This window comes from Tachypleus tridentatus, chromosome 12, assembly GCF_004210375.1.
Source record: "Tachypleus tridentatus isolate NWPU-2018 chromosome 12, ASM421037v1, whole genome shotgun sequence".
In the NCBI taxonomy this organism is placed as follows: domain Eukaryota; kingdom Metazoa; phylum Arthropoda; class Merostomata; order Xiphosura; family Limulidae; genus Tachypleus; species Tachypleus tridentatus.
In genome coordinates, this window is record NC_134836.1 from 73,286,840 (window position 1) to 73,353,650 (window position 66,811).

Genomic DNA, 66,811 nt, shown 5'->3' on the forward strand with positions numbered 1-66,811 from the left:
TGCCAAAGGATAGATGAAACACAATTAATCTGTTTTAATATAAGAAAAACGATGAAACGTACAAACTGTGTAAAACAAAACATCAGTAGAACCAGTATAAGTACTGTACACTTGTATGGTATTGATACACATAAATACTTTCACAGGATTTGGAAACGTGATGGAAACGTCATCCTTTACACTTGTTTTTCTACAACTGGCAGTTGACGTCCTTTCAACTTAGTTTCATCACGAATACTTTGCCAAAGTAACCAACCAAAGAATAAACTATCTATCAAAGGCAACAGCCTCTCTATCATCTGAAGATATGTTCTCATCTCATAGCCCACCAGAACTCCGTGTTTTTAAAGGACTAGACTCTTAACAAAGTTACACAGTGGTTCTCACCATTCCTGAGACAGACTCCGATGGTAGAACTCCGTGTTTTTAAAGGTTTGCTTGTTTGTTTGTTTTAAGTTTCGCACAAAGCTACTCGAGGGCTATCTGTGCTAGCCGTCCCTAATTTAGCAGTGTAAGACTAGAGGAAAGGCAGCTAGTCATCACCATCCACCGCCAACTCTTGGGCTACTCTTTTACCAACGAATAGTGGGATTGACCGACCATTATAACGCCCCCACGGCTGAAAGGGCGAGCATGTTTGGCACGACTGAGATGCGAACCCTCGACCTTCAGATTACGAGTCGCACGCCTTAACACGCTTGGCCATGCTGGGCCGTTTTTAAAGGACTAGACTCTTAACAAAGTTACATGGTAGTCTAATTTAAATATTGAATGAAAATCTACACGTCGCTTAAGGGTCGTAGAGAATGCAAAAAGTTGTCTAGTCCTTTAAAATTCAAAACCGAGGGATAAACAAATTTGGACATTTCTTTTTTCCACCAACAGCCTTCAGCTATACAGAAGGCTTTTTGCTCAATACCAGAACTCATCAGCTTAAACTGTAAGCTACTTCTTGTAGTAGGAGCAAAAACTAAAGCGTTTTATTCGCTGCAACTGTTTATCATTTCAGATCAGTTAGTTAAAGTTTTCAACATGTCTGAGAGCTGACGTAGTCAAGGATTTGAAACGTCTTTCGTTTTTTCTCTCTTGTTTCAAAATTTCACAAAACATTACACCAACCCTTTTTGCGCTAACCGTCCCTAGTTTTGAAATGGTAGACTACAGATAAAGCAGCTAGTCAATAGCACCCACCGCTAACCACTTGTATACTTTTGTTTGATCGAATAGATGGATTCGACTGTCACGCTTATAACGCATCCTCATCTGCGAAATACATTTCTGCTGTAACGAGTCGAGTGCTAGAAATCCTCGGTTTCGCAGTCCAGGTACGCTAACCAATAGAAAAGCGGTGTACGAAACACTAAAATGTTAATTTAGCTCGTGGAAAATCGCTCTGTTCTTACCTTCCAGAATTTACCAGCATATAACTGATTAATTTCGAATCAGTTTTTCTCTGGAGCATTCTGATAGTATATCACAATAAATTATATGACCGAAGTAGTGTTGGTTAAATAAACTCACCATATCAGTCAACACGCGATAAGCTCGCTGTGCCTCAAAAGGTTCGAGCATTTGGTATGTTGCTCAACACACTCCGTATTTACAGCTGTGAGCGCGTTATAGGGGTGACAGTCAGTCTTGCTATTGCGCGAAGGATAACCGTGTTGTTGACTGGTTGCCCTTCCTCTGGTTTTAAATGTGGCTCACGTGTCATGTAAGATTATGTTAAAATTGAAGATTTCGTTAACCAACACGTCACACGTCACTTATTAAAACAAACAGCAGTAAGTGACTGGAAACATTAGTAATGATATTCTGTTCATATTCAAAAGTATTATTTTCAACATTGATCATTTAAAAGCATTAACTACTACACAGTGTTAGTTAGTTTGTTTCTGAATTTCGCGCAAAGCTACACAAGGGCTATCTGCGCTAGCCGCCCCTAATTTAGCAGTGTAAGACTAGAGTATAAGGTAGCTAGTCATCACCACCCACCGCCAACTCTTGGGCTTCTTTTTTACCAATGAATAGTGGAGTTGACCGTCAAATCATAACGCCCTCACGGCTGGAAGGGCAAGCATATTTGGTGTGACAGAGATTCGAACCCGCGACTTTCAGATTACGAATCGAGCGACTTAACTACCTGGCCATGCCTGGCCTTTGTTTGTTTGAAGTTAAACACAAAGTTACACATTGAGCTATCTGTGTTCTGCCTATCACGGGTATCGAAACTTTTTTTTTAACGTTGTAAGGCCGCAGACACATCGCTGTCCTACTGGTGGGGTATAATGTTAGTAGTGACTCTGTGATGACCACAGAGTGGGAGTGTACTGTTTATATCAAGACCACTTGAAGGGGTTTATTGGCCTTTGGGTGTTTTTTGAGGCCACATCGAGACAGAACCTTTACATGCAATACATTCATAGTCATAGCTTGAGGTCCCCTGATTAGTGTGACGCCCTGGGCTTCAGCCCGGTAAGCCCATGCCTTAATCCGGGGTTGATTTATACCCAAATATATTATGCTTCGTTCATCGTATCTATAAAAGTATTGAAACCAAAATAACTATTTTGATAAAAATAATAGTAATTAAAGTAAGTTAGTGCTGTGATATGTGTCAACCTTTAGTCATGAAAAGGTGATAATTGTTTTCTTTATTTAAGCTTGATATAGTGGTTACTGTTTCGAACTGGTGATTGAAAGTTCCGAGATTTGAGACACGATATTGCTTAACCTGTTTCATACTTTGAGTGTTAAATAAGTAACACTTGATCCTTTTATTTAGTTCAAAAAACAGAACAAATACTTAGTGACAGCAGGCTTGCTTGCTGCATTCCATTTTACAACAGTTTACAATTAGGAACATCTATACCTGAATCACGGGAGTCTGTGTTTTTGGCCTTTTGTGTAAGATGTCCTTCAAGCTGAAAATTCATTTTAAAAAAAGTAAAACAAGCATTTAGAAAATCAACATTTTTCTAATAGTTTCTCAAATTTTTGGAATTCAAATTTACCACATGACACGTATAGAAATTTTAGAACGTTGCATGTTTCGGACTAGTCTTTGTAGAGCAGTCCATTCAGCGCACGAGACACAAATCGAAGGATTTACTAGTCTGAAAGACGTTTCTCGACAACTAGGTAAACAAAGTTGTGAACCTAGATACATTTAAAATCTTGCAGTTTCACTAATTTCTTTCAACCTTCCAAACAAGAACTTGGAACTTTCTCAAAACAAAGTTGGGAATGAATTCAGTTTGGAATGAAGAAATGTATATCTTTGCGGATTTAATCAGCTATGTTGGAGCGCCCGATGAACTAATACAGACTCACATTTTGATGAAACAGGTTTATTATTTGGTCGTAGTTTCAATTAGAAAGGTAAAAACCAAGAAAATGACACTCAAAAGATGGTGAACAAAATTTCATTTGATCCATGCTGTGACGTAAATACAAACAGTGTTCGTTAATGCAGGTGTTTACACGTATTTTGATCGACGCAAGTGTTTTCTAAGAGCAGAAATGAACACGCTTCCCTTCGCTATATAAATATTTCGTACGTGAAGTGGTGGTGAATGTACACAGTATTGGAGTTTATTAGGTGTTGACCTATTCAGAAGGTAATTAGCAATTAACTCTCCATTCGTTCGAAGAAGAGTACCTTAAGAAGTGGCAGTGGGCGTTGTTTATTAGTTCCTTCTCCGTATAATTCAAAATTAGAGACAACATTGTAAACTACTATACCAACGTCTGTTCTACAATATTTGTTATTTTTTTTATATTGCAGTAGAAGAACTAGTAGATTTCAGGTATTGTTTGTTTTTTAACACAAGAATAGTAAAACAACTAATTGTCACTGTTTCCTAGTTTTTTTTTTTAATGATGTTCTATATCTTATTATTACTATTCTTTCAGACATAAACCAATGTAAGAAGAACTTAACTTGGGCTGAAGTTATTTATTGATATTGTGGTTACAAATTTACATAATAATTCTCCTTTATAAGTCCTTGCTAGCCGCACTAGAAATGCATACCTGTTCTACAAACCAAAGACCTAAGGTTATAAAACAGTTATTTAAAACCAACACTGTAACAGGAGAACCCGGTTGTTTGAAACCCCTGGTGTACAAAAGGGATAAACTCATAAACCCTATAATACTATGATTATAAATCACCACTGGGCCCAGCATGGCCAGGTGGTTAAGGCACTCGACTCGTAATCCGAGGGTTGCGGATTCGGATCCCCTGTTACAGCAAACATGCTTGCCCTTTCAGCTGTGGGAGCGTCATAATGTCACGGTCAATTCCACTATTCGTTGGTAAAAGACTAGCCCAAGAGTTGGCGGGGGGTGGTGATGACTAGCTCTTTTCTCTCTACTCTTACACTGCAAAATTAGGGACGACTAGCGCAGATGACCCTCGTGTAGTTTTGCGTGAAATTAAAAAACACAGAAACGAACAAAACCACCACTGTGGTCGAACCGAAAGAAATTTTAAGTCCGACCTTTTATAACAAATGTAAGAAAATTGTCTTTCTAACGACTTAACAGCTGTTTGTAACTGCTTTAAATTACCGTCTGTGAAATCGATTATCTCTTTTTTTGTATTAATTTTACGTATTGTTTTTATTATTTTGCATCCTATGTATTGCAGGTCACCCACTGGGTCGAAGGTAAATTTAGGAACTTATAAAACGAAAATCTGGTATCCGATTTCCCATGGTGGAAAAAGTAAAGATAGCCAGCTATGTGTGCACCTTTGTTCTCCAGCAGTTCAACGATAAATTTATGTACTTAGTATGCTAAAATCTGGAATACGATTCCTTTGCGGTAGACACAGCAAAACGCCTAATGTGGCTTTGCTGTAGAATAAACAAAATGTAGTTAAGCGCCACCTACCGTTTGATAAATCCAGTGCTGTAGTTATTTCAGGTCTGATAGATGTACATATTTCGTGGTTCTCAAGCTAGAAGGGCGTAGAACTTATTTTGGGGGTTCGTCAAATGATTTAAGAAAACAAAAACGTTATCGTAAACATATTTACTGCAGCGAACAACACGATGAATTATGATACATACAGCCAACGTTTCCATGTCAGACTACAAAAATGTTCGACTAATGACGATTAAACACGAGTGACATATATATGTTTATTTCGTATTTGCTACGTGATCCACGAGAGGGAGTACAAAGGATCCGCGATCTAACACGTTTGAAAACTATTAAAGTAAAATTACAGTACTCTGATAAATTGTTGTTGCTTTGAATTAAGCACAAAGATACTCAATGGGCTATCTATGCTCTGCCCACTACGAGTATCGAAACCCGGTTTTTAGCGTTGTAAGTCCGCAAACATACAGCTGAGCCACTGGGAGGCACTCGGATAAGTGTATTCACTTTTATCTAGTTGGTTGATTATAAAGTGACAATACTAAGGCTAAAATAATATGGAAATTTCCTGCACAATTCGCGTGACCACATATGCACGTGCTAGTTCTAACTACGTATTATTTACTATTAAATATTCCAAAAAAGCATTTAATTATGCTTGCAGCCCGGGATGGCCAGGTGGTTAAGGCACTCGACTCGTAATCCGACGGTCACGGGTTCGAATCCCTGTCACACCAAACCTGCTCGCCCTTTCAGCCATGGGAACGTTATAATGTAACGGTCAATCCCATTATTCGTTGGTATAAGAGTAGTCCAAGAGTTGGCGGTGGGTGGTGATGACTATTTGCTTTCCCTCTGGTCTTACACAACTAAATTAGGGACGGCTAGCGCAGATAGCCCTCGTGTAGCTTTGCACAAAATTCAAAGTTAACCAAACCAATAATGTTTGCAACACCTATAATTTGAGGATCTGAAAGAATTGAAAACTCTTTCTAAATACGAGGAACAAAATTATTATTTAACATGGAAGTGTCCTGATTGGAGGAAATAGCATATAAATATGAATAAATGAAACACTGATTTGTTATGATTTTAATCGGGAATTTTTTCTTTCATATTTGTTTATCGCAAAGCCGAATTCTACACACCACGATTTATTTAGCTATTTATTTGTGGAGTACGAAGATGAGTTTTAGAACAAACTATTTACTGTAATTTTATTTAAAGAATTCGCACTATTTCAGGTTTAATGGCATTCTATGACACTATGACGCAAGTCTTAGGATGTAATTTTGTAGTGCCATCTATAGACAACCTTTGAACTTAAATCTTGTGGAAGGTGGTATCAAAGTTTTACAGAAAATACCTTTTCTTTTTGGAGAGGGGGGAGCTATAATAATATAAGATACAAAATTAATTGTTGTGTATAATAACTGTTTTTAGAACCGCAGGGAAACTTAAACTATTTTAAAATTTTCTAATATATAGTACAGTTTTTCGGAATTAAGTAATTACCACCCTAATAAAGTATGTGCTGCTAGTACTCCTGTAAGTCTTCGGATTTATAATTTTATCATCTACAGTGCGATACCCTTCAGTAGACACAGCAGATGTGGCTTTTCTATAAGAAAACCCCACACTCTGACACATTGTACCATACTGTAAGATAGATACAGATGAAGTATAACAAACATTTCTAATCGTATTAACATAAATAAAGTTTTTATGTAACGAATACTTACTTTTTCATTACGCTTAATATATTTTTACTCAAATATATTTTACACGTTCCGAGTTTTTGTAAAATGCAAATTACTGTACGCAACATCGTCTATCTAAACGTTTAGTAATTATAATATATTGGGCCATTCTTTATTATTTATTTCGAACATTTTAAATAAACGATCGTATAAACTGTTTTCTCGATATTTAAACAATAATTTTTAAATAATCAGTTCTTTGTGGATATTAACTCACACTTTAAATATGCTAGTGGACTGCATTCATCTGGAAATTTCTGCTAAATTAGGGATAGCTAGCGCAGATAGCCCTCGTGTAGCTTTGCGCGAAATTCAAACCACACGTCATCCAAACAAATCCCCAGATGGATACAGCTTTTTAGCAACAGCTTTTAATCATGTGTATCTTTATGTAAGCCTTCATTGTCAAAATTACCTTTGTAAATTTACCACTAAATAATTCACTAGTTATTTCCCAAAAAAAACTAATTTTAAAAAAGAAAAAGAATCTATGAAATAAGAAAATTAATCATGGACCCAAAACTGAGCCGTGGTGTGCTCCAAAATTAAGTTCCATTTCAACGTTTATAATTGTATAACTTTCAAATACTTGCTTTTTATTTAATATTTATAAATTAAATCAGTTTAAAACAACATCCTTATTCTATTTTTATAGATCTTTTTAAATAACACTTATTGTAAAATAATATCAGAAGCTTTTAGTAGACCTGACACAGAACATGTCGTCTGTAACTAACTTATTAATAATATTTTGTGGTGTATCCCCTCTATTCATATTTTTCACAACATGAATTGAAAACTTGAAAATATTTAGTTGCAATTTATGTATTACTGAGTTTTCACACTCTCTGCAGATTTCTCGTTATTGGTTCATATAATCACCGTTAAAATGTGTAATTTGACATATGTCCTTTTATAATTACAATAATAACAACGTTCAAACGCTGCAATTGCTCATGCTGGTGTGATAAAACGAAACGTATTAGGCTTATAGTAATATTATAGTAGTTAATATTTGGTTTGTTTTGAATTTCAAGCAAACCTACACAAGAGCTCTCTTCAGTATAAGACTAAAGGGAATGTAACTAGTCATGACCCCTCACCGCCAACTCTTGGGCTACTCTTTTACCAACAAATAGAGGGATTGACCATCACATTATAACGCCGTCACGGCTTAAAGAGCGAACATGTTTGTTGTGACGGAGATTCGAACCCACGACCCTGAGATTACGAGTTAAGTGCCTTATCCACCTGGCCGGTATTTAATATATAGCCTTTAATGTATTTCTAAATGTTTCAGCTGAAAAAGTATTAAGACTGTAAATAAGAGATAGAAAATACATGCCACAGAAAGGCACTTTACGAAACTTTAACGTCTTAAAATATGATACACAAATAATTGTTTCGATAAGAATGGAGAATGGATCAAATAAACTTTACCGACAGATGGCAGCACAAATAAGTATTTGTTAATGTTAAAAGTGTCATAATTCTAATTTAAATATATTTAATATATTAACTGTAATAGATTAAGCTTTCTAAAATTAAAACACACTTGTGTTCTAATCATCGACAATAGTTCTTAATATGAGTTCTCTTAAAAATAAGTTCTCATCCTTGAAATACAATGCGTTTTATCCATTCAATTATATGTATGCATAACAGCGAACAAAGTACGTACGGCGTTTTAGGATAATGTCTGCTGTGTATTTATCCATTTATATATATATAAAGTGCTAAATTAGCTTAAAATATAATTTCTATCTTGAGGATTACAAGTTTATTTTTAGCTATTTATACACGAAATTCAGCGTGTTCAGTTCATGTTTTATTTAAAAAGGTTTTGACTTAGAACTAAAGTCTGGTTAAATTTGTTTTGAATTTCGCGCAAAGCTACACGAGGGCTATCTGCCCTAGCCGTCCCTAATTTAGCAGTGTAAGACTAGATGGAAGGCAGCTAGTCATCACCACCCACCGCCAACTCTTGGGCTACTCTTTTACCAACGAATAATGGGATTGCTCGTCGCATTATAACGCCCCAACGGCTGAAAGAGCGAGCATGTTTGGTGTGACGGGGATTCGAACCAGCGACCGTCGGATTACGAGTCGAGTGCCTTAAACTTGGCTTTATGTAACGGCAGTTCAGTAAACGTAAGCCTAATCAGTCAAGTTTGTCATAATGGTTTATCTTCTAAATAACGTGAGTATTTATGTATAATCAGTACACAAGTTTCCATAAAAGTAAATAGTCCTTATATAAACTAAATATAGCCAGATGTAATAAAAATAAATTAGTTTTATAGCACATTGTTTTATGCCGTGATAACCAATTTTGATCAGTTAGTAGATCCTGAAGTTAAGGCGACGTATCTGGGATTACGACACTAAGTGACCAGTGTATACTTAGTTAAGATAATATAATTGCATTGATTACTTACTGAAAAACAATATGTAACGAACTCAAAGAGACAAAAAAAGAAAACGCGTGCAATAATTATAACGTCCAATTCAATAACTGAGAACTTATAGTAGAGACTAATATAAGAAAGAAGTCCGAAACATTTGAACGTCTTATCCAGGAGTTAAGAACTTCTTGTAAGAACCAAGTGTAAGAAAGAAGTTTAAAACATCCGAATATTTTATCCAGGAGTTGAAAACCTCAAGAAAGAGCCCAGCGTAGGAAAGAAATTCAAAAACATTTGGAATATTTATACAGAAACAGAGAAGCGAAGTAGAAACAAATAGTGGGATGTAAAAGAGAGAAAACATTTCGATGTCTTATCCAGGAGGTGAGAGTTTTAAACCTGAATCTATTTGCATGTCTTATCCAGGAGGTAAGAGTTTCAAGCCAGAATCTATTTGTATGTTTTATCCAGGAGGTGAGAGTTTTAAACCAGGATCTATTGGAATGTCTTATTAGGAGGTGAGAGTTTCAAACAGGAATCTATTTGAATGTCTTATCCACGAGGTGAGAGATTTAAACTAGACTCTATTGGAATGACTTATTAGGAGGTGAGAGTTTCAAACAGGAATCTATTTGAATGTCTTATCCAGGAGGTAAGAGTTTGAAACCAGAATATATTTGTATGTTTTATCTAGTAGGTGTGAGTTTCAAGCCAGTATCTATTTGTATGTCTAATCCAGGAGGTGTGAGTTTGAAGTTAGAATCTATTTGCATGTCATATCCAGGAGGTGTGAGTTTCAAGCCAGAAACTATTTCCATGTCTTATCCAGGAGGTATGAGTTTCAAATAAGAATCTATTGGAACGTCTTATCCAGGAGATGTGAGTTTCAAGCCAGAATCTATTTGTATGTCATATCCAGGAGGTGGGAATTTCAAGGCAGAAACTATTTCAATGTCTTATTCAGGATTTGAGAGATTCAAACCAGAATCTATTGGAAGGTCATTTTCAGGAGATTATCGTTTCAAGCCAAAAACTATTTGTATGTTTTATCTAGGAAGCGTGAGTTTGAAGCCAGAATCTATTTGTATGTTATATGCAGGAGGTGAGAGTTTTAAACCAGAATCTATTTAAATGTCTTATCCAGGAGTTGTGAGTTTGAAACCAGAATCTATTGGAAGGACTTATCCAGAAGGTAAGAGTTTCAATAAAGAAACTATTTGTATGTTTTATCCAGGAGGTGAGAGTTTCAAGCCAGAATCTACTTGTACGTCTAATAAAGGAGGTGTGAGTTTCAAGTCAGAAACTATTTGTGTGTCTTATTCAAAAGGGGTGAGTTTCAAGTCAGAATCGATTTGTATGTCTTATCCAGGAGGTGAGAGTTTTAAACCAGAATCTATATGAACGTCTTATTCAGGAGATGAGAGTTTTAAACCAGAATCTATATGAACGTCTTATCCAGGAGGTGAGAGTTTTAAACCAGAATCTATATGAACGTTTTATTCAGGAGATGAGAGTTTTAAACCAGAATCTATATGAACGTCTTATCCAGGAGGTGAGAGTTTTAAACCAGGATCTGTTTGTACGTCTAATCCAGGAGGTGTGAGTATCAAGCCAGAATCTATTTGTATGTCATATTCAGGAGGTGAGAATTTCAAACCAGGATCTATTTGTATGTCAAATCCAGGAAATGAGATTTTAAATCAGAATCTATTTGAATGTTTTATCCAGGAGATGTGAGTTTCAAACCAGAATCTACTGGAACGTTTTGTCCATGAGGTGAGAGTTTCAAGCCAAAAACTATTTGTATGTTTTATCTAGGAAGTGAGAGTTTCAAGCCAGAATCTATTTGCATGTCTCATCCAGAAGGTGTCAGTTTCAAGCCAGAAATTATATGCATGTTTTATCTAGGAGTTGAGAGTTTCAAGCCAGAAATTATTTGTATGTTTTATCTAGGAGGTGTCAGTTTCAAGTCAAAATCTATTTGTATGTCATATGCAGGAGGTGAAAGTTTCAAACCAAAATATATTTGAATGTCTTATCCAAAAGGTGTGAGTTTGAAACTAGAATCTATTGGACAAACTAATCCAGGAGGTAAGAGTTTCAAGAAAGAAATTATTTGTATGTTTTATCTAGGACGTGTGAGTTTCAAGCCAGAATATATTTGTATGTCTAATCCAGGAGGTGTGAGTTTCAAGCCAGAATCTATTTGTATATCATATCCAGGAGATGAGAGTTTCGAATCAGGATCTATTTGTATGTCATATCCAAGAAGTGAGATTTTAAATCAGAATTCATTTGAATGTTTCATCCAGGAGATATGAGTTTCAAACCAGTATATATCGGAACGTCTTATCCAGGAGGTGAGAGTTTCAAGCCAGAAACTATTTGTATGTCTAATCCAGGAAGTGTGAGATTCAAGCCAGAATCTAATAGTATGTCTTATCCAGGAGGTGTCAATTTCAAGCCAGAAACTATTTGTATGCGTTATCTGGGAGTTGAGAGTTTTAAACCTGAATCTATTGGAGTGTCTTATCCAGGAGGTGAGAGTTTCAAACCAGAATCTACTGTAAGGTCTTATCCAGAAGGTGAGAGTTTCAAGCCATAAATTATATGTATGTTTTATCTAGGAGGTGAGAGTTTCAAGCCAGAAACTATTTGTATGTTTTATTTAGGAGGTGAGAGTTTCAAATCAGAATCTATTTGTATGTCTAATCCAGGAGGTGTGAGTTTCAAGCCAGAATCGATTTGCATGTCTTATCCAGGAGGTGTCAGTTTCAAGTCAAAATCTATTTGTATGTCATATGCAGGAGGTGAGAGTTTTAAACCAGAATCTATTTGTACGTCTAATACAGGAGGTGTGAGTTTCAAGCAAGAATATATTTGTATGTCATATCCAGGAGATGAGAGTTTCAAATCAGGATCTATTTGTATGTCAAATCCAGGAGGTGAGATTTTAAATCAGAATCTATTTGAATGTTTTATCTTGAAGGTGTGAGTTTCGAACCAGAATCTATTGGAAGGTCTTACCCAGGAGGTGAGAGTTTCAAGACAGAAACTATTTGTATCTTTTATCTAGGAAATGTGAGTTTCAAGCCAGAATCTATTTGTATGTCTAATCCAGGAGATGTGAGTTTCAAGCCAGAATCGATTTGCATGTCTTATCCAGGGGGTGTCAGTTTCAAGTCAAAATCTATTTGTATGTCATATGCAGGAGGTGAGAGTTTTAAACCAGAATCTATTTGAATGTCTTATTCAGGAGGTGTGAGTTTGAAAGCAGAATCTATTGGAAGGACTTATCCAGGAGGTGTGAGTTTCAAGCCAGAATCTATTTGTACGTCTAATACAGAAGGTGTGAGTTTCAAGAAATAATCTATTTGTATGTCATATCCAGGAGATGAGAGTTTCAAATCAGGATCTATTTGTATGTCAAATCCAGGAGGTGAGATTTTAAATCAAAATCTATTTGAATGTTTTATCTTGAAGATGTGAGTTTAGAACCAGAATCTATTGGAAGGTCTTACCCAGGAGGTGAGAGTTTCAAGACAGAAACTATTTGAATCTTTTATCTAGGAAATGTGAGTTTCAAGCCAGAATCTATTTGTACGTCTAATCCAGGAGGTGAGAGTTTTAAACCAGAATCTATTTTAATGTCTTGTCCCGGAGTTATGAGTTTGAAACCAGAATCTATGGAAAGGACTTATCCAGGAGGTAAGAGTTTCAAGCCAGTATCTATTTGTATGTCTAATCCAGGAGGTGTGAGTTTCAAGTCAAAATCTATTTGTATGTCATATCCAGGAGTTGTGAGTTTCAAGCCAGAATCTATTTGCATGTCTTATCCAGGAGGTAAGAGTTTCAAACCAGAATCTATTTGCATGTCTTATCCAGGAGGTGACCGTTTCAAACCAGAATCTATTTGTATTTCATATCCAGGAGGTGACAGTTCTAAACCAGGATCTATTTGTATGTCATATCCACGAGGTGAGAGATTTAAACCAGAATCTATTGGAATGTCTTATTAGGAGGTGAGAGGTTCAAACAGGAATCTATTTGAATGTTTTGTCCAGGAGGTGAGAGTTTCAAGCCAGAATATATTTGTATGTCTAATGCAGGAGGTGTATGTTTCAAGCCAGAATCTTTTTCCATGTCTTATCCAGGAGGTATGAGTTTCAAACCAGAATCTGTTGGAACGTTTTGTCCATGAGGTGAGAGTTTCAAGCCAGAAACTATTTGTATGTTTTATCTAGGACGTGTGAGTTTCAAGCCAGAATCTATTTATATATCATATCCAGGAGATGAGAGTTTTAAATCAGGATCTATTTATGTGTCATATCCAGAAGGTGGGAGTTTCAAACCAGGATCTATTTGTATTTCAAATCCAAGAGGTGAGATTTTAAATCAGAATTCATTTGAATGTTTTATCCAGGAGATGTGAGTTTCAAACCAGAATGTATCGGAACGTCTTATCCAGGAGGTGAGAGTTTCAAGCAAAAAACTATTTGTATGTCTTTTTCAGGAGATGATCGTTTCAGGCCAGAAACTATTTGTATATTTTATCTTGGAGATGTGAGTTTCAAGCCAGAATCTATTTGATGTCTTATCCAGGATGTGAGAGTTAAAAACCATTATGTATTGAAACGTCTTATCCAGGATGTGTGAGCTTCAAGCCAAAATCTATTTGTATATTTTTTCTGGGAGGTGAAATTTTTAAACCAGAATCTATTTGAATGTCTTATTCTGGAGGTGGGTATTTAAACCAGAATCTATTGGAAAAACTAATCCAGGAGGTAAGAGTTTCAAGAAAGAAATTATTTGTATGTTTTATCTAGGACGTGTGAGTTTCAAGCCAGAATATATTTGTATATCATATCCAGGAGATGAGAGTTTCGAATCAGGATCTATTTGTATGTCATATCCAAGAGGTGAGATTTTAAATCAGAATTCATTTGAATGTTTCATCCAGGAGATATGAGTTTCAAACCAGTATATATCGGAACGTCTTATCCAGGAGGTGAGAGTTTCAAGCCAGAAACTATTTGTATGTCTAATCCAGGAAGTGTGAGTTTCAAGCCAGAATCTAATAGTATGTCTTATCCAGGAGGTGTCAATTTCAAGCCAGAAACTATTTGTATGCTTTATCTGGGAGTTGAGAGTTTTAAACCTGAATCTATTGGAGTGTCTTATCCAGAAGGTGAGAGTTTCAAACCAGAATCTACTGTAAGGTCTTATCCAGGAGGTGAGAGTTTCAAGCCATAAATTATATGTATGTTTTATCTAGGAGGTGAGAGTTTCAAGCCAGAATCGATTTGCATGTCTTATCCAGGAGGTGTCGGTTTCAAGTCAAAATCTATTTGTATGCTTTATCTGGGAGTTGAGAGTTTTAAACCTGAATCTATTGGAGTGTCTTATCCAGGAGGTGAGAGTTTCAAACCAGAATCTACTGTAAGGTCTTATCCAGGATGTGAGAGTTTCAAGCCATAAATTATATGTATGTTTTATTTAGGAGGTGAGAGTTTCAAGCCAGAATCTATTTGTATGTCTAATCCAGGAGGTGTGAGTTTCAAGCCAGAATCGATTTGCATGTCTTATCCAGGAGGTGTCGGTTTCAAGTCAAAATCTATTTGTATGCTTTATCTGGGAGTTGAGAGTTTTAAACCTGAATCTATTGGAGTGTCTTATCCAGGAGGTGAGAGTTTCAAACCAGAATCTACTGTAAGGTCTTATCCAGGAGGTGAGAGTTTCAAGCCATAAATTATATGTATGTTTTATCTAGGAGGTGAGAGTTTCAAGCCAGAAACTATTTGTATGTTTTATTTAGGAGGTGAGAGTTTCAAGCCAGAATCTATTTGTATGTCTAATCCAGGAGGTGTGAGTTTCAAGCCAGAATCGATTTGCATGTCTTATCCAGGAGGTGTCGGTTTCAAGTCAAAATCTATTTGTATGTCATATGCAGGAGGTGAAAGTTTTAAACCAGAATCTATTTGAATGTCTTGTCCCGGAGTTATGAGTTTCAAACCAGAATCTATGGAAAGGACTTATCCAGGAGGTAAGAGTTTGAAGCCAGAAACTATTTGTATTCCTAATCTAGGAAATGTGAGTTTCAAGTCAGAATCTATTTGTATGTCATATCCAGGAGTTGTGAGTTTCAAGCCAGAATCTATTTGCATGTCTTATCCAGGAGGTGAGAGTTTCAAACCAGAATCTATTTGCATGTCTTATCCAGGAGGTGACCGTTTCAAACCAGAATCTATTTGTATTTCATATCCAGGAGGTGACAGTTCTAAACCAGGATCTATTTGTATGTCATATCCACGAGGTGAGAGATTTAAACCAGAATCTATTGGAATGTCTTATTAGGAGGTGAGAGGTTCAAACAGGAATCTATTTGAATGTTTTGTCCAGGAGGTGAGAGTTTCAAGCCAGAATATATTTGTATGTCTAATGCAGAAGGTGTAAGTTTCAAGCCAGAATCTTTTTCCATGTCTTATCCAGGAGGTATGAGTTTCAAACCAGAATCTATTGGAACGTTTTGTCCATGAGGTGAGAGTTTCAAGCCAAAAACTATTTGTATGTTTTATCGAGGACGTGTGAGTTTCAAGCCAGAATCTATTTGTATATCATATCCAGGAGATGAGAGTTTCAAATCAGGATCTATTTGTATGTCAATTCCAAGAGGTGAGATTTTAAATCAGAATTCATTTGAATGTTATATCCAGGAGATGTGAGTTTCAAACCAGAATGTATCGGAACGTCTTATCCAGGAGGTGAGAGTTTCAAGCCAGAAACTATTTGTATGTCTTTTTCAGGAGATGATCGTTTCAGGCCAGAAACTATTTGTATATTTTATCTTGGAGATGTGAGTTTCAAGCCAGAATCTAGTTGTATTTCTAATCCAAGAGGTGAGAGTTTTAAACCAGATTCCATTTGAATGTCTTATCCAGGAGGTGTGATTTTGAAACCAGAATCGATAGGAAGGATTTATCCAGGAGGTAAGAGTATCAAGTCAGTAACTATTTGTGTGTTTTATCTAGTAGGTGTGGGTTTCAAGCCAGTATCTATTTGTATGTCTAATCCAGGAGTTGTAAGTTTCAAGCCAGTATCTATTTGTATGTCATATCCAGAGGGTGGGAGTTTCAAACCAGGATCTATTTGTATGTCAAATCCAAGAGGTGAGATTTTATATCAGAATTCATTTGAATGTTTTATCCAGGAGATGTGAGTTTCAAACCAGTATATATCGAAACGTCTTATCCAGGAGATGAGAGTTTCAAGCCAAAATCTATTTGCATGTCTTATCCAGGAGGTGAGAGTTTCAAACCAGAATCTATTTGCATGTCTTATCCAGGAGGTGACCGTTTCAAACCAGAATCTATTTGTATTTCATATCCAGGAGGTGACAGTTCTAAACCAGGATCTATTTGTATGTCATATCCAGGAGGTGAGAGATTTAAACCAGAATCTATTGGAATGTCTTATTAGGAGGTGAGAGGTTCAAACAGGAATCTATTTGAATGTTTTGTCCAGGAGGTGAGAGTTTCAAGCCAGAATATATTTGTATGTCTAATGCAGGAGGTGTATGTTTCAAGCCAGAATCTTTTTCCATGTCTTATCCAGGAGGTATGAGTTTCAAACCAGAATCTGTTGGAACGTTTTGTCCATGAGGTGAGAGTTTCAAGCCAAAAACTATTTGTATGTTTTATCTAGGACGTGTGAGTTTCAAGCCAGAATCTATTTGTATACCATATCCAGGAGATGAGAGTTTCAAATCAGGATCTATTTATGTGTCATATCCAGAAGGTGGGAGTTTCAAACCAGGATCTATTTGTATTTCAAATCCAAGAGGTGAGATTTTAAATCAGAATTCATTTGAATGTTTTATCCAGGAGATGTGAGTTTCAAACCAGAATGTATCGGAACGTCTTATCCAGGAGGTGAGAGTTTCAAGCCAGAAACTATTTGTATGTCTTTTTCAGGAGATGATCGTTTCAGGCCAGAAACTATTTGTATATTTTATCTTGGAGATGTGAGTTTCAAGCCAGAATCTATTTGATGTCTTATCCAGGAGGTGAAAGTTACAAACCATTATGTATTGAAACGTCTTATCCAGGATGTGTGAGCTTCAAGCCAAAATCTATTTGTATATTTTTTCTGGGAGGTGAGATTTTTAAACCAGAATCTATTTGAATGTCTTATTCTGGAGGTGGGTATTTAAACCAGAATCTATTGGAAAAACTAATCCAGGAGGTAAGAGTTTCAAGAAAGAAATTATTTGTATGTTTTATCTAGGACGTGTGAGTTTCAAGCCAGAATATATTTGTATGTCTAATCCAGGAGGTGTGAGTTTCAAGCAAGAATCTATTTGTATATCATATCCAGGAGATGAGAGTTTCGAATCAGGATCTATTTGTATGTCATATCCAAGAGGTGAGATTTTAAATCAGAATTCATTTGAATGTTTCATCCAGGAGATATGAGTTTCAAACCAGTATATATCGGAACGTCTTATCCAGGAGGTGAGAGTTTCAAGCCAGAAACTATTTGTATGTCTTATTTAGGAGGTGAGAGTTTCAAGCCATAATCTATTTGCATATCATATCCTGGAGGTGAGATTTTAAATCAGAATCTATTTGTATGCTTTATCTGGGAGTTGAGAGTTTTAAACCTGAATCTATTGGAGTGTCTTATCCAGGAGGTGAGAGTTTCAAACCAGAAACTATTTGTATGTTTTATTTAGGAGGAGAGAATTTCAAGCCATAAATTATATGTATGTTTTATCTAGAAGGTGAGAGTTTCAAGCCAGAAACTATTTGTATGTTTTATTTAGGAGGTGAGAGTTTCAAGCCAGAATCTATTTGTATGTCTAATCCAGGAGGTGTGAGTTTCAAGCCAGAATCGATTTGCATGTCTTATCCAGGAGGTGTCGGTTTCAAGTCAAAATCTATTTGTATGCTTTATCTGGGAGTTAAGAGTTTTAAACCTGAATCTATTGGAGTGTCTTATCCAGGAGGTGAGAGTTTCAAACCAGAATCTACTGTAAGGTCTTATCCAGGAGGAGAGAGTTTCAAGCCATAAATTATATGTATGTTTTATCTAGGAGGTGAGAGTTTCAAGCCAGAAACTATTTGTATGTTTTATTTAGGAGGTGAGAGTTTCAAGCCAGAATCTATTTGTATGTCTAATCCAGGAGGTGTGAGTTTCAAACCAGAATCGATTTGCATGTCTTATCCAGGAGGTGTCGGTTTCAAGTCAAAATCTATTTGTATGTCATATGCAGGAGGTGAGAGTTTTAAACCAGAATCTATTTGAATGTCTTATTCAGGAGGTGTGAGTTTGAAAGCAGAATCTATTGGAAGGACTTATCCAGGAGTTGTGAGTTTCAAGCCAGAATCTATTTGTACGTCTAATACAGGAGGTGTGAGTTTCAAGCCAGAATCTATTTGTATGTCATATCCAGGAGATGAGATTTTAAATCAGAATCCATTTGAATGTTTTATCTTGAAGGTGTGAGTTTGAAACCAGAATCTATGGAAAGGACTTATCCAGGAGGTAAGAGTTTGAAGCCAGAAACTATTTGTATTCCTAATCTAGGAAATGTGAGTTTCAACTCAGAATCTATTTGTATGTCATATCCAGGAGTTGTGAGTTTCAAGCCAGAATCTATTTGCATGTCTTATCCAGGAGGTGAGAGTTTCAAACCAGAATCTATTTGCATGTCTTATCCAGGAGGTGACCGTTTCAAACCAGAATCTATTTGTATTTCATATCCAGGAGGTGACAGTTCTAAACCAGGATCTATTTGTATGTCATATCCAGGAGGTGAGAGATTTAAACCAGAATCTATTGGAATGTCTTATTAGGAGGTGAGAGGTTCAAACAGGAATCTATTTGAATGTTTTGTCCAGGAGGTGAGAATTTCAAGCCAGAATATATTTGTATGTCTAATGCAGGAGGTGTAAGTTTCAAGCCAGAATCTTTTTCCATGTCTTATCCAGGAGGTATGAGTTTCAAACCAGAATCTATTGGAACGTTTTGTCCATGAGGTGAGAGTTTCAAGCCAAAAACTATTTGTATGCTTTATCTAGGACGTGTGAGTTTCAAGCCAGAATCTATTTGTATATCATATCCAGGAGATGAGAGTTTCAAATCAGGATCTATTTGTATGTCAATTCCAAGAGGTGAGATTTTAAATCAGAATTCATTTGAATGTTTTATCCAGGAGATGTGAGTTTCAAACCAGAATGTATCGGAACGTCTTATCCAGGAGGTGAGAGTTTCAAGCCAGAAACTATTTGTATGTCTTTTTCAGGAGATGATCGTTTGAGGCCAGAAACTATTTGTATATTTTATCTTGGAGATGTGAGTTTCAAGCCAGAATCTAGTTGTATGTCTAATCCAAGAGGTGAGAGTTTTAAACCAGATTCCATTTGAATGTCTTATCCAGGAGGTGTGATTTTGAAACCAGAATCGATAGGAAGGATTTATCCAGGAGGTAAGAGTATCAAGTCAGTAACTATTTGTGTGTTTTATCTAGTAGGTGTGGGTTTCAAGCCAGTATCTATTTGTATGTCTAATCCAGGAGTTGTAAGTTTCAAGCCAGTATCTATTTGTATGTCATATCCAGAGGGTGAGAGTTTCAAACCATTATGTATTGAAACGTCTTATCCAGGATGTGTGAGCTTCAAGCCAAAATCTATTTGTATATTTTTTCTGGGAGGTGAGATTTTTAAACCAGAATCTATTTGAATGTCTTATTCTGGAGGTGGGTATTTAAACCAGAATCTATTGGAAGGTCTAATCCAGGAGGTGTGAGATTTTATATCAGAATTCATTTGAATGTTTTATCCAGGAGATGTGAGTTTCAAACCAGTATATATCGAAACGTCTTATCCAGGAGGTGAGAGTTTCAAGCCAGAATCTATTTGATGTCTTATCCAGGAGGTGAGAGTTACAAACCATTATGTATTGAAACGTCTTATCCAGGATGTGTGAGCTTCAAGCCAAAATCTATTTGTATATTTTTTCTGGGAGGTGAGATTTTTAAACCAGAATCTATTTGAATGTCTTATTCAGGAGGTGGGTATTTAAACCAGAATCTATTGGAAGGTCTAATCCAGGAGGTGTGAGATTGAAGCCAGAATCTATTTGTGTGTCTAATTCTGGTGGTGAGTTTCAAACCAGAATCTATTTGTATATCTAATTCTGGAGGTGAGTTTCAAACCAGAATCTATTGGAATGTGTTATCTAGGAGGTAAGAGTTTCAAACTAGAATATATTTATATGTCATATCCAGGAGGTGAGAGTTTTAAACCAGAATATATTTGAATGTCTTATCTAGAAGGTGAATGTTTCAAGCCAGAATCTATTTGTATGTATAATCCAGGAGTTGTGAGTTTCAAGCCAGAATCTATTTGTACGTCTAATCCAGGAGGTGTGAGTTTCAAGGCAGAATCTATTTGTATGTCATATCCAGGAGGTGTGAGTTTCAAACAAGAATCTATTGAAACGTCTTATCCAGGAGGTGTGAGCTTCAAGCGAGAATCTTTTTGTATGTCTAATCTAGAAGGTGTGAATTTCAAGCAAGAATCTATTTGTATGTTATATCCAGGAGGTGAGAGTTTTAAACCAGAATCTATTTGTATGTGTTATCCAGGAAGTGAGAGTTTCAAACCAGAATCTATTTAAATGTCTTATCCAGGAGGTGTGAATTTCAAACCAAAATCTATTTGTATGTCATATCCAGGAGGTGAGAGTTTCAAGCCAGAATCTCTTTTTATGTCTTATTCAGGAGGTGGGAATTTAAAGCCAGAATCTATTTGAATGTCTGATCCAAGAAGTTTGAACTTCAGGAAAGAATGTGGGAAGGAAATGTGTAAGGGTCTGAATTTCTTATTAATAGAATATCTGGGATTATTTAGGGAAGGAAGGGGTCCAAATCAAATGGCTATGGGTAATGCAATCATTAATGGTGCGTGGCTCACTATATATTTATTGTTGTATGTTATTTAAATAAAAAATTGTGACCTTAAATTGTAAAAGTTACTGTTTAGGAATATACGGTATATTTGAGTGAAACAAAAACGTTAAATAGATGGAAGGAGCATTTCGGGTAACCAGGAATTCTCTTCTTGATACGATATTTTTATTCGAGAGATTTGAGCTTCAAGTGAAAAACGTAATATTAAATTTTAAAAGTTTGTAATCATTTGAATTTCGTAACTAGAAAGTTTGAACCATAAGTGAAGAACCCAGTATGGGGTGTAGAGGTTCAAAGAATCTGATTGTTTTATCTCGGAAATTTGAACCTTATGTGAGAACCTGACCTTAGAAAGGAGTCTGTAAGCACTCGAATGTCTTTTTTTGTTTTTTCAGGTAGTTAAACCTTAAATAAGAACCCAATGTGAAAGAATAAGTATGGAAGTATTTGGATTCCTTCTGTAGGATTTCGAACCTCAAATAACAATCGAACGTGCGACAAAGTTCTGCAATTATCTGAGAATTTTATGTAAGAAGTAAGAACCCAATGATGGGAAGTTTTCAACTATTTTAATGTCTTATCTAGGTATTTGGAATATAACTCAAACAGCGATAAACAGTGAACTATTTGATCTTCATTGTTAGTTTTGTTTCGCTTAACAACGTCACGTTATGGACAATGAAACTAGGACTGATACCAGAATCCAAAATAAATTGATCACATTGACCTTTGCATTATTGGTCGTCTTGGTCCTTTGACGGTATTTTATGTAGGACGACATCCAACTGTGACAAGTAGCCCTAAAACGCCTCCTCGTGGTGATAAAACAGACATTTTTCAAGTTACTTTGGAGATTTATTTTAGTTTTATTTATCGTTCCATCAAAAATGTTTCATTTTAATAGAAGTGAGGAATTTTGTTTTCCAGAATTATGAGAAGAATGTGCAACAGTTTAATTGTACTATCAGTATTTTATTTTATATCACAAGAAAGAAAACAGTTAATATTTCGTTGAAAAAAAACACTAAAAACAACACACTTTTTGCTTTGTTAAACTATTTATTCCAATAAAGTTTTATGCATAACGCATCTTTCCACAGTAAGATTTTAAATTTATTTCTAATTTTATTGAGTAATCGCAAAGTTATCCCTGGAAAAATTATCCTAGAGGATCAAATAACTACAATGAATTCCAGAAACTTGAAACACAATAGGGAATAGTTCCTAGCAAAGATAATAGATGTCGCAGTTGTTCATTATACCTTTTATAATTTCACCAAAGTAACTCCTTAAATAACAACTTGCACATAAAATAACAGCCTTAATCACAATCATCAATTACTGTAATTAATCTTCATTGATCTTCTATAAGGCCAAGAAGCATTCAGTACACAGTATGGCAACTATTTTTAACTCTTATGATCTCCTTTCACTAGACGTAAGCCTAAGATTCGTTTTGTGAATGCAACTTATTGACACTCGAATATTGTCCCAAACATCTTAGAAAAAATTGTAATACATTTAAGTGAATCAGTAAATTTTCACTACCAGTCTTATCAAACTTTCGTATTTTTACTGGTATTCGATGAGTATTTCTTGGAAATAGAAGAGTCAAGGCTACCCTGGGTGGAATCACTGTCTATGGAGGTCATCTCTTCGGTGGTTGGCTGAATGATAATAATGACAATATTTTATTACATAAACAAATACCAGTATTGTTCCTTTTAACGAACAGTTATATTTTAATACTTTTTAACTATAAAACTAGAACTACAGAATATTTGTTGAAACAGGAACTAACTACTGCTACAGGGTATGTATCAAAACAGGAGTAAACTAATTATTGCTAGAGGATATATATTAAAACTGGAGCTAAATACATTATTACTATATCTGTTAAAACAGGGACTAACTAAGTAGTGCTCAGAATATCGTCCGAAACAGGGACTAACTAATTATGCAACAGGATATCTGTAAAGACAGACTGCTATAAAATATATGTCAAAACAGGGAATAACTAATTACTGCTACAATATATATGTCAAACAAGGAACTGACTAATTATGCTACAGAATAGCTGTCAAAACATGAGTTATCTAATTACTGCTATAAAATATCTGTCAAAACAGGATTAACTAATTACTACCACAGTATATCTATTAAAACAGGAACTAACTAATCACTGCTACAGGATATCTGTAAAGACAGATTGTTACAAGATATCTCTCAAAACAGGACTAACTAATTACTGCTACAAGATATCTGTCAAAACAGGGACTAATTAATTACTGCTACAAGATATTTGCCAAAACAGGACTAACTAATTATGCTACAGGATACCTGCCGAAACAGGGAATAACTAGTTACTGCTACAAGATATCTGTCAAAACAGGGACTGGCTAATTATGCTACAAAATAGCTGTCAAAACATGAGTTACCTAATTACTGCTATAAAATATCTGTCAAAATAAGATTAACTAATTACTGCTGCAGTATATTTATTAAAACAGGAACTAACTAATCACTGCTACAGGATATCTGTAAAGACAGATTGTTACAAGATATCTCTCAAAACAGGACTAACTAATTACTGCTACAAGATATCTGTCAAAACAGGGACAAATTAATTACTGCTACAGAATACCTGTAAACACAGATTGCTATAAAATATCTGTCAAAACAGGACTAACTAATTACTGCTACAAGATATTTGTCAAAACAGGGACTAATTAATTACTGCTACAAGATATTTGCCAAAACAGGACTAACTAATTATGCTACAGGATACCTGCCGAAACAGGGAATAACTAGTTACTGCTACAAGATATCTGTCAAAACAGGGACTGGCTAATTATGCTACAAAATAGCTGTCAAAACATGAGTTACCTAATTACTGCTATAAAATATCTGTCAAAATAGGATTAACTAATTACTGCTGCAGTATATTTATTAAAACAGGAACTAACTAATCACTGCTACAGGATATCTGTAAAGACAGATTGTTACAAGATATCTCTCAAAACAGGACTAACTAATTACTGCTACAGGATATCTGTAAAGACAGATTGTTACAAGACAGCTGTCAAAACAGGACTAACTAATTACTGCTACAAGATATCTGCCAAAACAGGACAAAGTAATTTTGCTACAAGATATCTGTCAAAACAGAGACTAACTAACTACTTTTACAAGATATCTGTCAAAACAGGACTAACTAATTTTGCTACAAGATATCTGTCAAAACAGGACTAACTAATTTTGCTACAAGATATCTGTTAAAACAGGACTAACTAATTTTATTAGAGGATACCTGTCAAGACAGGACTAACTAATTACTGAATTATACTCATCACCTGTAAGTCATAATTTTGGAAGTAAGTTCAGAGTATACTCATAACTTACTCATTTAGAAATGCATGGGTTTTACTTGATCTACTGATTGGCGTGTCAGGTCTGTGAATCTGAGAATTCACGATTCGTGACCAGTTGCCCTATAAAACGCATTATGCACATTTACTTTAGGGTTGTTAACCTGAAGATGACATGAGAAGGTCGAAACGTTGTTTTCTGCTTTATTAATAAAACATTTAATACCCATATCAGCAGTCCTGAGATATATTTTTACTTCAAGTGGGTTTCTCGTCATCATGTAATACTTTAAAACAAGTTAACACTGGACATTCTGAAGTTGCGTTTTATTTCTTCACAGATACGGAATACCTTCACAGTGTGATGTAACACTTCTTGTTTAAAACTGGAGAGTTGGTACTGAGAAATATGTTATTTCTGTTTTAGTTTAGTTTTCCCAAAGAATGTGAAAGCGTGTTAAATTTACCGTAATTACAAACTTGTACTTACTTTGGGAATTTCAATGCGACTGGAAGCACGACTGCTGCACGTGGAGAACACGATATTATTCGCTGGAACACGTGTCGAACGTCTGTTGTTCATTTGTTTCCAATGGTAACAAAACACCTTGTGATATGTTATAGTTATGACTGTCACTGGAAATATTCAATTGTAAACAAAAAACAGATAACTCTTTCTATCAAAGCAAACTGTTTGTGACAAAGTACCACACATCTTTGAACAATAAAGCATTGAATTAGTTCACACTGATTCAAGAAAAATTATAACACGAGTTTTAATAAATAAACATATGCTGTTCTACAATGAATGCCCCTATAGAAATTTATTTAACACATTTTACAAAAAAACAAAACACAAACTCTTTTCCTCTTCAAAATCTGTTAGGACTGAGTCAGTATATTAAATAATTTAACACCTTACATTTTTTGTCTTCAGCTGATTGTGATAAATTCAATGAAAAATTTACTGGGTTGTTAATTGGTTTGTTTTGAATTTCGCGCAAGGGTACACGAGGGCTATCTCCGCTAACCGTACCTAATTTAGTAATGTAAGACTAGAGGGAAAGTAGCTAGTCATCACCACCCACCGCCAACTCTTGGGCTACTCTTTTACTAACGAATAGTGGGATTGCCTGTCAAATTATAACGTCCCCACGGCTGATAGGACGAGCAAATTTGGTTCGACCGGGATTTGAACCCGCGACCCCCATATTATGAGTCGAACGCCTTAACCCACTTGACCACGTCGGGCCGATAATAATCGCCCACTTCTGTTTTGCTCATTCATGTCTCTACAGCCTGTCGCACCATCTAGTAGCAAAATATACAAATCGATCAACAGAATAGCATTAATTATATAAAACATATTGCAGCAATGGGCAGACGACAATAAAAGAGTAAGGACTGATTGACACACACGGTGACTTTTCAAGCATTGTAAGGTAAGCCTTCTTTTGGGGTGAGGTGGGAGCATGAGAAGACTATGGTGGTTGTAGGTTGCCTCTTCTACACAGATAAAAAGCCATTAGAAGCATGCAGATTTCTTATTCTTATTCATTAGTCTTACAAAAAGTTTAAAAATATGAAACTAAACAGCGAATTCTTGCCTATAGACACTTAAGAGCATGTTTCAATTATTATTTTAGCATTTTCCGAATGTTATTTATTTTAAATCTAATTTTTTTCTTAATTATTTGCAGCAAGCAAGGTGTGGATTCGGGCGTATTTTGAGGTAAGGTTTTTCAATTTTTATGATTGCGAAAACGGAAATTTTTGGGGGTATAAAGGCAAGAAAGCAGGCCCCCTCGTTCCTGTACACGCCGCTGACACGTTGTGATATAGAATCATGTACAATTCTGGTTTCAGTAAGCTTTTGTGACTAGGCTTAGCCCATCTTCAGGTGGAAACCCAGAAAATAATGTTTAACAAATGAGTTCAAAGCTACCACATCGTTAACACATTTCGTCTATTATTAACCCACCTAGCGAATAAAAAAACAGTGCTAGACAAAGTTGAAAGATATAATTTTTAAACGTTAATGAAGAGGGAATGTTAGCGTAACGTTATAAAACTCCCCAGTAAATCCTACCTTCGGCTAACTTCTAAACTGTAATAATTTTCAACTAACCTGCTAATTTTATTGTAAAGTAACAAGAAACGTCTTACCAGCAAGAAGTGCCAGAGCCAAGACTCCTAATACAATGCCAATAACCAGTTCATCATTTATGTTGGAATCTGTTTGATTAGGAACCATATCGTCAGCTTCACTAGTGGTGGGATTAATTTCTAAGTCAGGAATTTCTTGAGGGGGATTGGAAGATGTTGAGGATATATCAGCTAAGTTGTTGTTTAACAAATCTAATTGTCCATGAGAAGATTTTGCTAGAGGCCACAATGGACGAATCGTTGTCAAAAATCCAGGTCGAACCTTCATGTCAAAAATGTTTTCACTACTCTTTACGGCTTCGTGCGGTTGATTGTTTGTGAAACTGAATGGGTATAAGTGATCACTTGGTTTTCGAATCTTCGAAGTGATCTTAAAGGTAGTCATAACACGATTTTTAGGAAGAGAATCATGTGCATTAGCAGACTTGCTGTCTGTAATTGGAGGGTTTGAACCTTTTCTTAGGTCAATAAACACCACTTCTGATGAAGGACCATAGATGGTAGGTTCTTGAATAGCTGGCTTTCTTGTAGTGGTGCCTACAAAATCTGTGTTCTTGATTATATCAGGACCATAGGACTTCCTTGTAACATCAGGGATTTTTGGTAAAATTATACTACTATTGTTTCTTCTAACAGCACCCAGTGTATATTCTGTATTGACATGTGGATTGGTTGTATTTTGCATGTCATTACTTGTACTAATATAGTCTGGCCCATTTGTGCTGCTGATTCGGTGGACGTTTTCTGTGGCTACTGTTTTTGTCCACTTCGGCCAGTTACTTGCCATACTGTGGTAAGATGCGACAGTGCTCGTGTGTTCTTTAGGAACTTTGGTTCCTTTTGTTGACTTCTGGGAATGTCCATTAGTGGTTTGCGTGTGATTCATAGAAATTCTTACATATTCTGTGGACAGCTTATGATTGTCATTAGTGTCTGTTGGCTGCTTCCAAGAAACTCTGGTGTATTTTATTGACGTCTGATTGTTCTTATCAGCATTCGTTGAATCTTCTATGGGTATGAATGGATATTTTTGCCAAACATTGTAATTTCCCTCATTTCTGATTGTGTGTTGTGGAAGATCCTTGATATACTTTGTCAAGATGTTACTTGATGTGTTATTCCCTGTTTTCAAAGGACCCCTTGTATATTTTGTTGATACTTGGCCACTGACATTGCTGTTGACATTTTTCTTCTGCGCCATTGGCATTCTGAAGTGATCTCTTGATATTTGATTATTTCGAACTCGATTTTTTGTGTTTTCTGAAGAAATTCTGGTATGTTTTGTTGTCGTATGGTCGTTTTCATCAGTACTTAATGTATGCACTGTAGAAACACTTGGGTATGTTTTGTCATCTAAAAATAGTGTGTCTTTGGATGTCATCGAACCTACTGATGGAACGCTTTTAGTTGCATAAGAAGTTTCATTTAACAAAAGTTGAGTTTTGGCAGTCGGTACAGACAAAGTGTATAATCTTTTTGGATTATTGTAATCAGATAATGAAACGTAATAGCTCTGGTGTTTTGGGATGCTTTGTTTATTATGAGATTTAGAAGATGAAAATGAGGAAGGTCCTCCTGCCTTATCATAAACCATCATATCGTTGTCAGTTCCAGGATTGCTTCCTTCTAAAGAGCCGCCGATACTACCCCCAATGGTGCCTTTGCCATCAGAATCAGTGTTGTGACTGTGAAACGGCCAGTCATAATAGTAGTAGTTATCATTCCAGCTGTAATCTTGAGGTTCAGGGGTGAAACCTTTCGATGGAAGGAATGTTTCAGAATCTCCCAAGGAACTCTGGAACCCCGAGGGTCTCAGTCTAAAACGCACATTATGGTTATTTATAGAACCTAAGGGATGTGAAGAAGTCGACGGAGCATAAGATTGATAACGAGACTGACCATCGTCTGTTCTATCAGCTTCGTAACTGATATGAATCTTCGTCTTAACCGGACTTTTGATACTGATAGGCCAAGCTTGAGTGAAATATCCTGAAGATATAGCATCTTCCAAACTGAAGGGCATTATGTCCTTTTTAGAGATTTGGAAGGCTTGTGGAGAGCTCCCGTGACGTCGACGATAAGATGTTATAATAGAACTTGGTTCAGAAATTGCCACACTTTCTTCATCCACAGTCTGCGTACGTGGTTTGCCATAAATACTTGATGGATTGGCGTGATTAATATTTGAATTCTTAGATGATCCAACATTAAATCTTTTTGGTGAAATATTCCATAAAGTCGTGTGGCAATCACAGACTGGAACAGCCGTATTAAAAATAACAAGTAAAACTAGAAAGGAAAAAATATAAACATTGAGGTAGCAAATCACAGACTGTAACAGCCGTATTAAAAACAACAGGTAAAACTACAAAGGAAAAAATATAAACATTCAAGTGACAATCACAGACTGGAACAGCCATATTAAAAATAACAGGTAAAATTACAAAGAAAAAAATATAAACATTCAAGTGGCAATCACAGACTGGAACAGCCGTATTAAAAATAACAGGTAAAACTGCAAAGGAAAAAATATAAACATTCAAGTGGCAATCACAGACTGGAACAGCTGTAATAAAAATAACAGGTAAAACTGCAAAGAAAAAATATAAACATTCAAGTGGCAATCACAGACTGGAACAGCTGTATTAAAAATAACAGGTAAAACTACAAAGGAAAAAATATAACTGCAGATACTAACAAAATCTTTGGTCTGTTTCGGAATATTCGCGCATAGCTACATAAAGTGTAGTATGATAATTTTGAACCGACAGACTAAAGAAAGGGCAAGTGATCAAAACAGTCACCGCCAACTCGTGGACTATTCTTGTCTCACTGAATAAATGGATTTGTCTGTCTCTCTTACACATAGTTAACGACAAAGTTTTTTCCGATAATCGTCGTGAATGAATAGTATAACTAATGAAATATAAATATTTTGTTTATGGAGTAATTGTGTAAAATTTGTGTGTAATTATTAATCGTAACAAGTTGTAAAGTTTATGCATTTTTTTTATACCAAATGCACATTAGACTACCTCTTGTGTCTACCAAAGATAGTTGAACTCCTGATTTCATCATTGTAAATCAGAAGACCAGTCAGAGGACCAGTTCTAAGGGACCAACTTATAAATGTTATCAATTTTAATGACAGAACAAAACAAATGTTTCTAATTAAGCATTTAAAGCAACGGAATAGTTGTTTCTAGTCAAGTACAAAGCTATACAATGGGCTGTGTATGCCGTGCTCCCCCCACGGATGTCGAAACCGCATTTTTAGCGTTATAAGAGATACCGCTTAGCTACTAAGGGGTGATATTGGAATACTAGCCCGTATGTTTAATATACGCTTCTTTATGTACTCGCGGATCATTTTAAAACAACAAAAGATGGTTCTTTCCACGAGATGTTGAAGTAGCTATTCTTATCCTCCGTAGAGTATTGATATTTTTGTTGTTTCTTAATGAGATCGGAATTATGAATATACGGCGCTTAGCAGTTACCATAAAGAAACAAAACTGCGACGAGAACTGGTTAATTAATTATTCACTTAACGAGTTCTTTAAAGTCGTTTTAAGTAAGATTACAAATAAGATAAAATAAGCGTAAAAAAGAATTGATGCATGTCTCTTGAACAAATACAAAAAGTAGTTTAAACAGCATGGAGTTAGGGTTCTTTCTCCAAAATAAAACAAATCAAATTATAAGTAATATAAAATAAAAATTTAAATTGACACCTACCTTGCATACAACACAAAAGATGTGGTAGAAGGAAATATTTTCTCATTATCGTAAAACCTCTTGGTAAGTTATTTCTTATTAACTCCGGCATTTCACTCTGTCTGATACGTCGCTATTGGTTGCGATCGTGAATTCATAGGGAATGTTTTTCGCGTCACTTACCGGAAGTTACATCTTGAACGTTGTCAGCTTCACGCTGGCTTCTCAGGTATCGACAATATTCAAATACCTAGAAAACTTTGTGCACCTATGAAAGTTCGGATAAGAAATGAGTGAAAACAAACACAAATTATATGTTCACTGTTTGTTTATTTGGAATTAAGTACAAAGCTACACACAATGGACTATCTGTGCTCTCCCTACTACGGGTATCGAAACCTTATTTATAGCGGTGTGAGTCCGCAGCTATACTGCTGTGCCCCTTGGGGGGATAACAGACTCACCGCAAAACAGTTCTAAGAAAACTGAATCGTTTCGTATTTCTTTTCTTGTGTTTGTTTTCGTTTGTTTGTTTGTTAATTCTTTTCGCGCAACACTTAACATTTCCGAAATTCTGAAATGAATGAGGGAAGTTAGCTAGTTAATAGTACTTACCGCCAACTCTTGCGCTATTCATGGTAGATCGAATAGCATGATTTGACAGTCACTCTTGTAATGCATCCACGGCTCGAATGTCCACAACGTGTTTTTACAGAAACGATGGCGAACTGTGAATCCTCAAGCTCACAGACTTAATCCTACGATACTCAGTTCAACCTATGAGTTGAGTAAAAATGGCATCTTAACAACCGAAACGTTATTTTTACATAGCTTTCTGGGTTGAAACCCGTAACGGGACTAATTACCAATGCTACTGAATATGATACATCTCGTTTGGAACCGAAACAGAAAACATTTCTAAGACTAAAATACATATCGAATTCGTGAATTATGGCTTTGGCTTTGAATGGATATTTTTTACATGATGATATAGCAATCATTTTGGGAGTTACTTCTACAGCCATAATACTAAAATAATATCACATTTCTTTTTTTATGCAGTTACTAACAGACTATTTTTGCAACGATTGTAATTTTTTATTAGGCCATATTATAAAATACAAAAAAACATGAAGCTTTAGTTTAAAGAAGAGTCCCCGAGTAGCACAGCATTATGTCTGCGGTATTACACCGCTATAAACCGGGTTTCGATACCCGTGGTGGCTAGAAAACATATAGTTCATTGTGTAGCTTTGTGGTTAATTCTGAACAAACCTTCGGAATTTTACTCCAAATGACTCTAACATATTTCACTTATTTAGTCAAAGTGTCATTTGGAATTTGCCCTCCAGTGGCACAGTGATATGTTTGCGGACTAACACTGCTAGGAACCGGGTTTCGATACCCGTGGTGGGCACAGCACAGATAGCTCATTGTGTAGATTTGTGGTTAATTCCCTAAATAAATATACGTGAAGATGTAAAATACTTGGTTATGAGATTTCTGACACCTTTTTCTTACCGTTTGCTGAGATTATTGCCAAAAATTGCCAACAACTTACAATAGATAAGTTTAGCTATGTGCCCGTATATTCATGCAATAAAAGTAGGCCTACTAGAGAATTTTGGCTGTATTGTAACAGAATCCTGGTTTTTGAGAAACTGGAAAGAAAACAGAACTTGTTTTGGAGAGGAGTGTGCAATATGGCTGTACTGTAACAGAATGCTGGTTTTTGAAAACTGGAAAGAAAACAGAACTTGTTTTGGAGAGAAGTGTGCAATATGGCTGTACGGTAACAGAGTGCTGTTTTTGAAAACTGAAAAGAAAATAGAACTTTGTTTTGTAGAGTACTGTGCAATATGGCTGTACGGTAACAGAGTGCTGGTTTTTGAAAAGCTGGAAAGAAAACAGAACTTGTTTTGGAGAGAAGTGTGCAATATGGCTGTACGGTAACAGAGTGCTGTTTTGTGAAAAACTGAAAAGAAAATAGAACTTTGTTTTGTAGAGTACTGTGCAATATGGCTGTACGGTAACAGAGTGCTGGTTTTTGAAAAGCTGAAAAGAAAATAGAACTTTGTTTTGGAGAGTACTGTGCAATATGGCTGTACGGTAACAGAGTGCTGGTTTTTGAAAAACTAAAAAGAAAACAGAACTTGTTATGGAGAATGCTGAGCTATATTTATGTTGTGATTGTCAAGTATAATTACCTCACTGTATGTCCATCAGTCATCCATGAAGAAATCGTAAAGATCTCCTTTGAACTTAAGAAATGATTGATAAACTTCTAAAGTATTTCAGTAATAGCTGATTCTATTATGAAACGTTTCTCAGCTTGTTGGACTGAAATCAAAATGAAATGTCGCAGTTCAATTGCTCAAAGGCCCTTAGTTATTACATAAGAAAGAAACTGTTGAAGTGTTAACAGAATATTTACAAAACATCTTTCCAATAGGTAAATCATTAAGAAACACGAAACGTCAAAATTAAGTGATTTATATTGATTTAATATTAATAATAATTATTAACAAAACCAAAGCCTATAATTATTTCTATGAATGGGTTTTACCAGAAGTCTGATCCATGACAGGATAAGTCACCAAGGTGGAAATTCTCATCTTCCTTTAGGCTGGGCTTTTGAAACAGTAGGTTAACCAAGTACGAAATCATGCTTTTGAACAGTATGGTAACCAGGTACGAAATCATGCTTTTGAACAGTATGGTAACCAAGTACGAAATCATGCTTTTGAACAGTATGGTAACCAAGTACGAAATCATGCTTTTGAAACAATATGGTAACTAGGTGCAGTATCATGCTTTTGAAACAGTGTGGTTACCAGGTACGAAATCATGCTTTTGAAAGAGTGTGGTAACCAGGTACGAAATCATGCTTTTCAAATACCGTTATGATTTTTATTGAGATGCTGTTGTATATTTTGATCTGGTTTGACAACTATTTGTGGACAACAACAACAATAGATACACACAACTTGAGGGAGGTTTTAAATAAATATGGTAGTGATATACATATATATATATATAAATAAAGTTTAACATAGTTATTACGGTTAAGGTTATCATTCATTGGGAATTTATTGAACTAGTTGCAAAAATCATTAATGGTATTTTAAGTTCAAATTATTGTGTAATACTTTTATTAACTTGCTTTGTTTATCCACGACCGTGGTTCTTCATGTTTATTACTACAGTATAAGGTTTTCTTTTGAAAAACGTTCTTATAAATGGGCAGACGTATTTCTGTAGAATATGACAATTGAGGTAAAAACTTGACAGTTTAAAGTATTATGTAGTAGAGATAACCAATTGGAGCTCTACTGCTACTGACGTAATAAAACTGACAGCGCATGGTAGCTGATTTCAGGAGACAGATAAGAAATTGTCATCAGTATGGAACACAAAATTCCAATAACAGCGGGAAAACAGGCATATTTAAGCTCAATTCTGATTCAAATAATTTACGATGAGAGATCTTTTAGCTATCAAAGAAGACTTTGCAGTATTATTGCAAATAGGTTTAACAGTCAGTTTGTTTCTTTTGTTTGAATTTCGCGCAAAGCTACACAACGACTATCTGGGCTAGCCGTCCCTAATTTTGCAGTGTAAGACAAGAGGGAAAGCAGCTAATCATCGCCACCTACCGCCAACTCTTGGGCTACTCTTTTACCAACGAATAATGGGATTAACTGTAACATAATAACGTTCCACGGCTGATAGAGTGAGCATGTTTGGTGTGACGGGGATTCGAGCCCATGACCCTCGGATTACGAGTCGAGCGCCTTAACCACATGGCCATGCCGGGCCTAATAATAGGTTTAACAAGCGCATCTGTATCTAATTCGAGACTTTATCGGCCAGGCATGGTTAGTTCATAATTACACGAATTACAACATTCCACCAATTGCACATTCGACATTAACATTAATGCTAGACATTATTCACCATGATCGTCTCACTATGGTAGTTTTACTCGTTATCTTAACCATTTATCATTCATACTGTAGATTCTGAGGTAAAACTATAGGTTTCTAGATAGGTTTGGCCGTTTGAAAACAAAACACGTGTAGATTTCGTTTTGTTTGTTCACGTGGTCGAAACCCAAATTTTGCATTTGCACTCTGTAGTAAAGTATCGTGGTCTGTGTGGCATCACTGGCTCAACAACTTATGATTTTCATTACTGGATCACTGCTCTTCTGTGCAGTTATATGTATATTTGTGTGTAGTGGGGGATAAAACTACCCGGTACACTTTTCTGATTGGCTAACTTACAGGGGTCAAAGACCTTTGAAGAAAGGCTAATTTGAATAGCAAATGGTTGTCATTCTACTTAGATTGTAGGGTGAAAATAGTACTTAATTTTATCTGGATTTATTGCAGTCGATAAAAGTGACTTGCACTACTAAATAAATAAAAGAGAATGTTAAGAAAGTAGTAAAATGTTCCGTACACTAAATAAACAAAAGAAAATGTTAAGAATGTAGTAAAATGTTCCGTACACTAAATAAACAAAAGAGAATGTTAAGAAAGTAGTAAAATGTTCCGTACACTAACTAAACAAAAGAGAATGTTAAGAAAGTAGTAAAATGTTCCGTACACTAACTAAACAAAAGAGAATGTTGAGAAAGTAGTTAATTTTTCTGTATACTAAAAAAGCAAACGACAAAGTTACTTAAGTCTAAATAAACGTTTTTGACTGAAATTAAATAATTAGTTTTGAACATTTTATCACACTTTAATTTCATTCCAAGTTTAATCGGAGTGATCCATATTTCTTGGAATCTTCAAACTCGTAACGTGGGTTTTGTCGGTAAATTATCAAGTCAATGAAAGGTTATTTGTGCATTTTTTATTAGCTTATCATCTTAGTTCTGTATTTTCCTTTTATAAGCTTTCTTATCTGTCAGATCCATAAACTGTGGCTTATTGCAACTTTCCGTTGGACACCAGAAGATATTTTCTTGAACGTTTAATTAAGACGTTTGTTAAGATGAGCTGTTTAATTTGTTGTTGCTTCTTTCAAATACTCAGCTGATCAGGTTCTAGGCATTTCCGTTTAGCGACGAAGTGACTAAGAGTTTAGTGCCTTCATATTGGTATGTTGACGTTTTTCATTGGACAATCAAATTTATTGCACAAAAATGAACGAGTGACTAAAAATATAATATAATATTCAATAGTGATTTTAGTGCCATCTAGTAGCGAAATATAAACAAACATGTGACTTGAAGAGAGTGGTTTCCTTCAAAGCTTCGTCAGTCACCTTAAGCACGTAAAATGGTAATTAACAGTGACACTCGACGGTTAGCAAAAATACTGGAGGCCTAACTGACAAAAGTAAAACAAACAAGGAAAAATAATTGTCCAACAAGTTTCAACATTTGGAACTTGAAGAAATATTCGCACCAAACTCAAGAGGTCTGGACATCTTATACATTTATGTCACACATTACACACTCGGTTTACGGGAAAAAATTAACAAACAAACTACGCAGGATGAACACAAGGCCACCAAAGTTAACTATGCAGTATGAACACAAGGCTACAAAAGTTAACCATGCAAGATGAACACAAGGCCACCAAAGTTAACTATGCAGGATGAACACGAGGCCACAAAAGTTAACCATACAAGAAAAACACAAGGCCATAAATGTTAACTAACTATGCAGAATGAATACAAGGCTACAAAAGTTAACCATGCAGGATGAACACAAGGCCACAAAGGTTACCCATACAGGATGAACACAAGGCCACCAAAGTTAACTATGCAGGATAAACGTAAGGTCATCATTGCACTACACATCTTCAGTTCCAAATCTCTAAACGACAGTGAAAAGGAAATTTTAATCAGGGCCTGAAATTCGCTATCTCACCTTCTAAATTACCTACCACCTATTGTAACAGCAGCCAGCCTAAAATCTCAGGTTGAATAGCTCGCAAATCTTGCAGAACAACAACTTAGGCACCAAACGTACAAGTTAACAGAATAAAACATTCTGGTGAAATAATTAAAAATAGTCCGAATGACAGGAGTCTGTTTTCCATTTAATTTCAGAGGTGCAATAGGTGTAATAGTGTAACCTATTACATGATGAAAACTGAAGTAAATATACAATAATTAATTTATAAGTCAAGTAGGTTATTTTATACTTATTGAAAAACAATGTCAAACATTTAACGCGTGGCTTCAATAAGCTTATCTTCCCAACATTCTCTAGGATAGCGTTTATCAACTAACAGTCCATCACAACCATCTTCCCGATCCGTTGAACCTCATAAAACAAATACACAAACAGTATATTCATATGTATATTATAATGGTTTGTTGTTCCATTTGTATTTTAGTGGTTTGCTACAGTTTCTGGTGTTGAAAAGGCTAAGAAACGGTTGTCTCGGAACCTCTACATGAAGCTGCTTCATCAGTCTCCTCCCTCTCACTAACAAAGGGAAATAAAAAATTAACCTAAACAAAATGGCGAACTTTACGGTTCATGTGAATGTTTCCGGTGTCGTCACGAGTCTGTGTATGAACATCACGCATAAAGAATATGAAATTGTTAAATAGAAGGTCACCGAGGGCAGCGGGCGTGAAAAAACAAAATCAACGATCCTTATAGTACAAAGTAAGTTCAATGTGTGTGAATGTTAAGTCTTTATACAAAACAGGCACTCTGTTTCCCAGAAACATCTTGAGAAATATGTTTCAAATAAAATGTGTTATTTATTGCAAGTATCACATTTGAACATTTTATCACACTTTAATTTCATTCCAAGTTTAATCGGAGTGATCCATATTTCTTGGAATCTTCAAACTCGTAACGTGGGTTTTGTCGGTAAATTATCAAGTCAATGAAAGATTATTTGTGCATTTTTTATTAGCTTATCATCTTAGTTCTGTATTTTCTTTTTATAAGCTTTCTTATCTGTCAGATCCATAAACTGTGGCTTATTGCAACTTTCCGTTGGACACCAGAAGATATCACAGCGCTATCTATAGTATCGTAATTACCATATCAACGTCAGTTTGCTCGAACTTACGAATGAATGTTACAAGAAACCTTGATCACGCGTGGTTAACTTGCCGGACTGAGATTTGGAAGGTTCGAGGTCCTGATCACGATGTAATATTGTGGGAGTATTATGGAAGAGATGACCAGTCCAGATATTTGGTTTAAAGAGCCGGAGAAAATTATTGAGAAGACAGACAGTCGGCGCTGGCTGGCTCGTTCTTTCTTTATCGGAATCTGGGAGGGTGACGGCTGATAATCCACTTCTTTCCCCCCTATTCTGGTGTTTTGTTGCACTATTTAAATGTTGAACATCGCACAGTTGTTATAAGATGTTATTCTCATGATTTTAAATACCCCTACTAGGGCAATGTTCACCAGTGTTCAACGTTCGCCATTCCCACTAGTGCACGCTTTGTTTCATTTGTTTTACGAGAATCTTACATATTACGAAGAATCCCATATAAATCAGTGTTCGTTTATCTTCTAACGTATCTTATATGTATTTAAATAAATAAATTATTTTTAATACACAGTATATATGTGTGTGCATGTATATAAATGGTATATACATAAATGATGTATTAAAACAGCTGTATTACAAACGTTCTGACCTCTCTTGATTCCACATTAAAACAGCTGAAATATAAACATTCTGATTTCTGTTAGTCCTATATTAAAACAGCTGTAACATAAACATTCTTACCCCTGTTACTCTTATATTAAAACAGCTGTAATATAAACATTCTGATTTCTGTTAGTCCTACATTAAAACAGCTGTAATATAAACATTCTGATTTCTGTTACTCCTATATTAAAACAGCTGTAATATAAACATTCTGATTTCTGTTAGTCCTATATTAAAACAGCTGTAATATAAACATTCTGATTTCTGTTACTCCTACATTAAAACAGATGTAATATAAACATTCTGATTTCTGTTAGTCCTATATTAAAACAGCTGTAATATAAACATTCTGATTTCTGTTACTCCTACATTAAAACAGCTGTAATATAAACATTCTTTCCTCTGTTAGTCCTATATTATAACAGCTGTAATACAAACATTCTAACCTGTGTTAGTCCTATATTAAAACAGCTGTAATATATAGAATGAAGTCAAAGAAAAAATAAAAATAATTCCATAGTAAATTGGTTTGTGTAAGTTGTGATGTGACATATAGTTATCCTGATAAGGTTCTCTGCTGTTTACTTGACGTGTTGCATAGTAGGAATACTTTTGTTGTTGTTTTCTTTTAGTGATCTTATCAGATGACGTGTAAAACTCAATGGTAATTTTTCCATTAATCACCATCAGGTGTCTCTGGTATACGATTTTAAAGGATAACTCAGTCAACCATATTTTTATCACTCCAACTGTTACTTAACGTAGCTGTTGATGATGTTTCGTTTTGACATACAATTTTCCAATAAAAGGACCACCAGGTTTTGCTTTTTGTTGTTAAGTTCAACGATAAATAATAGACTCTCTATATTCTGCTCATTGTGAGCATCGAAAACCGAATATAAGCGTTATATGTCCTCAGAATTGCCGCCAAGTTACTGGGTGCGCCAAATGTTATTGTTGGACTTCTTGTGCGTATACATAACAAAGTTTATCGCAGTTCATGTATGTAAAGACAGAAAGCGGAAGTACTTAAGTAAGTAGTTTCTTAGGCTGGTTAGTTTAAATGAGACTGCGTTGTCCACATAATAAGTATACAAGAACGACCTATGTCCAGGGTTTCGATACCCGTGGTGGACAGAGCACAGTTAGCCTTTTGTGTAGCTTTGTGTTTGACAAACTAACCAACGAAACAAGGTTCCAAAATATAGTATCTCGGTGGCACAGCGATGTGTCTGCGGACCTATACCACTAGAAACCGGGTTTCAATAGCCGTGATGGACAGAGGACAGATAGCCTATTGTGTAACTATGTGCTTAATAACAAACAAATGGCCGGCATGGCCAAGTGGTTAAGGCACTCGACTCATAATTTGAGGTTGCGGGTTCGAATCCCCGTCACACCAAACACGTTCGCCCTTTCAGCCGTGGGGGCGTTATAATGTAATGATCAATCCCACTATTCGTTGGTAAAAGAGTAGTCCAAGAGTTGGCGGTGGGTGGTGATGACTAGCTGTCTTCCCTCTAGTCTTACACTGCTAAATTAGGGACGACTAGCTCAGATAGCCCTTGTGTAGCTTTGCGCGAAATTCAAAACAAACAAAACCAAATAACAAGAATAAGAATGACCTCTCGTGAAGATAAAACAAAAGTAGATGCACTTCGATAGCCTTCCTCTGAGTCAGCTTGCCAGGAGCAAAAAAACTTGAATATCTAATTCGGTTTTACACCTAAAGTATTCCTGTGTTATGTTCATGAATTTAGTAACATAGGATAAATAATAATAGGATAACACAGGATAGTTTATTTCAGTCGCTAAGCGATGCATCTGCAAGGGTTATAGGAAAAGAAAAAATAGTTTGCTATTTAATACCACCCACTGCCAGTTCTCATCATACCGATTAGTGGAATTTGACTGTTTCTTTTATAACGCACACGCAACCCCAAAGTGGAGCGCAATTTTCGTTTTATCTGTGGGGTAACGGGACGCGAACCTTGGAACCTCAGATTCACTCTCTGAACATAACCACTTGGTCACGCTCGGCTCATGTCGAGCCAACCCCGAATTTTTAAATTAATTTCCTTTTTTGGGGTTGTAATAAAAATTCAGATAATTATGAGTATTTGTTTTTCTGCTCGTAATGTTTGAGTAATAAAGCAACGATTTGTTAATCACCAGCTCGTTAATTTCACGTATAAAAGTTACAGAGAATCGCGTTGTTGGCCATTACCGTAAACAGTAAATAAAGCTGTGAGAAATGTAAGAAGAGATATTAATCTCCGAATCGCGAAAAAACCTCGCAATATTTTAATGAAATTATAAGGAAGTATGTTCTCTTGTGTACGAGTTTGTTTATCACATATACGACATAAAAACACGCGAACTCTACGTTACATGTGTAAAAATTATACATTTTCGCTACTTCTTCAATTAGGGCGTCTATGAAATATTTTATTGAATGTCTTACCTTATGATACAGTGTCTTCAGTAACTAATCCGCACTATGCATACAGTGACAGTGGACACTGGACAGTGGTCAGAGTTAAAGGTCATTGGACTTCATATTTTTATCGGCAGTTTCACAGTTAAAATTCCGAAGAAAAAGATTACAGTGTTTCAAAACTCTAAACTCCCCAGGTCACTGAGCACTTGGACTTCTAAACAGAATTCAGTTGGAATGTGATTACTTCTCTTCTGCACTTGGACTTACAGTGTTTCAAAACTCTAAACTCCCCAGGTCACTGAGCACTTGGACTCCTAGACAGAATTCAGTTGGAATGTGATTACTTCTCTTCTGCACGCCAGTCAGTAAACGAAAGGCCTGAACTGTCAACATTCAATTCTTGGTGTCGAACAACCATGCTTCATATACTTCAGCACGAGAGCAACACGTGGGAAACACCCTCGTGCAATTTTCCGGACCTGTAAGAAAACAGAATACCGCGACCTGGAATTAAATTGCATTAACAGAGGGCATAACGAATCATTGAAACACAGCGACATAAAACCAAAATACTTTGCCTTCTTTCTACCACTTTTAAGAATAAATTTTCGGTAGGCCTAGTCTCAAACCTATAGTTATCTTAAAAAATAAGCAAAGTAAAGAAAAGAAAAAAATACTGGAACAGTAAATAATTATAGATAGCTGCAAACGGAACTTAAAAGCCACACATGACATCATATTCGCATTCAAGGTACTTAGGCTGTTTTATGTCAGTTAAAAACAAAACGCATAACTGTGTAAAACTTCTGACATTTTTATTCATGATTGAATATTCCCTATGCACAATACGACCGCATGATTGAAAAAAAAAAACGCGAAATAAACTTGAAAAATATTAAAGTATTAGTTTTGGAGAAAATCAATAACAAACGATAATATCTTGAATCATTGACAATTAAAACGTTAAGACATATCGTTAAAAAAGTATATTTGTATTATGTTAATTACATTTAAAACTAATGGGACTTAGTATCTTTCCAGGCCCATTGTGTAAACCATATTACATGTTAAATGGTTTATCTTTTCAGGTCGACTTTTTAAACTTTTTTACATGTTAAATGGCTTATCTTTTCAGGTCGACTGTTTAAACCATATTACACGTTAACTGGCTTATCTTTTCAGACTTACTGTTTGAGCCGTATTACATGTTAAATGCATTATCTTTCCAGACCCATTGTTTACACCGTATTTCATGTGAAATGGCTTATCTTTTTAGGCCGATCGTTTAAACCGTATTACATATGAAATGGCTTATATTTCCAGGCCCATTGTTTAAGCCTTATTACATGTTAAATGGCTTATCTTTTCAGGCCGATTGTTTAAACCATATTACATGCCGAAAGGTTTATCTTTCCAGTCTTATTCTTTAAATCGTATTACATGTCAAATGGCTTATGTTTTCAGGCTTACTGTTTAAATCATATGATGATTAAATTGCTTTAAAACAAAACATCGAACCTTCCATTTAAAGACCAATACTTTAGATTTATACTAACTAATCGAATAATATTAATAATTTAATATTAAAGGAAAGCAAGGATCGAACATTGCTATTTCAGTTCTACCTACTGTGTATACGTCGGAAAGCAAGGATCGAACATTGCTATTTCAGTTCTACCTACTGTGTATACGTCGGAAAGCAAGGATCGAACATTCTTATTTCAGTTCTACCTACTGTGTATACGTCGGAAAGCAAGGATCGAACATTCTTATTTCAGATCTACCTACTGTGTATACGTCGGAAAGCAAGGATCGAATATTCTTATTTCAGATCTACCTACTGTGTATACGTCGGAAAGCAAGGCTCGAACATTCTTATTTCAGATCTACCTACTGTGTATACGTCGGAAAGCAAGGATCGAACATTCCTATTTCAAATCTACCTACTGTGTATACGTCGGAAAGCAAGGATCGAATATTCTTATTTCAGATCTACCTACTTATACGTCGGAAAGCAGGAATCGAACATTTCTATTTCAAATCTACCTACTCTGTATACGTCGGAAAGCAAGGATCGAACATTCTTATATCAGTTCTACCTACTGTGTATACGTCGGAAAGCAAGGATCGAACATTCCTGTTTCAAATCTACCTACTATGTATACGTCGGAAAGCAAGGGTCGAACATTCTTATTTCAGATCTACCTACTGCGCGTACTTCGACAGATTTTCTGTGAACATGGCGCAACTCTGCACACGGAATACATCTGCAGTTTCTTGTTTTTGAATTTCGCACAAAGCTACTCGAGGGCTATCTGTGCTCTACAGTTTCTTAAAATATTCTTAAAAATTGGACGAATAAAAGAAAAAAAGAATGTCTTAGTGAACGACTGATTCACGCTGAATTGCTAATTGATTTAATATATAAGATAATTATTTTTCTGTTGCCAACTACAAGATTTGATCAGAGCTGGAAATGGAATAATTGAAACTAAGGAGATGTAAACAGTGCTAACCTCTGTTTATGTGCAATTTATATTACGAATCTAGACATGAACATGGGATAACTATTGCTCGTAAACTCGGGTAAATGTTTCAATCTAAATAATACCCGGATTACAAAAAATATCTTATCAAATAAGTAAACATGAAAATCAATTGCACCCGCGCTTATAGGATACTCGAACCCTGGAAACCCTTCATATCGATACCAGTAGAATACTTGGTGAACCCTGGAAACCCTTCATATCGATACCAGTAGAATACTTGGTGAACCCTGGAAACCCTTCATATCGATACCGGTAGAATACTTGGTGAACCCTGGAAACCCTTCATATCGATACCGGTAGAATACTTGGTGAACCCTGGAAACCCTTCATATCGATACCAGTAGAATACTTGGTGAACCCTGGAAACCCTTCATATCGATACCAGTAGAATACTTGGTGAACCCTGGAAACCCTTCATATCGATACCGGTAGAATACTTGGTGAACCCTGGAAACCCTTCATATCGATACCAGTAGAATACTTGGTGAACCCTGGAAACCCTTCATATCGATACCAGTAGAATACTTGGTGAACCCTGGAAACCCTTCATATCGATACCAGTAGAATACTTAGTGAACCCTGGAAACTCTTCACGCCCATACCACACATACTTGATGAAGTCTGGAAATTCTTCAAACACATACTTGTATTTTGGAATATCTAAGTTTTTGAATAGTAAAATTTAGTGAGGAACCTACTCAACTAAATAATTAACTCAGAAATACAATAACAGCAACCTTTACCGTAGACAAGTTGAGACTTTAATAATTACAGTTAGTCGACTAATAATTACAGTCAATCGACACACAATATCGAGTTTTCACCAGAGAGAAGTTACACTCAATGGATCGAAATGTTGTAATAATTTAAACCACAACTTGAATACCGTAAAGATTACTGTTGTATTTTTTAATAGAAATGGGTTTTCTCTCATCTGTGCAAACCGAGACTATTCATTAAGTATTTTAACGGGTTTGTACACTGATAAAACTTTGTAGAGTGGACGGGAACTGCCTGTTGTGGAAACACAAGTGTAGAGGACGACGTTTTGAAAGTCTTCCGCCGTCCATTCTACAAAGTTTCATCATGAATGTTCTGCCTAAACAATCTATCAAAGTGTTTGTACACAGTTAACAGTTTTGTTTGTTCGTTATATTTCGCGCAATAGTTCACGAAGGTTATCTGTGCTAGCTGTTTCTAATTTTGAACTGATTGGCTAGAGAGAAGGCAGCTAGTCAACAGTACTCACCGCCAATTTTTGGGCTACTTTCGTCAGACCGAATTATGGGATTTTACCGTCACGCTTATAATGTACCATGCCCCAACAGTGCCCCAACTCAACATCACAGTTCGACACGTTAACCATTTAGCCGAGCTAGAAACATGCCTACTGTTAACTTTGGAGGTCTTTTGTTACTAGTATTGAAAACTGGAGTTTCTGACTACACCGACTCCATGTATTATCACATCGATAATAAGAAGTAAAAATAAACTGCCCTATTACATTCACGCATGGTTTATTCCATGGTTGAAAATTTAATGGAAAAATGCATTGAAGTAATAGAACATTAGACCGTGCGTTCCTTGAAGTTATTATGCATGACATTTTATAGCTTAGCAACAACACTAGAAACCAAAGGGGTTTTCATGGACATCTTGGTGTCTTTTAAGTTGTTATTATCCCCTGGAAAACTGTGTTGAATCACTAACTTTGTTTTGTTATTATTATTTTTCCTTCAGGTATTATGATTGGAGCTAGCTTGCATTATTTCGTGTTCACTAACGTTTTGAAGTTTGTCCTAGTTTGAAGTTTTGAATGAAACCACTGCTGTGGACGTGTATCATTACAGTTTGTTAGTTGTTATTAGTTTCTCACTTTCAGTGTTTGAATAAAAATTTATTATTCTGCAAAACACAAAAGCTTTCTGCTATATGTTTTTATAATTATATTATTCAGTTCGGTTGCTTCAAACAGTGATTCATTCTACCCACCCCACCCATCACACACTTGAAATCTTAAAACGTTTTTTAATAGAATATTCCTGTTTAAAGGAGTCATGTTTGTCTTTCTTCAGCTTTTTACAAAACAACAGAGACTTACCGCTATGTGAATTCATGCAGTCGATTTCTTAGCTTCATTAGTTTGAATTTTGCGCAATGCTACATGAGGGCTAACTGTGCCAACCGTCCATACCTAAGCACATGGCCACGTGGGTTAAGGCGTTCAGCTCGTAATCTGAAGGTCGCGGGTTCAAATCCCCGTCGCACGAAACATGCTTGCCTTTTCAGCATGGGGCGTTACAATGTGACAGTCAATCCCACGATTCATTGGTGAAAGAGTAATTCAAGAGTTGGCGGTGGGTGATAATGACTAGCTGTCTTTCCTCTAGTCTTACACTAATAAATTATGGACGGCTAGCGCAGATAACCCTCGTGTAGCTTTGCGCGATAATTCAAAAAACAAACAAACAAACAACAACCCTACTTTAGCAGTAAAAACCAAGAGAGAAGGCAGCTAGTCATCACCACCTCCCACCAACTACTAAACAACCCTTTTACCAACAAATAGCGGAACTAAGTGAAACATAATAACATCCCTACAGATGAAAGGGCGAGAATGTTTGGTGGGACAAGGATTCAAACCATGCGACTCTCAGATTGTGAGTCTAGCACCCTAATCACCTAGCCATACCAGATCTCTTAATTTAAACTCAATTTCGTAGTTCGGATAGTTTTTAGTTTATCAGCTACTTAATTTTTACATATCATTTTTCATGATCGTAAAATGCATTTTATATCTTATATTCATAAATTCCGGAGAAAAACTACAACTTATTTTTTCATAAATACACACAGATTCACGTTACGATAATGAGTTAGGAAGCGAGTGCCACTGCTAACTGTAATTAAGATGATTTAACTACACAAAATCAACAACAATTACGTTTACACGTTCGTTACAACACTACTGCCATCTTTTATTATACTGTGTTAAGTACACAAAATCAACAACAATTAAATTTACACGTTCGTTACAACACTACTGCCACCTTTTATTATACTGTGTTAAGTACACAAAATCAACAACAATTAAGTTTACACGTTCGTTACAACACCACTGCTATCTTTTATTATACTGTGTTAAGTTCACAAAATCAACAACAATTAAGTTTACACGTTCGTTACAACACTGCTGTCATTTTTTATTATACTGTGTTAAGTACACAAATTAAACAGTTAAGTTTACACGTTCGTTACAACACTGCTGTCATTTTTTATTATACTGTGTTAAGTACACAAATTAAACAGTTAAGTTTACACGTTCGTTACAACACTACTGCTATCTTTTATTATACTGTGTTAAGTACACAAAATCAACAACAATTAAATTTACACGTTCGTTACTATACTACTGCCATCTTTTTTATACTGTGTTAAGTACATGAAAATCATTAAAATTAAATATAGACATTTATTATAATAAATTATTACTACTATCGGCTTTTATTATGCTGAATTAACTCTACAATTTACGCAAGAATAAAATTTAGAAATTTATTTTATTATAATGTACTACTTCTGTCAACTTTCAGAAAAATGAACTGCACAAAGTTAGCAGTAATCCAAGTTAGACTTAATATTACAACTAATTAATACTTTCAGTATTTACCACACTGAATTAAATAGACAAATTAAACAATAATTAAAATTTGATATTTATTATTGTAATTATTTATTTTTCAGCTTTTACTGCGCTGGAAAACCAACAATAATGAATTATAGAACTGTGTTTGATATGATTGTTCATTATTAGTTTAAATCTTGCCAAACCTTCGGTAACAAGTTTTAAGTATTCAATATTTGACGTTTAAATGTTGCCAATAGTCACGTGCTGTTACTCAGTGTTTAAGGATACTTTATTAAGTATCAGAACTGGTTATAAAATGATACCCTAAATTGAAAAAACGCATCTTAATGTAACAAAATTTCAATCGTTTCGTTAAAAATAGATATTTAATTAATACAATATGTCCATGTCTGAGACATATAGTTGTGTTTTCACTTTTTTATTTCCCCAAAAGAGTCACCTGTTTTAACAATTCTTACCACCTTACAATAATGTGGTGTCTGTCAGTCAGTCAATAGACACTAAAATGACATCACATAAGGAATACTTAACGTTGCAATTTGTGCTGTCGTGACGTCAGTAAAACGTAAGCGTGCCGTGAATCACGAGAATAATTACGTACTCTGTAGTCTACAACACAGCATGACATATGAACTTCAAAAGCAAGAAATAAAAATATTTGTTACTTTTAATCTTGGTTGTATTTATTCTTAAAACAGAACACTTTCGGAGACCTCGCGCAAATACATCTAGTTTGTTTTTGATTTTTCCAACTTTCAAATTACTGTGCTGCTTTAAAGAAACAAGTATATGCGTTGCGAAAAATTAAAAGGACATATACATTCCAAAAGTAAACACGTAAATATGATGGCAATACTACCAAAGGGGATACACAAACCTTTCCACTGTTTTAAGTTAAAACCAAAAGCCGCTAAATTTTTATCACACAAGCTATAGGTTTTTACAAACAATGGCTAGTTATTCCTATTTTACAATGGTGAGAATGGGTGTAAAAATAAAACCATCTAATGGGCTTTTACTGATCACTAAATGGTGTGTAAAGTTACACATACTGGTGTAACACTTCTTAAGGAGCAGAGAATCAGAGTTAGTATTAAGTAGTTGCTATTAAGCACAAAGTTACACAATGAGTATTAGTGCTCGGCCCACATCGAGTATCAAAAACCGAATTTTAGCGTCTTAAGCTTGCAGTTTTGTAGCCGAGCCACTAAGAATGGGGTGATTGTATGTGAAGTGTATAACTAGTCCTAATACGTCTGGTAAGTGAAGCTATAGTACATTATATCTTTAGTGTTAGTTTCATAATGTTGTTTTATAACGTTTGTTTATTATACGTATATATATGGATGTATATATATCTATATCGTTAACGTTAAAATATCTCAATAATGAGGTTGATATGACAGCTTTGTGATATTTAGGTTTTGATCTGAAGCGTTATTAGTGAGGTAACTTCGAATTAGGGCGCTGTAAGTCCGTAAATACAGGGTGTTCGGAAATTCACTGTGCACTTATATATTTATTAATAGACATGTTTCAATACAGAATACAGGAGGTAAATATGAATGACAATTATAAATAATGTTGAAAGTGATTCCCGTTGGCATCAATACAGGCCTGGATCCTTATTTTGTTTCTAAACACCGCTATCAGTTGCTGGTTTGAAATAGTCTGAATAAAATATGATTACAAAACTGCACAGTGACGAACACCCTGTATATCGCTGATCCACCGGGGGACCTATTTATTTGAAATGTTATCTTGAGATATTATTTTGAGATATTAAATATGTGAACCATGTCGTTTCACATCACGAATTTCGACAATAAAAACACCTCCATGTTCACAATGTTGCATTAATGGTTATGAGCAATAGGTAATTCACAATATTCAGAGTAAACAAGTCTGATTTTTAAGCGTGAGTTGGAAAGTTAATAACTGTAGGCGTTATAATAACAGGTATATCACGCAAACACAAACTTGAATATCCCTAATTCGATGGACTAAAACTACCACATTGTTAGGATGTCGTTACTGGAAGGAATCCGACTCAAGTTAAATTTAATTCTAATACATGTGATCTGCCCATTTTTGTAACGAGGTTGGGATAATATTTTTTTTAGATGAACAAAAGAAGGAGAGGTTTCCGCCATATTGTTAGGGCTAAGAAATGGAACTTATCCGAACATGAAAGACACAAAGAAAACGTCTGAGTGAAAAGATATTTTCCTAGAAATCATACTTCGAATTAAAACTTTAAACGCTTTAAAGAAAAATGAATTCTGCCTCAAGCTTATTGATAAGGGTAAAATTTGATACTATATATTTACACCTTAGGCTAAAACCCAACCCAAGCAATTTTTCGTAATCTCTCAAACCATTGGAGCACAAAATCGTTTTTCTTATACCAAAATCGGAAAAGTAGAATTTAAAAGAATTACATTTAAAAGAAAAACAATAGTAGAATATATTGGAATGTCAGTAATACAGAGAAAACATCAGAAGTGAAATACACTATTAAGATACTATAACGTATGGAGCAGATAATGAAGAAAGTTCCTTCCATGTAATGAAGGATAAAGAAAAGAGACAAACGCGACATATAACTGTGGTTTTACTTCTTTCTTATTTTCCCGAAAGAGGGCCTAAAGCTGGATGGAAGGGTAATCTTATTTAAGCCATCCTTACCACTCAACATTAGTGTGTTGTCTGTCAGTCAGTAACTAGACATTAAAATGACGTCGCGTAACGGTTGCTTTACGTTGCAATTTTTTTTTTTTTTACTGTCGTGACATAAGTAAAACGTGCGCGTGCATTGAATAATGAGATGAGTTGTGCATTCTGTAGTATACAACGCGACATGACATATGGAGTAGATACTGAAGAAAGTTCCTTCTATATAATGAAAGATAAAGAAAACACACAAGCGCGACATATAAATATACTTTAACAAAAACAAGAAATAGAAATATTCGTTACTCTTAATTTTGATTTTATCTACTCTTGACACAGAACAACTTTAGAGGATCCTTCAGTGGTACATCTAGTTAATTTTTAATTTTACTAACTTCCAACTTATCGTGCTTTAAACAAACAAGTCTACATGTTATGAAGTAAACGTATATATTTCAAAGCCATAGCATTTATTTACACGTATGGAGCAGAGACTCCAGGAAGCTTCCTTGGATAGAATGAAAGACAAAAAGAAAAAAGATAGAGAGAGAGAGAGATTTGAAATCGTTACCTTTCCTCTACTGGTTTTAGATACGGTAAGAAATATTCATGTAAAGTTCAACTGTATTCTCAAGACGGCTGGTATGGGTATTAACACTTTTATTGATAAGCAGAGAACAACCTTTCGACCTTACTAGGTCATCTTCAGGTTAGCACGCTTAAAGTTTCCAGATACTAAGTAGAGAAACAAATATAAACAAACGAAAATCAAAGAAGCCCGACTTTAACAACTCAAACCAAAATTAAACTAATATAAAGAAACATCTTTATACCTATAATAATTAATAACCTAACATCTAACTGCAACGCCTCCTAAAATCCTGTACCCGTTTATACTCTCGTTCCTAAGACATGTATTCAGCAAGGATCAGTTGCAAACTTTCTCTTTGTTAACCTGCAGATGATCTAAGAAGATCGAAAAATTGTTCTCTACTTTAATAAAAGTTTTAATACCCATACCAGCCGTCCTGAGAATACCTATTACTTCAAGTGAGTTTCTCGCAATCACGAAGCAAAGTTCACTAAAGATACAACAACGCCTTACGTAAAATTCACGAAGTTATTTAGTCGCAAAGCGTCATTTTTACGCCTTTGGCTGTAACAGTTCTTCGCTATTGTATTTTGTTGGGGACGTTAAGTGCTAGTGTTGTTTGACACTACACGACTTATTTTATCTTCTATAGTATTTATCTTCGCAATACACTCAACGATCGCCTCGTTGACTTTGTTTTTCTCTATTATGTGTTTGTTGGATTGTGTTTTCTCATAGCAAAGCCACATCGGGCTATCTGCTGAGTTCACCGAGGAGAATCGAACCTCTGATGTTAGCGTTGTAAATCCGTAGACTTACAGCTGTACCAGCGGGGGACTTTTTTCTATTGGTCTAATTTTAAAGGCCTGGCATGGCCAAGCGTCTTAAGGCGTGCGAAAGGTAATCCGAGGGTCGCGGGTTCGCATCCCCGTCGCGCCAAACATGCTCGCCCTTTCAGCCGTGGGGGCGTTATAATGTTACGGTCAATCCCACTATTCGTCGGTAAAAGAGTAGCCCAAGAGTTGGCGGTGGTGGTGATGACTAGCTGCCTTCCCTCTAGTCTTACACTACTAAATTAGGGACGGCTAGCACAGATAGCCCTCGAGTAGCTTTGTGCGAAATTCAAAAACAAACAAACAAACTAATTTTAAAAAAAATTATTATTATTATTATATTGTTACTTGGAATGTATTAAATATTTTTAGAACCGGTTTCAAGACCAACTTTTAGTCTCATTAATAATTTTGAACGATTTTTATCAGTTTTCTGAGTGGTTGTGATTCTGCGACTTTGTAATTATTGTTAATGTTATTAACCCTGAGAAATTCTAATATTTACCGATGGTTCTTAAGTTACACAGATCATTTTAAAAGTTTTCCTTGTAATATGTAAGTCTCGAAAATTGCTCTCCTACTTAATTGAACTTTGGTTTTCTATAACGACAGAAGTTAGGTTTCTGTTCACGGTTACTCTTATCTCCGTAAGTTTTGTTTCTTTGTTTTAGAGCAAGCTGTCTACTGATTATCTTTGTTTTATAAATTTCGCGCAAAATTACACGACGGCTACATGCGCTAGTCATCCCTAATATAGCAGTGTAAGACTAGAAGGAAAGCAGCTAGTCATCACCACCCAACAAATAGTGGGATTGACTGTTACATTATACCTTCACCACCATCACTAAAACCACAGCTGAAATTTCGAGCATGTTAGGTGTGACAGAGATTTGAACCTGCAACTCTCAGATTACAGGTCGAGCGCTCTAACCACCTGGCCATGCTGGACCCAGCTACTGTGTCCACTGCGGAGAATCAAAATTCATAAACCTACCGTTCTCCAACCAGAGGACATTTCTGTAAGAACCAAAATGTTTGGACAGTTAGCTACCTAAATTAATTTATAATCATATTATATTCTAAAAATGTTTTTGTCATATTTATATTAATTTGTGATGAAGAAAAAAAACAGCAACAGCTAAGACTAGTAAGTATGACCGATATACATGACTATCATTTGAGCCGGTCACAATTGAAAGGTATTGTTACAAATAATTACCCACAGAAAGCAGAATAAGATACCAAGAAAATCAAACTGTTTTCAGAAAAGATTTGAACACGTGAGGACTTAGGATTCTAAATGAAAAGAGCCATACGTGTGCAAAACAAATCATGTATGATTTATAGGCTTTAAAAAAAAAAGCTTTGGACAGAGTTAACCATAAGAAATAAATGGAAATTCTACAGCAGCTCGAAATGTGTATTTAGAAGATACAGAATTTTAAAAAATATTATACTGAACTCAGGAAGCAGTAACTAGTTTATGGTTAAAAAAGGCTTGAAAGAGAGAAATATGTTGTCATTATAACAGTTACATTCTGAGTGGTTATTGAAAGAGGTACCTACTGATATAAAAGGGATCGAGGTGGTTATTGAAAGAGGAACCTACTGATATAAAAGGGATCGAGGTGATTATAGAAAGAGGTACTTACTGATAGGAAAGGGATCGAGGTGGTTATTGAAAGAGGTACTTACTGATAGAAAAGGGGTCGAGGTGGTTATTGAAAGAGGTACTTACTCATATAAAAGGGATCGAGGTGGTTATTGAAAAAGGTTAGTGAACATTCTGATGATACAACACTTATAGATGGAGCTGAGGAACAGATACAAAGGTTACTTGACGCTCTTGTTGATAAATTGGAAGATTATGGACTCAGAATAATTGCCAAAAAAAACAACGACACCAGTAATTTCATGATCTGACGAAGATTTCAAGATATTTGCATAAAACTAGAGAGTAAACAGTTGGGACAAACAGAGGAGTTTAATTACACAGAGAAAGATATCAGTAGTGATGGAAAACACAAAGACGGATATCAGTAGTGATGGAAAACACAAGGACGGATATCAGTAGTGATGGAAAACACAAGGACGGATATCAGTAGTGATCGAAAAGAATTAAAATGAGGGAAGGGCATAGCACAAACAGTACTTTTCGATCTCACTAGCTCGGGAGAGATGTCAAATTTTAAGTGAATAAGAGATTACCATGACTTAATGTATGGTCAGTCGCACTGTACGGAATGAAAACATGAGTCCTCTTTGCTGAAGCGAAACGACAAACTGACCCATCTTAATGATGACGTTACAGACGAATGATGAAGATCGGTTACAACCTGATGAAGAAGCAAAAGCGAAACGTTGGTTAAAATGGAAAAATACATATATATATTATTGGAGTATAAAAGTCGTTTTTTATCTCTGAATTTTTATCAAAGTGTATAAATCACTCCAATATGCACTACAAATTTTGGAAGATAATAAAACATTTTTGTTACAACCAATATCTGCTTAAATATACAAAAGAAAATATACTTATTGGTATAAATTGTGTTTGTCTCGTAATCTGAGGGTTGCGAGCTTAAAATCCCGTCGCACCAAACATGCTCGTCCTTTCAGCCGTGGAAGCGTTATAATGTGACGATCAATCCCACTATTTTTGGCAAAAGAGTAGCCCAAGAGTTGATGGTGGATGGTGATGGCTAACTGCCTTTCCTCTAGTCTTACACTGCTAAATTAGGGATGGCTATTGCAGATAGCCCTCGTGTGGCTTTACACGAAATTAAAAAAAAGAAAAGCTAGATATTTAATCTCTGTTAATTTTAATGATGTACCATTATAGTAACAGTTATATTGTGTGTCATTAATCTTGGAAAATGTTCAGTAACATTTTGTATTCAGTTCTTTAAGGTTTACAGAGAAGTGTGTCTGTTAACTCTCGTGTAGTTTTGGGTGAAATACAAAAAACAAAAAAAAACACGATATAAATTATATTTATTATAATACTTATATTTTGTGCTATATCTTAAACAAAGTAAAAAGCATGGATCTAGTAGAGTAAAGAAAGAAAGATGGATCTAGTAGAGTAAAGGAAGAAATATGGATCTAATAGAGTAAAGAACAAAAAATGGATATAATAAAGAACAAAAGATGAGTCTAATAGAATAAAAAAAATGTTTTTGCAAACCGAAAATAAAAAATATTTTGAGTTTTATTTTTACAATAATAATAATTACAGAGCTCATTGTTATCAACTATATTGTTGCAATGTCTAACAAATGTTTTTTCTTCTAATTATAGCGTTAAAAATATAATAAGCCTGAGATAATATCTTATGCCAAATGTAACTAACTATATCACGCTTCGACATCTTCTGAAAGGCGTTTACACCATAGTAACTGCAACTGTTGTTATAACAAATGGCCTATATAAATATTATGTGATCACTAACGTGTCTGTTGTATTCCAGTAGGCCCAAATAGTTCTGGATTTAGCTAAACGCTTTGTCAGCGATAGATGTGATGAACGTAGTGTTGTTGGAATACTATTGCTATACTCTCTTCTAATTGTTGAAAGGCTATAAGAAGCTAGACTAGAAATGTGATGTTGAAATAATAGTAGGCCTAACCTAACGCCCTAGGACAAATAAAAATTAATTATTTCATTCTTCATAATCATATAAAATGCGTCCACACTATTAAAATATTTTCCTTTCAACCGTTTTCCCTTATTTCTCGTTTCTAGTTTTCAAAGTTGTTAATGCTTACACTTTTAGTTAACTCTACAAACAATGAAATTTTAAGCCCTAAACTGCAGTATATAATGTTTATATTTGTAAATACGGAACTATATTAAAGCGTTTCGTTTCTACTTCTCCCCTCCCCTCCCAAAAGCAAACAAACAAAACAATATGCTCGCTCCAAACTGGGATCGTGTTTGCATTAAAGAAACGATTATGAATTTTTTTTTCATTCTGACAAGAGCTAACGGTTTTGATCCACCCTCCCAGTGTATTATTTGAAAATTCTTGGCAGATTTGTGTTTTTTGAATTTCGCACAAAGGTACTCGAGGGCTATCTGTGCTAGCCGTCCCTAATTTAGCAGTACAAAACTAGAGGGAAGGCAGCTAGTCATTATCACCCACCGCCAACTCTTGGGCTACTCTTTTACCAACGAAGAGTGGGATTGACCGTAACATTATAACGCCCCACGTCTGAAAGGGCGAGCACGTTTGGCGCGACGGAGATGCGAACCCGCGACCCTCAGATTACGAGTCGCACGCCTCAACAGGCTTGGCCATGCCGGGCCAAAACAACATTTAAGGGACTTGTATAAAAATATACATATTATATTTTAATTCAACATCGAGAACGTTTATATTTTTTAAAACTAATATTACTTATATAACTCCTAAAAAATTAAAATTAACATGAAAAACAACTTATTGAAATCTCCTATCATTTTCATATAGTTTGCAGACAGCGTTATGAAGCCTAGAGTTAGATACAGAGTAACAGCTTACTACGTTGTTACTTATTAACTTTCATTGTTTGTTTCTTTTCTTATAGCAAAGCCACTTAGGGCTACTGCTGAGCCCATCTAGTGGAATCGCACTCCTGATTTTAGAGTTGTAAATCCGTAGACTTACCGCTGTAGTAGCGGGGTGAAACTTTCATTGAATTCTAATAATTGCTAAACACCTTTGAAATGAAACAAACCGATATTTAGCAGTATTCATATTATATACATAGTTTGTTATAAACAAAAATAAACAAAAACGCTGCACCAATTGAAAGGTTCCCCAGGGTACAGGCTATAATGTGAGATATAAAATTTTAGAGGTGACTGTGTTACATGTGTTTATACACACATACATTAAGCATAACAAATATGCACACACAAATATATATAAATAATTTAAATTTATATTAAAATGTTTCAACAAATGATCACAGACCTCCAGAATTAACATCAGTAAAAGATATGGAAATAACACATTTGTATAATCTTATGTAAAGTGTACATTTAATAAACACTATTGTGTTTTTATTTTAAAAATAACTTGAATGACTTTACAAAAGCACAAAAAATGCCTTGCGACCAGATTCAAGTCCTCAGCGGAAGTTGTGCCATTGCCAGTCATGTTTCTCAAATAAAATCTCTTTGAATGAAAATTATCAGGAAAACTTGGGTTTCAATGTCATAGTGCAATTATCAATCTTGAAGAAACAAAACCAACAACTTCCTTTTAATAAATAATAAAAAATGGTTCAGTATAAGCAGTTCATTTATTGTAAAATTATTTTTTTTGATATCTATATATATTTCATGAAAAAGACATACATATCAATTTCTGTTTATTTATAAACAGAATAAAATATTTCAACTACAGGAAATTATAAGAAGTTATGATTGAAAGTACATAACAATGTTATACTGTGTCACCTACATTATATCTGCTGTATCCCGTGCCGACGAGACCTTTCGGCCAATACCAGGACTTATCTTGAACTGTTGAAAATTAAGTTCGTTTTGAACGTTCAGTTTTCACATGTTACTTTCACCTTCACAATTTACGTTCTTTTAAAATCTCTTAATTTGCAATAAAAATGTGAGATATTAAATAATTAATTATACCATAAAAATCGTTCTTAAATAGGTAAACTCAGAACATATTGTTTTAATTTTTGAATTAATGTAGAATACTTTGGCGAGCTCAAGAGTTACGTAAGTTTTCCGTCCATGTTTGGCACATTTAGAGTGAATGAGATTGAACAGAAAATGTTTATTTTTAATCATTGTTTTCCTCAGTTCCATCAGTATTATCAAGACCTTCGTGTTCCTCCATCAGAGGCCAATCTTCATTTGGATCAGAACACTGGTAGAGTTTGTTCACTTTCTCAACGTCCAACTCGCTAAGGGTTCTCCCCATCCCAATCTTTATGGTCTGGTTACCAACGGGCAGAATGGATTTCATGGACTTGTCGATGGCAAAAGCTTGAGGTCGATAATGAAGTATGGACTGATAGTCATAAGAAAGATTTAAAGTTGTGACTTTGTGGGGATCTGACTTCCAAAAATTGTGTCTCATACCTTCAGAAAAATAAAACGTTAATAAATCTATTATCATTGCTGGGAATCGAGTTTTTAATTTTCAAATGTTGTATTTATTGGTTCGACATTGTTTAACAATCTCGTTACATGAATATCTCTCCTTGAAACTATCTGTTAGATTTTACTCCAGCCAAAAAACAATTTGCAATGCAATGTCAAATGCGATTTCGTCGTAAATCTAATGTTCAGATAATGTGTGTAGGTGGCGTCGTTGCTCGCATCTTCACCAATTGCCACTGCCTATTTATATACAAAATGATTTACTATGTATAATTAACCCTTTCTTGTACAAGTTACCAAACACACACAAAAACATGTTATACGGAATTTAAAACTTACTTTTAGGGATATTTGGAAAGTTTATAATGATATAATTATCTCGATCAGGACGATTGTGCTCGTGAATGAAGCCAAGCACGTGCATAAGCTCGTGAATTATACGTGGTGAAGTGAAACAGTTTTTTCCCAACGTAGTTTTTACTGGTTTACCTGTATAACCGATGTGTGCTTTGCATCTAAGAAAATAGAAGTGAAAAAAACTGAAACCAAATATTGTTGGTTTTATTTAAAATGTCGCTTATTTTTTGTTGAAGATTTATAATAAAATTTCAAATTTTATTGTAAATGTACAAAGCATATAATATCTCCATATAGCTTCTCATATATCAGAATTATTAAATATTTATGAATAAACTGTTTGAGGACACACTATTGATAAACAAATAATTATTTGAAAATTTCGAATTAAAAACTTAATGTTTAATATTTTCTTGAATATTTTAAGAAATAGATAGTTTAACATAACCCCTTGAGATGGCGTTGCAATGTGTTATCTGTTAAAAAAATAAAGGTTGATTGGATTTAAGCACAACGCTACACAATGGGCTATCTGTGCTCTGCGGTTTCTAGCAGTGGAAGTGCGCAGACAAACCGCTGTGCCACTCGGAAGGGGAGCAAAAACGTTACGGTATCTTACAAAAGAAATATTATAATTCTAATAATTCAACTGATACGAGTACCTTAGCTAAATTTACAAGGAAACAATTCTATAAATTCCAAAAACACACAACTCTATTTTATTACGAACCTGAAATAATAAAATACACAAAAATATGGTATGATTTTATAAAATACATTACATTGTGTGGTATACCGAACAAATCTTGGCAGTTAGAACACAAACGTTGTCGTAACTTTGGGAATATTTTATGAAACTACTGGTATAAAATAACGTTTCCTTTAACTAATGATTTTATTCATCATAAAACCATAAATTGGAAATAACAACTTACCCTTTGCCTTTAATAATATTTAAGAAAACTTTTTCGTTTGTTTTAGGCACAAACTTTACACAACTGACATCTTCAATTTTTTTCATGCTCGATACGAGCTTATTCCGTTGCCAGTTGCCTGAAAATAAAATAAATAAAAAGGCAGTTGTGTATATGGAATAGGGCTCACTCACGTATACTTCATAATGAAAGACATATATTTATTAATAATATGTTTTTGTTTAATTTGTTCTACTTATATGAAAAACTGACAATATTACATGATGGAACGATTAGACCAACATTAAGAACTAAGTAAATTATTTATTTAGGAAGTAAATTATGTGTAAGTATAGCTTATTCAAAAGTAATTAGAATCTGATGCATTATAAATATATATATATATTTGAATATCTACAAGACTGATAACACCCATAGCGAAATACACTAGTCCACTAGTCCATTTTCGTTTACACTCGTATTTATATTGCGTCATGTACAAAGATATTTTCCTTTCGAGTTTTCTAACCCTATAAGTATTATTTTTTTACAAGTCACAGTTTTTATAAGTACTGTAATAAGAGAAATATTTTCATTCCTATCTCTCCGGCTCGGCATGGCCAGGTGGGTTAAGGCGTTCGACTCGTAATCTGAGGGTCGCGGGTTCAAATCCCGGTCACACCAAACATGCTCGCCCTCCCAGCCGTGAGGGCGTTATAATGTGATGGTCAATCCCACTATTCGTTGGTAAAAGAGTAGCCCAAGAGTTGGCGGTGGGTGATGATGACTAGCTGCCTTCCCTCTAATCTTACTGCTAACTTAGGAACGGCTAACGAAGATAGCCCTCGAGTAGCTTTGCGCGAAATTCAAAACAAACAATTAAACTGAGTTTTTGTTTATACTTTTGAACATTAATTTAATTTATAGTGGTACTGTGACAGTTATGTCAGACAGCTGAGAAACATGCAGTTCTACAAGAGCTCACATTTTATGCTATGAAAATAAGAGTAAGAAGATAAAATGTTACAACAAAAAATCAATTGTTTGTTTTACCGGTTTAGGCTTAACTTACTGTATTTTACGTCTAAAAAGTAAGGAACAGTGGCGTTTGGCCATAACTTCTCTGGTTGACTGACAGCATGTCTCTTATGGCGTCGCTCAGCCTGTCGGGAACGAAAAAAAAAAAAACCCATTAGATCTAAATTAACAGATATCGTCATCAAGGTTGTAAAAATGAAAACTATAAAGAAACGCGATTTTTATTTAAAAAGAAAATACAAAGTTTCCTCCTAAATTTCTTCATACTTAAGCCTAAAACCTTCTGTACAATAAGTGTTTCAATGGAAGGAAATTTTGTAGCAACTTTATAAACTTCTTTACCTTCTAGTGCTGTCCCCTAGAGGCACAAACAAACCCAGTATTTGTGTTTCAACAGAATTCTTGATCGGTCTAGTTATCGCTCATATCTTACAAATTAACGTGTGACCACAATAGTCTTGATTCACGGTTCAACCATGACTTGGCTTTCAGAATGTCTGTGATTGGAGTATGACTTAGGTTTTAGAATATCTAGAATTGAACTACAACATGGATTTTAACATACCCAGAACTGAACCATGACGTGGAATTTAGACTATCTATGATTGGGATATAAACTGGATATTAAAATATCTAGAATTGAGACATGGTTTGAACTTTATGATATCCAGGATTGAAACATTAATTGGATTTCAGAATGCCAATGACTGAACCGTGACTTGAGTATTAGAATACCCTGGATTGAAACATACGTTAAACTTTAGAATATCTATAATTGAATATGACGGGGACTATAGGATACTTACGATTGAGACATGCCCTGGAATTTAAAATACCCCGGACTGAAACTAACATGAATTTTAGAATATCCAGAATTGAAAAATGACTTGGATTTTGGAATATCTAGGGTTTAACCATGACTTTGATTTTAAAATACCATTTAAGCTATTTATATATTTAAATAACTGTTACTAACCTGGCTGGAAAAACTCTGCACAGAACTAAAAGATAAACACAAGTACGATAGTAGAGCACTGGACAGGAACATAGTTTGTCTGCTGATGTCTTGGTCAATGTTTCATTTTATACTAAATCACTTTCATTTTATAATCAAAATTATTAAACGCCCACACAGTCGTTTTTATAGAGCTGACGTTAGATAGCTAACCTTGATCATCAAGAAATTACCAGTTGGACAAGGAAAGATGAGCAGGCTCTGAAAAAGATATGTCCGTCACAGAAGAGTGAATACAAGCAGTTATATGGCCCTAAGCGATACATTACATATTTGTATATGTATAGATGGCACATATATATAGGTGTGTGTGAGTGTGTGTGTGAGTGTTTTCAGAGAAGGAGAGAGACAACAGGGACGGAAACAATATTACAAACCGGATGCTATTAATTTATAACAATCCGGGTTTTTTACAGTGGCAGTAGGGGAAGTCATATTACTGTTTTTGTGATGATTGGTTATGAATGTTGTATTTAATGGCCATTGGTTACAAAACTCACGTTTTAGATAAGATAAAACATTGCTGTGTTCTTACGAGGCGTCAGGAAATGCATATTATGTCCAGTTAAATTAATTTTTTACCGTATTTTATTACTCATGGTTGTTACTATTAAGTTATGAACACCATATCGACGTCACGTGTAGAAAACGGTTACTGAATTATTCATAGAATAATGGTAGTCATAAATAAATTAAGTACCTACGTAAAAACAATACTGTTTATTAATCTATGAAACAAGCATTATTCTTATTCATTTCACACTGGTGTAGTAACATATAGAACCAAGTTTATCCTTACTGACTTTATAGTGATGTAGTAACATACAGAAAAAGTTCATCTTTACTGATTGTATACTTATGTAGTAACATCTGGAACAAAGTTTATCCGTACTGATTTCCTACTGATGTAGTAACATCTGGAACAAAGTTTATCCACACTGATTTCATACTGATGTAGTAACATACAGAACAAAGTTTATCCACACTGATTTCCTACTGATGTAGTAACATACAGAACAAAGTTTATCCGTACTGATTTCCTACTGATGTAGTAACATACAGAACAAAGTTTATCCACACTGATTTTCATAATGGTGTAGTAACATATAGAATAAAGTTTGTCCGTACCGTACTGATTTCATACTGATGTAGTGACATGTAGAACGAAGTTCACCTTTACTGATTTTATACTGATGTAGTAACATACAGAACACAGTTTATCCTCATTGATTTCATACTGTTGTAGTAACATCTAGAACAAAGTTTATCTTTCTGATTTCATACTGATGTAGTAACATGAAGAACTAAGTTCATCTTTACTGATTTTATACTGGTGTATTAACATACAGGATATAGCTCATCGTTACTGATTTCATTCTGATGTAGTAACATCTAAAACAAAGTTTATCCTCACTAATTTCACACTTTCACAGTTTATCCTTACTGATTTTATACTGGTGTAGTAACATACAGAAAAGGTTCATTTTTACTGATTTTATACTGGTGTAGTAACATACAGAAAAAGTTTATTTTTACTGATTTTATACTGGTGTAGTAACATATACAAAAAGTTCATCTTTACTGATTTTATACTGGTGTAGTAACATACAAAATACAGTTTATCCTTATTGACTTTATACTGATGTAGTAACATATAAAACAAAGTTCGTCTTTCCTGATTTCAAACTGATGCAGTAACATCTCGAATAAAATTTATCCGTACTGGTTTCATTCTGATGTAGTAACATATAGAACAAAGTTTATCCTTACTGATTTTCTTACTGGTGTAGTAACATATAGAACAAAGTTTATCCTTACTGATTTTTTACTGGTGTAGTAACATATAGAACAAAGTTTATCCTTACTGATTTTTCTTACTGCTGTAGTAATATCATTTTGTTTTAAAACTATCGTTTTTAAAAGCCATATATTTAATCTCTGTTAATTTTAATGATGTACCATTATAGTAACAGTTATATTGTGTGCCATTAAACTTGGAAAATGTTCAGTAACATTTTGTGTTCAATTCTTTAAGGTTTACAGAGAAGTGTGTCTATTATCGGACAAATAGAACATATTCTATGTTCTTCATGAGGATAATAATAAAGAGTAGACGTATAAATGATTAAATGTTTAAATAACAAGGATAAAGAAGAAGGACATCCAAGACGAACTAGTGACCTTATGATTTGACCACATATTACCAGTTATGTTTTCAATGGCCATTGACATCACTGGACTAGGACCCAGGATCTATATACATTTAATATTACTATCTGTTATGTGTTAATGTAACAACTTGGCAGAATGTGAATGGATCTTTACTCAAACTGGTATGGAGGCTCATTAGGCCTATCCGGAGGTACATAGAAATATCAGTTTTTGCAGTTTGAGTTTTGCGGCTTTTATGGGCATTTGTTTTTCACCACCATCTCACCTCCTCTGAATATATTTTTACCAAATTTGATATGGACGTTAATTAAGTTCATAGGTAGACACATATAATTTTCCGTTTTGCATTTCGCGTTTTACGGTTGTTATGACCATTTTTTTACCATTAATTCTCCCCTGTTGATGGATTTCACCAAATTTGGTATGAAGGTTTATTGGTTCCATGCAAAAGTACATACAACTTTGCAGTTTCACATTTTGTGTTTTGCAGTTTTTATGTACCCCTTTTTACAAGTACATTTGAGAGAAGCAACTTTTCACGTCTTAACGTAACATTTCATTAATGATGAATTCACAGAACTTCTATCCAGGAGGCGTGTACTTAGTTCAGCTAATTACAAATAAAAAAATCAAGTTCTTAAAAGAATGTGAAATATTTTTATTTTTGAACTACTGCTACTTGGTTTTGTAACGAGTTATACAGTTACCACTGGCATGCTAAACTAAGATACAGACAGACAGGGATCTAACAATCTTCTTTCACAAAAACTGTTTCCTTGACTTGACTCCGAATTGTTTGTATGACCAAGAACGTTCCAGCTGGTGCTATTTGAGATTATTTTTATCTGACTTCCAGACTGGAAACAATATTGATGTTGACCAAGTACCGTGCTAGACTCGTAATCGGAAGATCTCGGGACCGATACCAATGGCCTAACGCGCCTGTCCTTGGAAGCGTCATAACGCGATGGTTAATTGAATTATTCTTTGATAAAGACTATTTGAAGATGGGTGATGCTTACTAACTGTCTTCCCTCGAATATATATTGGCCCGGCATGGCCTAACGCGTAAGGCGTGCGACTCGTAATCCGAGGGTCGAGAGTTCGCGCCCGCGTCGCGCTAAACATGCTCGCTCTCCCAGCCGTGGGGGTGTATAATGTGACGGTCAATCCCACTATTCGTTGGTAAAAGAGTAGCCCAAGAGTTGGCGGTGGGTGGTGATGACTAGCTGCCTTCCCTCTAGTCTTACACTGCTAAATTAGGGACGGCTAGCACAGATAGCCCTCGAGTAGCTTTGTGCGAAATTCCAAAACAAACAAACAAACCCTCGAATATAACACAGCAAAATCTGAGACGATTAGCCCTCGAATAGAACAAAGCAAAATTCAAAAACAATAAAAGAAGTTAAATCACTGAAGTTGAGAGTTGATGACTCCATGGTTGATATGAATTTTGGTAAGTAGCCGTGCATATAGACCAAAATCCTGGTAAGAAAAAATATATGTTTACATTAAATATTTTGATTATCTAATTCAAAGAACGGAAAATATAATTTTAACTGTGAAATAATATCGAAGTATTAGGGTAGCAGTAAAGCACACAAATACAACTGTTGTGAAAATGAATCTCAGAATGGCTGGTAGGGGTATAAACACTTTTACTAATGAAGCAGAGAACATCGTTTCGACCTTCCTAGGTCATCTTCAGATTAACAAAAAAAAAAAAAAACACCAGAAAACGACCTAGGAAAGGCGAAACGTTGTTTCTAATTTATTAACAAAAGTGTTAATATCCATACCAGCCGATCTAAAATACATTTTTATCTCAAGTGGGTTTTTCTTCAAGAAGAACAAATGTTGTATTGAAAGATGATGGATCAAATGGGGCTGTTATAAAATAACTAAGTATCGCCATCTAGTGATACTTCTTGATATAATTATATTTATCGCATTTAAAGTGCGAGTGCTGATATTGGTTTCCTTTTAGTACGCTAATAACTATGTATAATATTTGCCAGGAATAATATTATTACAACAAAAGAAATAATCAGACGAATAATAAAATACGTATTACTTCTTCTAACAACAGCCAGAAGAGAAAAGAATGAATGAATCTTAAAAATGTAACGTTGTTCGTTTGAAAATAGGCTCAATATATGTGTATGTAAGCAGAGTTTGTTTGTTTGTTTTGGAATTTCGCACAAAGCTACTCGAGGGCTATCTGTGCTAGCCGTCCCTAATTTAGCAGTGTAAGACTAGAGGGAAGGCACCGCCAACTCTTGGGTTACTCTTTTACCAACGAATAGTGGGATTGACCGTAACATTATACACCCCCACGGCTGGGAGGGCGAGCATGTTTAGCGCGACGCGCGCGCGAACCCGCGACCCTCGGATTACGAGTCGCACGCCTTACGCGCTTGGCCATGCCGGGCCATGTAAGCAGAGACAAACGTTTTCAAAAGACCTAAATGTAGGGATGGCTAATATCGATCCCACGAAAACAATGCCACAAATATGGTAGGGATGACGTATAGTCCCTACATAATAGTACAGACACTCAGAGTATTAGAATGTTAAGAGACAAAAATAATATAAACTAAAATCATTTGTGATTGGATAGTCACATATATTGCTATATATTAATTCTTATGTATACTATTATGTAGGAATGATACAAATGCCATCCCTCCTATCTTGTTTATAGTGCTTTGAAATGATTAATATTAGCCATCTCTATCTTTACTTACTTTTTGAGAAAAAAAAATTAACTTGTTTACCTGTTTATTTAATGCAGTTTTTCAACAGATGTAGGAAGGTTGTATTTATAACCAAGTTCTAAGTACAATGAGGCTCACTTGTAATATTTATTGTTTATCTATTACTGGCTGGTATTTCCTGTCACACTCTTTACTTAAGCTTTTTAAAGGTACAACAAATATCTGTAAGAAAGTTAGCTTAAAGGGATAATGATAGCATCGTTATATATAATAAATATTATATTTTTAACTACTAACAATTAATAATAATACTTATAAAAACGTATACTTTGTTTAAAACTGTGTCACCTCAGTGAAATTGGCTGACATAATTGTTTTTGTTTTTCAGTTATCACGTAATAAAAAGAAACAAGAAAAAAAGAATAAGAAATCCAAATATTTTGTTATGATATTTACAGACAGACATTACCAGAACTTGTGACTTTAGACACATATATTGTTATAAAATAAAACACTGTGTGAATTTATTGTAAAGTTCTGATAACCTATTGAAGAGATATTTAACTTACTATTTGGATGAACAATCAACACCATTCCTACATAGACAGTGCTGCCGCCTGTCTGATATATAATATAACATGCTCGTGGAAACTTGGGCTATCATGCAATAAATTGCGGAAGAAATCTAATACAAGACCAGAACAAATTCTTAATTAGAAGCTGAAATATTGTTTTTGTTAAGTGTCAGCATATAAAGAGAAAATAACAGGACGATTGTTTCTGATAGTTTGCCCAACAATATGAATCTTTCTTAACTTGCCACGACTTTAGATTTAATTTTGTTATTTTTTAATTCACTAAATATTATTTTTTGTCATCAAACGATTATTAATTCCTTTCATTTTTCGATATCATGTTTTATATTTCATTGTAAAGTTTGTATAAATTCTAGTCCTATAGAAGCTTTTTTCCCCACACTTTCTAAGTTTTTCCCACAACGAAAAACAATAAGTTTTTACTTACCTGGAGTAAACGTTACAATATATTCAAAAATATAAAACATATCCACAGAGGGGAGGTTAAAAATGATTTGTTCCACTTGTACGGAGGGCCGGGCATGGCCAGGTGGTTAAAGCATTCGACTCGTAATCTAAAGGCCGCGGGTTCGGATCCCCGTCACACCAAACATGATCGCCCTCTCAGCCGTGGGGTCGTTATAATGTGATGGTCAATCCACTATTCTTTGGTAACAGAGTAGCCCAAGAGTTGGCGGTGGGTGGTGATGACTAGCTGCCTTCTCTCTAGTCTTACATTGCTAAATTAGGGATGGCTAGCGCAGATAGTTCTCGAGTAGCTTTGCGCGAAATTCAAAACAATCCAATCTAATCCAATTGTAGGGTGAGTAGGCGTGTCTGTAATCTTAGTGGGTGCAGCCAATGGTGACGTATGAAGACAGTTACTGCACAATTACCATATTGTACAGATCGGACCAATGGTGCAAGGTATCGTGACTTTCACACAATGGTGTCCTGCACAAGTAGTTGGCACTACAGGAGACATCACTGATCCGTAGATGGTAACTATAGGGACTAATCATGATAAATTCTGGGATTCTATTTCTCGTAGCTGACAGAACACAGATGTTTAAATATATAGTTTTGCGCTAAAACAATCAAACTCTAATGGACCATACGTGACCTAGTGGTTAGGGTGCTTGACTAGTAATTTAAGGTCGCAAATTCGAATCCCCTCATCGAATATGCTCGCCTTTTCAGCTGTGAGAACGTTGTAATGTGAGAGTCAATTTTTTAGCAAAAAATAG

General features: G+C 35.1%; 2 protein-coding genes across 2 annotated transcripts; both read right to left on the reverse strand.

Moving 5' to 3' along the window:
- Nucleotides 1–22,079: 22,079 nt before the first annotated feature.
- On the reverse strand, nt 22,080–53,003 carry LOC143233597 (uncharacterized). The gene is made up of 6 exons (XM_076469976.1): nt 52,871–53,003; nt 40,391–40,845; nt 30,299–30,545; nt 26,561–28,849; nt 24,885–25,030; nt 22,080–22,693 (listed from the first exon to the last, which is right to left on the reverse strand). The coding sequence occupies exons 3-6, from the start codon at nt 30,387–30,389 to the stop codon at nt 22,583–22,585; spliced, it is 2,637 nt and encodes an 878-aa protein (XP_076326091.1). The 5' UTR covers nt 30,390–30,545; nt 40,391–40,845; nt 52,871–53,003; the 3' UTR covers nt 22,080–22,582.
- A 2,928-nt stretch (nt 53,004–55,931) lies between these two features.
- Nucleotides 55,932–60,391, reverse strand: LOC143233598 (zinc metalloproteinase nas-7-like). Its single transcript, XM_076469977.1, has 5 exons — nt 60,062–60,391; nt 59,120–59,210; nt 58,069–58,186; nt 57,116–57,291; nt 55,932–56,755 (listed from the first exon to the last, which is right to left on the reverse strand). The coding sequence occupies exons 1-5, from the start codon at nt 60,131–60,133 to the stop codon at nt 56,454–56,456; spliced, it is 759 nt and encodes a 252-aa protein (XP_076326092.1). The 5' UTR covers nt 60,134–60,391; the 3' UTR covers nt 55,932–56,453.
- Between the last annotated feature and the right edge of the window lie 6,420 nt (nt 60,392–66,811).

Coding starts and splice junctions, on each gene's coding strand:
- LOC143233598 (XM_076469977.1), bottom strand. CDS start 60,133: ATGTTCCTGTCCAGTGCTCTACTATCGTACTTGTGTTTATCTTTTAGT. Junction 59,211..60,061: donor TGCAGAGTTTTTCCAGCCAG/GTTAGTAACAGT, acceptor CGTTCCCGACAG/GCTGAGCGACGCCATAAGAG. Junction 57,292..58,068: donor AATATTATTAAAGGCAAAGG/GTAAGTTGTTAT, acceptor CTATTTTCTTAG/ATGCAAAGCACACATCGGTT.
- LOC143233597 (XM_076469976.1), bottom strand. CDS start 30,389: ATGCCGGAGTTAATAAGAAATAACTTACCAAGAGGTTTTACGATAATG. Junction 28,850..30,298: donor TCTTTTGTGTTGTATGCAAG/GTAGGTGTCAAT, acceptor TTTCCTTTCTAG/TTTTACTTGTTATTTTTAAT. Junction 25,031..26,560: donor GGCTCTGGCACTTCTTGCTG/GTAAGACGTTTC, acceptor GAATATTTCCAG/TGACAGTCATAACTATAACA.